The sequence below is a fragment of the Hibiscus syriacus genome, unplaced genomic scaffold, assembly GCF_006381635.1.
Source record: "Hibiscus syriacus cultivar Baekdansim isolate YM2019G1 unplaced genomic scaffold, ASM638163v2 tig00111330_pilon, whole genome shotgun sequence".
Lineage (NCBI taxonomy): Eukaryota > Viridiplantae > Streptophyta > Magnoliopsida > Malvales > Malvaceae > Hibiscus > Hibiscus syriacus.
Window position 1 is genome coordinate 10004168 of NW_024063059.1, and position 72089 is coordinate 10076256.

The 72089-nt window shown below is 33.5% G+C and overlaps 1 protein-coding gene, 1 non-coding gene and 2 pseudogenes across 2 annotated transcripts; 3 read left to right on the plus strand and 1 right to left on the minus strand.

Moving 5' to 3' along the window:
• Positions 1 to 21797: 21797 nt before the first annotated feature.
• LOC120158595 lies at positions 21798 to 23827 on the plus strand (annotated as a pseudogene).
• A 539-nt stretch (positions 23828 to 24366) lies between these two features.
• LOC120158787 lies at positions 24367 to 26438 on the minus strand (annotated as a pseudogene).
• A 12355-nt stretch (positions 26439 to 38793) lies between these two features.
• Positions 38794 to 39702, plus strand: LOC120158635 (probable membrane-associated kinase regulator 6). The gene is made up of 2 exons (XM_039169450.1): positions 38794 to 39460; positions 39545 to 39702. The coding sequence occupies exons 1-2, from the start codon at positions 38794 to 38796 to the stop codon at positions 39550 to 39552; spliced, it is 675 nt and encodes a 224-aa protein (XP_039025381.1). The 3' UTR covers positions 39553 to 39702.
• A 2683-nt stretch (positions 39703 to 42385) lies between these two features.
• LOC120158841 lies at positions 42386 to 42572 on the plus strand. The gene has a single exon (XR_005519284.1). It is a non-coding gene; the product is annotated as a U2 spliceosomal RNA (small nuclear RNA).
• Positions 42573 to 72089: the final 29517 nt, after the last annotated feature.

A 72089-nucleotide genomic window follows, 5' to 3' on the forward strand; every position in this document is an offset into this window, starting at 1 on the left:
ACCGATTTTTTCCCTCGTGATAACATGTGCACGTCAATTTCGGAGGAAAAAAGCCCAAGAATCTGTATCTTCTCCTTCGACAAGAGCAAAAGCAACTGGAAGAATGTTGCGATTACCATCTTGGACAACTGCCAATAATAAAACTTGCTTGTATTTTCCATACAAGAAAGTCCCGTCGATCTGGACCACAGGTGTAGACATCAATTTTTTTCATTTAAAATTATTATTATTAAAATTATTATTATTAGTATTATTATTAGTATTAGTATTATTATTATTATAATATAATTATTATTATATTATTATTTATTATTATTATATATATATTATTATTTAATAATAATTACAAAACTGGAAGCCCATTTACAAGCCCAATACCAGGCCCAACCAGAACCGACCAATACCCAAATGGAAACCCTAAATTGATTTAGGGTTTCAGCTAGGGTTTTCAAACCCTAGCCCCCAGCTACCGTCAACATCATCAGCCGTTGGATCTGGCAAGATCCAACGGCCCAAAAGGGTTCCAGATGGAAAACCCTAGGGTTTTTAACCCTAGCAGCCAGCCGTTTCTAGATGCTTCCAGCCGCCTCCGATGAGTCCAGGTGGTCCAACACCTGCGCGACACTCCAGAACGTCACGAAGCTACCCACGTTGAGCCCTATGGTGAGTCACCACCATAGCTATGGTGACTCACCGGGCCTTCATCTCTGGAACCGGTCCAACGAGAGCCTCGGTGGTGGCTATAAAAGCCCCCCCATAGCTATGGTGACTCACCGGGCCTTTCATCTCTGGAACCGGTCCAACGAGAGCCTCGGTGGTGGCTATAAAAGCCACCCCACCTGCAAGAAAGAAAAAACAGCCACAGAGAGCAACGGAGAACAACAGAAAAACAGACGAAGAGAGAACAAAAAAAAGAGAGATACGAACAGCAACCAACAACCAGACCAAAACAGAAACGAAGAGAAGAAAAGGAACTTACCCTTGAAGCCTCGCTCATTACCAGAAATACCGAGGGTCACCGGAGTCTCATTTTTCGAAGGTAAAAAAATTCGATCTACATCGATCTAAAGAGATTTAGGGAAAAAGGATACTAGAACTGACATTAGGGTGTTCAGATCTATATTCTGGGGGGTTTTTGTAAATTTCCAGCCACCGTTAACGGTGGCCGGCGGCGGTGATCGCCACCAGAGAACGGTGGCCCGTGGTCACCGGGATTCTCTCCGTTGAGAGAGTTAGAGAGAATTTTAATTCTCTCGTTTGTTGAGAGAAGAGAGAAAGAAGAGAGTGAGGAAGATGGCATGTATGGCCGGCCATTCGGGGTATTTAAACCCCTCCCCGAACGACGTCGTTTTGGGGGAGGGGTGTGAGTGTAATTTCCATCATGGGTAAACCCTTTCCGCAGTCACTCCGAGTTTGTAACATTACAAATTAGTCACTGAAAGCAAGTTTTGATTCTTTTAATTATGTCATTCAATTTTATTTATACATTTTAGTCATTATCAGTTTATATATATATGGGTAAATAACAGATTTAGTACCTTATAATTTTATTATTTTTTAATCCGATTAATTAAATAAGGCTAAATTACATTTTAGCACTTAAAGTTTTTTTATTCGAGATAGAGCCTTTAAACTTTGATAATTTTATTTTAATCACTGATTAATTAATTAAGGATTAATTCACTATTAGTAATTTTATTTTATGATGATTCAAGTTATGTTCATTATTTTAAATAATTTTACATTTATTATTATTTTATTTATTTTTAGTCATTGTTTAGTTATATTTTAACTTAATTTTTATTATTTTAATATATTTAAATCATACTTTAATTATTGTTTTACTATATTATAAATATATATATTATTTATTTAATAATGTTTATTTATTTTCCATATTAAAGAAAAGGGCAGTCTTAATACAACTGGATGTCCTATTCTGGTATTTTAAAACTAATTATTATAAAAATTATAATTTAGTTTTATTACATTTTTATTAATATAGAAGAAAAGAGCTGTCTTAAGGTACCTAGAAGCCCTTTTCTGATATTTCTAAATAAATAAATATCTTATTTATATATATTAATATATTTTCTTAAAATTATAAATTCAAAATAAAAGGATTATGAATTAAATATATTCGAAATTTTTTCTTCTAATAATAGAGACAATTTATAATTAAAAAGTACCAATTTTGGGCGTTGTAGGGGTGCTAATCCTTCCCTAAACGTAACCGACCACGAACCCCTTTTTATTATAAAAAAGAAAGAATTTTTGGTTATAAACGCATATCAGCTCATCTTTTAACAGATGTTTTCTTAAAAACTCTGTTAAAAGATAATTTTTAGATATTCGACCTACCTGACCCAAAAGGCCGATGGCGACTCCCAAATTATTTTCAAAACCATTTATTCACATCACTTTTCCCGCCAAGTATTTAAAATTTGTGCCCGGACGAAAACCGGTTACGACAGCTTGGCGACTCCGCTGGGGACCTGTCAAACTTTAAAATCAATTATAAATTGTCTCTATTAATTAGAAATTAAAAATTCATTTATTTAATTTTTAATTCTTTTCTTTCAAATTTTTATTATTTTTATATTAATATTGTTTTTTTTATTCAGGTATTAATTATTTTATTTATCTGTTAGAGGTTTGAATATTTCTCCTCACACACAACACTTGCATTGCATAACATAAAGCTCTATAATTGAGTTTGTCCCTTTTAAGTGGGAGTGAAAGCGACGTCTTCGTGAGAATTTATTCTCCGTGTCAGACCTAGCAAGTAACTTTCGGGGTTCATATGCTCTATGTCTTCGTAAGAATTTATTCTCCGTGTCAGATATAGAGAAATGTGTCCCCTCGAATTGAACTCGATCCGTTTTAAATCTGTAATGGACTAGGATTGAGGGTTTGACAGCCCAAGGGGGCATCAACAAGGACAATTCGAGTACCTTTACTCCTAGAACTGAAACCTGCATATAATAAACCCTAGAAACTCTCCCGATCTGAAACCATACCGAAATTTTGTCATTAGGTACACTAAGGAGAAATAGCTTTAGCTTTTAATTTTTTAATTTATTATTTTTTCTGAATAAATGCCTACGAACTAAAAATCACGCGGTTAGGTTAAATTTTCCAAACAAAGCATGGAACTAGAAAGCATGAGGTTAAGATTTATACCTTGATAGATAGATTTTTTTCATTAGTTAGTACTAACTATTTTATTTTTTCTCATTTCTTTTGTTTGCATTGCATGATCATAGCATAACCAAAAGGTGTTTACTTGAAAGACTGTTCATCATATTGGAAAGAAATCGTAAATGGACAAAAAGTTTTATGATCAAACAAAATATGATGCAGCCAAAGAAAGACATTATGAGGAAACTCCGAGGATAGAAGCAAGCTATGCACCCAAAGATCGTATGACCATTAAGGAGCAAGAGGAGATACGAGAAATAAGAGAGCAGATGTCCAAGATGATGGATAGAATATCTATGTTGGCCAAAGGAAAAGAGATTCCAGCACAGAAAGAGAGAGAGCTCAATGAACCTAACTCTGCAGTTTCAGATACGCAAGGGATTTCGATTCCTAACCAATTTGAGAAATTACAGACAGTCATCATTCGTATTCACAAATCGTCTGGAAATACCAAAGAAATGGTGACCACTGTAAAAGCTCTCAGAGATGAGAAGAAATCATGTGATCAGAAATCATCAAAGTTTGGTCTGCTCCCAATGACTAAAACTCAGGTTCAATCCAAGACAAAAGGTGGTTCTCATCTTGATACTATCCCCATATCATATAAAGAGTTGTATGAGAAGCTACTTGAAGCACGAGAAGTGGATCCATATTATATAAAACCGTTCCAACCTCCGTATCCGAATTGGTATGACATCAACGTTCATTGTGAATATCATACCGGAGCTCAAGGACATACCATCGAGAATTGTCTTGCATTCAAACGCTGAGTCCAAAGTCTTTTGGATCATGGAATCTTACAATTTATGATAAATGATCGACCTAGTTTGGTAACCAAGGGTCTTGATAGATTAATACCAAAAGTCTTCAAAGGTAAGAATATCAGTAGGGGCGCCCAGAGAGAAGAAGATTTGCTAAGATTTGAAGCTCAAATACATCATTTGAAGATTGAAAACGATAAATTGAACACCAAAGTGGAAACCATACATGAAGATTTCCAGAAGGTCAGTCAAGCCTTTCAAAATGCTGGTATAGGGAACACCCCAGAAGAGTGGATAACAGGGGTCACCAAACTGAAGAAGAACTGTAACATACATGAAGGACGAGCCAAGAAGTTTTATCATAATTCACGAGTTGCAGAAGAAAGATGCAATACGTCTGTTAGTGAATTAAAAAGATGTCAAGTCAAAAATCAAAGGTTAAATAGTGCTATGACCAACATGGAAGCATCATATCAGATTCATCAGCTTGAGATCGATACTGAATTAAAAGCCACTATAGACAAGAAAAAGACATTTGAATAAATGTTTAGATGATTATGGAGATCTTGTACGAGAACTTTTTGAACACAAAGATTCTCTCACAAGAAAAAATGAACAACATTGTTTACAACTCCGAGAATCGACACGAAGGATAAAGGAAAAAAGACAATATCATGAATGAAGCTGCTGCTCAAGCAAACAATGTGGCTCATAAGCTGGTGGACTTAGCTGGCTTCACGTGAGAATTAAAGCATGGATAATTCACACCTGAGTATGAGTGGAAGTTAGTTTGGTTTTTAAGTAAAATAGAGAAGAAAATGGGAAAGTTATTCCCTATATGTAAAGTTTTGTTGAAGTTAGGACTAAAAGTTGTCCCCTACATGTAAAAGTTTTGTTTGATGTACTGAAGCTTTTGTGTTCAATGAAATCTGTTCTAAGATGATCACTCTTGAGTAACACCTTTCATACATGCATTTACATTCTTATTTTTACTTTTACATCTTTGCATTTCCATTTTGCATTCATACTTTTATGTTTGCCTTTGAATTGCACAGTTTGCATTTTTATTTTTGGAATTTATGCATTTTCGCATTTACATTACATTTTTTTATTACTGTTATATACATTAAATAAAAATATGTAAGTAATTAATGAAAGGTTTTGTAACAGTAAAACCAAGGTCATTCATTCATATTACTTTACTGTCATCATGAAAATAATGGAGCAATCTTATAAGGACTACAAGACCAGTGGCCAGAACAATTGACAGGTTACCTCCGGATATAGGAAAGAAACATCAGATTCATACCAGATGGATCAAATCAAATTATTCAGTATGTGACATCTGATAAGAAGAGATAATTTATAAAGAGCAACCATGCTGTCAGATTGAAGAGTCGAAAATGGTAAAACCCTCTGGGGCATCCCAATTGAACCCAAAGAATAGCCTTGTTCATTATTCGCAATATGAGGAAAGATTCAAGAAGATGGATGAAGCAATCAAAAATATGAAATGTGTGATACTTCCCACAAAGAATTAGAAGCAAGAGAGCTTAGCTTGGTTCCAGATTTTTATTCCCCATGAATTCAAAATGCCTGATTTGAGAAATATGATGGCACAAGTTGTCCTCTAATCCACCTGAGAATGTTTTGCAGAAAAATGGGAGGATATTTAAATTCTGATGACCTGTTAATTCACTCTTTCCACGATAGCCTTGTTAACCTAGCAGTAGTCTGGTACAATCAGTTGACCCAAGAACAGATCAAGAAATGGGTAGATTTAGCTGATGCATTTTGGGACAATATCGGTATGTTAAAGGCTTAGCTCCAACACGTATGGATCTCGAAGAGTAAAGAAGAAAACCAATGAAAGATTTCAAGAATATGCCTAAGATGGAGAAGAGTGGCAGCACAAGTTCAACCTCCCATGTTAGAAGAAGAAATATCACGTATGTTTCGTGATTCCCTTCCAGCGCCTTTCTTCGAGTTAATGCAGCAAATCCGACAACGAATTCGAGAATCTTGTGACAAGGAGATTTAATTGAGAATGTAATCAGTGAAGAAAACTCAAAAGTCACATCCAAGAGCCCGATGGATCAAAAAATTACAAAAGAAAAAGAGCAAGTAACTATTCGGATTGACCAAAGAAAGTCATGCGATCAAGAAAAACTTTGGAAGTATTCCAAACGTCCATTTCAGACTTGTACCCTCATTTGGTTAAAGGTCAGTACATCACACCAAGACCAATGAAAATGTCACCAAACCCTTCTGCTCATAGCTATGATCAAAGTAGTGTTGTGATTTTCACTTGAGTATTGGGCATTCCACGGGCAATTGTAGGCAACTGTTAAAAGAAATAGATGCTTGTTGACAAAAGAATCTTGACACAAAAAATGATCAAGAAATGGGAGGCAAATGAAGACAATGACTCTGATCTTATTACACAACCGACATTAAAGGAGTGATGATGCATGAACAAGTGGAAGTGTTATCTACCACTGTAGTACTTTTCTACTTTCAGCATCCTGTTTGAACTTGTTTTTTTCCTTCCTCCACCTTTTGTGCAATAAATAAATGTGTGTTGCTTATTAAGGTTATGAGCAAGGAATCAAATTTTAATCTTGAAATTATTGAGTATCAAGTAGATTAAATATTCTTTTAATTTTTCAAGAGTTATAGATCTATTGGCAAGTGGTAAAATTATATCTTCAATATCCCATCCAATGCCAATTACTCAAACTAAATCTTGACACTACAAAGATTCCGAAGAAATGTCTCCACCTATTTTTGAGACACCTACTCCAGATGTTTACCTTTTCGGGTATAGTTGATTGATGATACTACATTCCACTACATATACGACTTCAAAAGTCACACATTGGTCCTTCCAAACACAAAACCATCATAAACCAAAAGACCTCAAAAGAACCAAACTTTCAATTATCCGTGAATCTTACTGCAAGAAGAGACGAGATGAGGCATCATGGACCAACTCATTGATGATAATTTCGAGTGATTAGGGCATACTCAAAGAAGAGGGGAAAGTGATTGATTGAAATAATATATCATGCTTAATTACATTTTTCATGTAAATAAAGTTAATCTTGAATATTCATCCCCCTGTGGATACCTCTTTTTACAAAGGTTTCTGTGTATGAGATGATGAACGGCATTGTTTCATTTATCCTTTAATATATATATATATATATATATATATCCTTTGTTGTCCCCATTTGAGCCTGAATAATTTTTCTTCTAATTCAACCTTAACCAAGGATCACCCTCTACATTGGGGGGCAAGGTAAAGGATATTGGCTCGCAAAAAAGATGGTCAATCAGTTTATTACGACAGTTTCCATGAAGTCATGAAAGTTTTTGAACTACAAGTATGTCAAATAGAGTGCTTGAAGATCAATCCCATCAAGAATAATGGAAAACCCCAAAGGCAAAAGAAAAAGGAGGTGCTCAAAGCAATTGAAGTATACTCATCCAGCAAAAAAAGAAAAAAAAAAAAAAAAAAAAAGGGGAAATTGAAATCAAGAGGGTGACTTATTGAGCCTCAAGTTACAAGGTTGATCAAGTACAAACAAGAAGAGCAAGAAATGCTGGAGATATGAGAAAATGGAAATGAATCCAAAATTTGGCAGTAAAAAAGGGGAAATTGAATCAAGATGGGTGACTTATTGAGCCTCAAGTTACAAGGTTGATCAAGTACAAACAAGAAGAGCAAGAAATGCTGGAGATATGAGAAAATGGAAATGAATCCAAAATTTGGCAGTCTAGAGGGATCCAGTTGATGGAAAATTCCCCAGCAAGGCAGATCCAAGTCAAACAAAACAAGATTGATGGCATCAGAATGAATTGATCCTTGGTTTGATTACCCTTAAACACTTATTTGGGCCTTTTTATCCCTTTCTTCGTAACCATAAGCCATGGCCTACGTTACGTACCTGAAAAGTCCATTCTAATCATACATGGATTTCTAAGTAAAATGATCTTTAGAATTCATTCCGCTTTCCAAGATTGATTTTTATTTGCAAAAATTGGTTTTTAAAATCTTTAATGCATGATATGAAAAATGATAAAAGGAGGGTTCAAGATATAATTTTTAAAAAAATAATAATAATAAAAAAAAACATCTTTGAAACCAAAGGAGGATTCGAGTTGAAAACCTGAAAAGGCGGCTCGAATATTGAATGGTGCAACAACGACATAAGAGACGATCTTAAGCTCTAAATGAAGCACCACACATCCCAAAGACGTTCCTGAGATTCTGGAATCAAGAAGTATCTCTACAAGATGAGCATAACAACCATTTCTTCAAGTTAGTGTAAGCCAAAACGACATACTGAACCAACTTGAAAGAACCTACTTTACCAAAATCAACCTACACCTCAAATCAGTCAATAATTTTGACACTTGCCATAGGACTATGATTTTTGAATGATTTAAAAGTGTAGTTGATTTATTTGATATTCATTAAACTCATTGTTTATGATTCGATTATATTGTGAACCTGAAAGGGGTAATACTTTGCAAAATTCTTTCATTCTTCACTAAAGAAAGGAGAAAAAACATTTTCAAACAGTACAGTCTCAAATGAGAAAGGTCCTTAAAGCAATTGTTGCTTATTCTACCTCTGTTGTAGAAAAAGAATGAACGAAGCCAGAAGAATGAAGCGCTTCACATTTTTGAAGGCAAGTGGTCCAAGAAGCCAGAAAGTCTGGAGAATTGAACTTGTGACACTCTCCTATGACATTAGAAATTCATCAAAAAAAAAAAAAGATTATCGTTTATCTCATGCTGAGGGCGATAAGCATCACCAGACAGATTATTTTCCCCAACCATCAAATCATGTTCTCTAGAAGATTACATCATAAAGCCATGAACAAGTCACTACCTGCACTCTGGTTATACCGTGATACTGGCTCAAGTCTTGATACAGCATTGCTGCCTTTTTCCATGCTGATCAATTTCCTTGACAAGATTATATCCATTATGTCCTTCAGAAGATTGCTGAATTTGAATTGGAGGACTTATGGCACAGAATAAGATATTGGAACAAATTCTACATTTGTATGCCGTACAGGATTCCAAAAGTTGAGATAACCAGTTTTACCATCAATTAAACCTTTCCATGGTTAGGGAAGAGTGGGATAAGACAGTGTGTATTTTGGAGCAACAGAAGAGACATTCATTGTGGTAGTCATTGCAAGAAAATGCACCAGCAAAAATCTTCTATTTTATCCTGATGATGTTTATTTCTTCCAGTAAGGTTGTTACACTGGATGTCACCGACAACAAGGTCGAATTCGACAAATCTACTCATCAATTGCTCCAACCGATCATCATTCAGTTCTTGCACATTTGTTTTCAAAAGTATGCCAAGACAGTAAAAGGCAACTTCTGCATCATTGATCCCAGAGAAAAGAGACAGGACATTGATACCACCATGGAACATGTCTCTATACAAATCATTGTGTGTGGTTTTTAGGGAAATCTAAAAGCATTTCCACCTCATCGGATTCAAGTGGAACAATTTTATTCTTTTCAACCCATACCAGATTCCATTTTCAAGCACTCATCAAGAACATACTTCTGGACACTCGAAGGAAGACCATCATTTCTTTGTCAATGGAAAAGCATCAGCACATGGAGGAAGCAGAATAAGAGAAAATCTGTTCTTAATTGGCAGAATTATGAATATAGCCCTTTTCAATGTAGTAGCATGGAAATGTTTCGAATCTACAAATTCTGGCTCTACATCGAATAAGCATTGTGATATCCTAGTCCAAACATTAACTAGAAGATGAATTTGCCAATAGCATCTTCTGGAAGTGTTCTTTGAGTTATCTGATCTGGTTGAACAGAACCAATCATTGAATTCAGAAGATAAATTTGCCAATATCATCTTCTGGAAGTGTTCTTTGAGTTATCTGATCTGGTTTGGCAGAACCAATCATTGAATTTAGAAGATGAATTTGCCAATAGCATCTTCTGGAAGTGTTCTTTGAGTTATCTGATCTGGTTTGACAAAGTCAATCATTGGATTTGAAAGATGAATTTTGCTCATAGTAGAAATAAGGAGACCCAATAGCATCTTCTGGAAGTGTTCTTTGAGTTATCTGATATGATTCAGTAGGAAGCCCAGAACCGATTATTGGAATTGAAAGATAAACTGCATGATCATCTTCATTAAGAAGCTTCTTTTCAAGCTTCCTCTGCTTCTTCCTTTTCCACAAATCATAGCCCAAGTTTCGCCTTTGTTTGTAATTGGGATCATTGCATAATGGCTTCCTATCTTCTACCATAAGAAGTGCGTCAGTAACCTTAGCCATTTGATCAGCACATATAAAATCTGTCAATTCTGCAATTGATGAATCTGAACCACATCTCTCCATGGTTATTGAAGCTTCAGCCTCTGAGAATCCCATTTTTGTCAAGTATAACAGTTTACTCTCCTCATCAAAATCAAAATTCATGATTTCCTCGATATCAGAAGAACTATCATATATATAAATCATCCTGAAAGATCGCTTCATAATCATGAGTTTTTATCAGAATCAACATGTTGCATGGGCGGATTTTGATGAGATTATACCACTGTATATGTAGTCTTGTTATTGTATCAGATTACTGTTTGCATAAATTGGTTTCTCTCCCACAGAAAAATATATTTCAGAGATGACCTTCATTAAAAGATGATAAGCCAATGTGTCAACCTGGAATGAATGATTGAGTACTTCTTAAGTTTGTGACAATATGAAGAGAATTCCTCCAGTTACTTGACAACACTGCTGTTTATTGACACCTGAATGAGAGTATTCAAGATAAATAGATTTGGGGCACGAATAAGCTACAAGTACCTACAACAATTCATTGTCAAATTGGACCTCGTGGGGATCATGACATTCTAGTCAAACAGAGATTGAGATGAATCAGATAAATCTAGAGGAACATCTTGAGGGCCCATTTCACCAGAAATAGAATATTGGGGCATTTTGAAGGCTCACAGTAATATGAATATTTGGCATTCTTGGAGGCTCATCTCAACAAGAAGTAAGTTGAGCACACTTTTAACATCTGTATCAGCAAATATTGGGGCATTTTAAAGCTCACTTCAGACAGATCCATGTGGGGTATTTTGAAGACTCAGATTAACAAGAAGCAAATATAGGGGCATGCTGAAAACCCATTCAGAATCAGAACTGTTGATGCATTTTGAACACTTGTATTAGCCAATGTTGGGGCATGTTGAAGGCCCATATCATCCTGTGTCAAGATCATTGATTTAAGAAAATGATTCCAATGAGACAGAAAGATATGAAGAAAATGGTAAAACAGTGACAGTCGAGCTGACTATACATAATTGCTTCGTTCATCAGGAAGTTACATTATGATCATGTTGTTGAACAAATGTTTACTCAACAAGTATGTTTTCAAATACCTAATCTTCTAACTATATGTCACATGATAGTATCTTTGTTAAGCTACATTACGGTTACATGAATAAAGATTATCCCCAGGCAGACCACTCGATCCAGGGTTCAGTTCCTTAAGATCTCAGCATTGAATTTGGCCTTCTGTGTGTCGGTGATAATTAAAAATATTTCTTTGAGATTCCTAGAAAATAGTTTTAACCATACTATTGAGATTATAAAACTGTTTTTTCACATCAGTTTTTGCTTCCTTGATGACATTGAAAAAGGGAGACTCGATTCTCACTGTTATTCCCGTTGTTATTTGGGATCATCATTGCTAGCCAAGATGAACTGAGTTTTCATCTATTTTGGTTTTATCATTTGTATTTCATCCCCAGCTGCAAAAATTCCACGGATAGCTTTCTGTACATTGATCCTACAGTTGATGTGTTTCTACTTCCTACAAAGGTCATTATAGAAGAAATGTGATCAGTATTACATTTGTCTTTGCCCGAGATGATATCAAGATCAGTTATGTCTCCTATTCAATTCGACACCAGCATATCTTGAATTTGACCAACTTTTTGGTCGTACCAACATTACACTTGAATCCCCACTGAGTTTTGTTCTCAAGTGGTCTTGTGACGTTATTCAAAAGCTTTGAACATTAGGCAAAGAGCTTACATGATTGAGAAATCTTGGCAGAAGCCACAGTAAAGGATGAATGTGTTGTCAAATGTTTTACGAACATCTGAACAGAAGCCACAGGAAAGGATGAATGCACTATCAAATGTTTTACGAACCTGCTATTATGATGCTGAACCAATGTTACGATCATATGGTTTTCATTTATTGATCTAAGATGAAGTTTGTCTTTTTCAACCCCAAGATTAGAAGTGAGATATAATGAGATTTCTTCCAAGGAAAGTTGAAATTTAAACAAGAAACTATGGGGTCAACTAAGGTTGAACAGGTTGTTGTTAAGTATCTCGACATATTAGTCCAAGTTGCCTTATTCGAGATCTGATTTCTTCTGAGACTTTCATGAAGCAAAGAAGACAACAAAGATACAAATTGATCAGATGATTCTGCATGAATGCAAGCTTGATAGTATAAGTTTCTACACTGAAATCTAGAGGTAATCCTGGCAATAAATGATGAACTGAAGGAAGATCGAGTTCACCACTTTGAAGTCAAATGAAGAATGCATCAACATTCATGCATTCATAAGAATATCATTTACACAATAGACAATGCATTACATTGATACATTTGAGTGCATTCAAACATGAAATTTTACAGATCTTCGGAATAACAAGAAGATTCATGGTAAGAAATACCTTACAAGAAAAAGGTATTCAAAACCGCAAATACAGGAATCATGCAAACATCTGAAGAAGTGATGGATGCAATCCACAAGAATGAAAATTATCTTGAGATTGGGGCATGTTACCCAATCAACATATTATTTCAAAAAATAATGAGAAAACGATTTCCATAGTTTCTCATTCAATATTTTCTGAAAATGAAATTGTTGAATAGTAAGAAAACGATTTCCATAGTTTCTTACTTAGTAAACTATTTCCCACGTCTGTAAGCCCTTCAGTGCATGATGTTTCCAAAAAGCCTTCGGGAGCTTTTTGATGTTTTCAAAGCCTTCGGGTCATCTGTAAGCCCTTCAGTGCATGATGTTTCCAAAAAGCCTTCGGGAGCTTTTTGATGTTTTCAAAGCCTTCGGGTCATCTGTAAGTCCTTCAGTGCATGATGTTTCCAAAAAGCCTTCGGGAGCTTTTTGATGTTTTCAAAGCCTTCGGGTCATCTGTAAGTCCTTCAGTGCATGATGTTTCCAAAAAGCCTTCGGGAGCTTTTTGATGTTTTCAAAGCCTTCGGGTCATCTGTAAGCCCTTCAGTGCATGATGTTTCCAAAAAGCCTTCGGGAGCTTTTTGATGTTTTCAAAAACCTTCGGGTCATCTGTAAGTCCTTCAGTGCATGATGTTTCCAAAAAGCCTTCGGGAGCTTTTTGATGTTTCAAAGCCTTCGGGTCATCTGTAAGTCCTTCAGTGCATGATTTTTCCAAAAAGCCTTCGGGAGCTTTTTGATGTTTTCAAAACCTTCGGGTCACCTGTAAGTCCTCCAGTGCATGATGTTTCCAAAAAGCCTTCGGGAGCTTTTTGATGTTTCAAAGCCTTCGGGTCATCTGTAAGTCCTTCAGTGCATGATGTTTCCAAAAAGCCTTCGGGAGCTTTTGATGTTTTCAAAGCCTTCGGGTAATCTGTAAGTCCTTCAGTGCATGATGTTTTCAACGTTTCCATCCTGCTCAAACAAAGCCAAATGAAAAAATTATTGTCTTTTCGTCTTTGCTCTATTCTTGTTAACACAAGGATGAGCAAAGAGGGGCAGCTGTAGACATCAATTTTTTTTTTAAAATATTATTATTAAAATTATTATTATTAGTATTATTATTAGTATTAGTATTATTATTATATTATATTATTATTATTATTATTATTATTTATTATTATTATATTATATATTATTATTATTTAATAAATAATTACAAAACTGGAAGCCCATTTACAAGCCCAAATACCAGGCCCAACCAGAACCGACCCATACCCAAATGGAAACCCTAAACTGATTTAGGGTTTTAGCTAGGGTTTTCAAACCCTAGCCCCCAGCTACCGTCAACATCATCAGCCGTTGGATCTGGCAAGATCCAACGGCCCAAAAGGGTTCCAGATGGAAAACCCTAGGGTTTTTAACCCTAGCAGCCAGCCGTTTCTAGATGCTCCCAGCCGCCTCCGATGAGTCCAAGTGGTCCAACACCTGCTGCCGACACTCCAGAACGTCACGAAGCTACCCACGTTGAGCCCTATGGTGAGTCACCACCATAGCTATGGTGACTCACCGGGCCTTTCATCTCTGGAACCGGTCCAACGAGAGCCTCGGTGGTGGCTATAAAAGCCACCCCACCTGCAAGAAAGAAAAAACAGCCACAGAGAGCAACGGAGAACAACAGAAAAACAGACGAAGAGAGAACAAAAAAAAGAGAGATACGAACAGCAACCAACAACCAGACCAAAACAGAAACGAAGAGAAGAAAAGGAACTTACCCTTGAAGCCTCGCTCATTGCCAGAAATACCGAGGGTCACCGGAGTCTCATTTTTCGAAGGTAAAAAAATTCGATCTACATCGATCTAAAGAGATTTAGGGAAAAAGGATACTAGAACTGACATTAGGGTGTTCAGATCTATATTCTGGGGGGTTTTTGTAAATTTCCGGCCACCGTTAACGGTGGCCGGCGGCTGTGATCGCCACCAGAGAACGGTGGCCCGTGGTCACCGGGATTCTCTCCGTTGAGAGAGTTAGAGAGAATTTTTAATTCTCTCGTTTGTTGAGAGAAGAGAGAAAGAAGAGAGTGAGGAAGATGGCATGTATGGCCGGCCATTCAAGGTATTTAAACCCCTCCCCGAACGACGTCGTTTTGGGGGAGGGGTGTGAGTGTAATTTCCATCATGGGTAAACCCTTTCCGTAGTCACTCCGAGTTTGTAACATTACAAATTAGTCACTGAAAGCAAGTTTTGATTCTTTTAATTATGTCATTCAATTTTATTTTATTACATTTTAGTCATTATCAGTTTATATATATTTAGGGTAAATAAACAGATTTAGTACCTTATAATTTTATTAACATTTATTTAATCCGATTAATTAAATAAGGCTAAATTACATTTTTAGCACTTAAAGTTTTATTTATTCGAGATAGAGCCTTTAAACTTTGATAAATTTTATTTTAATCACTGATTAATTAATTAAGGTTATCAGTTTATATATATATTTAGGGTAAATAACAGATTTAGTACCTTATAATTTTATTAACATTTATTTTAATCCGATTAATTAAATAAGGCTAAATTACATTTTTAGCACTTAAAGTTTTTATTTATTCGAGATAGAGCCTTTAAACTTTGATAAATTTTATTTTAATCACTGATTAATTAATTAAGGATTAATTACACTATTAGTAATTTTATTTTATGATGATTCAAGTTATGTTCATTATTTTAAATAATTTTATTATTATTATTTTATTTTTAGTCATTGTTTAGTTATTTTAACTTAATTTTTATTATTTTAATATATTTTAAATCATTACTTTAATTATTGTTTTACTATATTATAAATATATATATATTTATTTAATAATGTTTATTTATTTTCCATATTAAAGAAAAGGACAGTCTTAATACAACTGGATGTCCTATTCTGGTATTTTAAAACTAATTATTATAAAAATTATAATTTAGTTTTATTACATTTTTATTAATATAGAAGAAAAGAGCTGTCTTAAGGTACCTAGAAGCCCTTTTCTGATATTTCTAAATAAATAAATATTTATATATATAATATATTTTCTTAAAATTATAAATTCAAAATAAAAGGATTATGAATTAAATATATTCGAAATTTTTTCTTCTAATAATAGAGACAATTTATAATTAAAAAGTACCAATTTTGGGCGTTGTAGGGGTGCTAATCCTTCCCTAAACGTAACCGACCACGAACCCCTTTTTATTATAAAAAAGAAAGAATTTTTGGTTATAAACGCATATCAGCTCATCTTTTAACAGATGTTTTCTTAAAAACTCTGTTAAAAGATAATTTTTAGATATTCGACCTACCTGACCCAAAAGGCCGATGGCGACTCCCAAATTATTTTCAAAACCATTTATTCACATCACTTTTCCCGCCAAGTATTTAAAATTTGTGCCCGGACGAAAACCGGTTACGACAACAGGCTTACAGTATTTGGCAGCATTAATGCACTGTGGGTAACTCCAAAAAACCCAGTAGAATTGGCATCGATCGCGAAGAACTCGATCATTATGGTATGTATAGGAGGTTTCGAAGTCCACAATTGTCCCAGGATTCAATGTCCGCACCAGCCTAAACCAACCTGGAAGTTCGTTGTAAGATGCATCCCATTCTCCATGAAGTTTGACAATGTCATTTTGTTTTGCCAACCAAGCTTTTTTATAGGAGACGGTGTACCCATATTGCGATTGTATAGCTGAAATCAACACTGCAACAGCTATATGAGAGCTTGCTTTTACCATGGGCATGATGGCTTGTCATATCACTTCAGAGTCCAAGTTGGGATGATCTTGGTTGACCCCTCCAGCACAACATGTGTGAGGACCGTTGTATACTGTTAGTTCCCATATGTTGTTTTTCCTCTTCGTTTTCTATACGCGAACCATCCAATTGCATTCGTTTTTTAGTCGGGCACAGTAGCATACATATTTTTTGGTCGTCGATCGGTTGACTCTGGACTGAACAGAATTACGGATTTTGTAATTTTTGATAACCATCATCGCTTCTTCTTTGCTTGAAAACTCCATGCCTAAAGATAACTCACCATTATTTATTGATGAGTAATATCCATAGTCACCGAGATGAGGCATATCCGCAAATTATGGCCCGTACATTGCACCATAATCAGCTTCATACATGTGTGCATGAGGGTCAGTTTGTGCCACATTTCTTGGAACTTCATCATCATCGGAGTTGAATTGCGGTGATTCTGGGTGAATGAATAGTCCAATCTCAGCACCATCCGCACCAGGCTCACGAAGCGGTTCTTCTGGTGGAGATGATGGTTCCTCCATGCTCTCCACATTTAGGTCGAAGAACCTACTACTTGCACGCCTTCCCCTTGAACTGGAAGGCATATCGACATTAAGATCGAAAAAGCTTGCAGTCGAATGCCTCCCCCTGGAGCTTGAAGCCATCGTGTCAAATGGAAACTGCACAGATGGTTGCGTCGATGGCATCTCCATATGGTCAAAGAAATTTGCAGATGAATGCCTTCCCCTTGAACTGGACGCGATGTTGCCATACGGATTGTTCGTGGACCTACCTCGGTACATATCATAAGGAGTTGCGGATGAATATCTCCCCATTATGGCATTAAAATCATTACACATTACTGTAGTCGGGCTGTCAACTTGATCAACTTGTTCAGCCAGCCCATAGTGTGAGCTTAAAAATTGACCCCGAACAGCACGCACTTGAACAAAATGTGCATACATCTCAATAACGGCGTCTGAATAATTACTTTGAGCTTCAACCATCATTTGAACACCATCATTGTTTGAAAGTTCGAACACTGTATAAGTTAATGGCAACAATGATGTTGGAAATCTGTACTGCAACGACGACATTCTTCTGTTACTTCCAACATGAATCTTCCTCGAAATCTTCGTTATCAGCTCCTCAAGAGTTATGTTTCTCTTGAATGATATTTTAACACGCTCATTTGATACGAAAATAACGCCGGTTTCATCTTCTCAAATTTCACCATCATAATAAACAATAGCTGAAAGTCGCGCCATTCTTTGAGTTTAAAAGTGCGGCAATATTATATCTGCAAAAAAAAACTTAAACAAACCTGATTAAATAAATTATATATGAACGAAAATATAACATAAATTTTTTTTACACATCAACGTAAATAATTTAAAATATAATTTATATTATTACCTGCACCGCAAAACTATTCGACGTATGCTCCCGCTTTTCAATTTTACAAACATAAAAATTAATTAAAAATAATTAGTATAATATTTTTTCAAATAATGAAAATAAACAATAAGTATAATTAAAAAATTATAAAAAAATTATCTTATAACGAAAAATCGCACGAATTTCTAAATTAAATATAAGAAGATTACCAGAATTATTACTCGTTGACGAAATTGTTGTATTAATTTATAAGAGATGAGAGATGCAATGAGATGTGAGGAGAGATGCGTATTTATAAACGCTATACCCACGTGACGCCAGATCACTGTATATCGCGGGGTAGGGGGCGTGCTATACCTACGTGGCGCCAAATCAGCGTATAAAATCAGCGTATAGCGCGATTCAGGGGGTGCGCTTTACTGCTACGGGTGTTAGATCGGGAAATATAATCTGACCGATTTTAGATCGATATATATACCGATCACTGGTGATTTTTGGGGAAAATCTCTAAACTATTGGGCCAAGACATTTATTTAACTATATTCATTACAATAAATAATATATATATATATTATATATATATTGTATTTTAGTAATTTTTTCTTTGAATAAAAAATAATATAATTAATAAATAAAAATTAAGAATATTTTACATTAATAAAAAATAAAAAAATATATAAAACATATTATAATTTTCTTTAATTATATAATTTAATATTATATATATTGATTAATATAATAAGAATATAATATTTTATAATAACAAAAAATATGAATATAATATTTTATATATCTTAATTCTTAAATTTTAAAAGCATTTTTTATTTTCATCTTAACTTATTAAATATATTTTATTTTTTTCTCAACCTATAAAATATATTTTATTTTTATTTCAATGTAAAAATATATTTTTATTTTTATCTTAATTTTTAAAAATATATATTTTAAAATATATTTACTTAAAATATTTTATTATTTTTAATATGTTTTATATTTTATATTTTTTAATGTGAAAAAATATTATTACTTTTTATTTATTAACTATATTATTTGTTGTCTAAAGAAAAAATTAATAAGATACGAGATATATAATATTTGTTGCACGAAGATAACCAAATGGATGTTTTGACTCTTTGGTGTTTCCCCTTCACCCAAGGGGTCCTTGATTTGAATCCTATTTGCCCCTTATGCATTGGTTTAATTTCTTTCAACCACACTCACTCTACGATTGGAGGAAAGTACATTTATTAAATTAAAAATAAATTAAAATAAATTTAGTTATCGAATCGAATGATGACACTTGTTATTATTTTAAAATAAGGATTAAATTGTAAGAATATATAAATAATATAAACCAATTTTATAATTAAACAAAAATATTTTTAACTGCCACATCACCTGTTATGTTAATTGTTAACGACAAATGATTTGATTGAAATATTTGAATAATTAAATGACATGTTTGATAAAATTAAAACATCGATGATGAAAATAATTTATGTTTATTTTTAACCGAAGAGAGATTGTATTATTATGTTATGGTTGAGCTAATTTGGATCATAGATTGTGACAATCATAATTCTACGTATCTGATGGTTTAGCAGGCAAAATAGCTGGAATAATGTATGTGGAAAATATTTTTTTCCCAAAATATTGCCCTCTTCTTATTATTTCCCCAAATGGGATGAAAGCTACACAGTGAAACAATGCATTGCTCGGATGTCTCGGCGTCTTCGAGGGAAAATTTTCCCAACCCATGCAACCACCCTTTGTTTGAAAATCCCGGCGTCTTTAAAAGTCACGTTTCCAATTTTAATTCAATTATATTTGGGGATAATTAATTGACACCACTTTCAGTGCCTATGAATTTTAATTTTCCGATAGAGTAAATTACATCACAAATAGTTCAATTGCTAGTTAGATTATAAATGAATAACTTGATTTTAAAAAATTATAAATGAATAACTTGATTTTGAAAAATTATAAATGAATCAATAAGATTACAAACGAGTCATTCAATTATTAGTAAAATTATAAATAGATAATTTAATTTTTTAAAATCACAAACGAGTCACTCTAATTATGTTGAAGAAAGTGTCATTCAGTGGTTTTCTTGCCATGCACTTTCTTTTTTATAAAGTCGAGCATCGTGATTTATAGCGCAGACAAGAAAATGTTGCTTTCATTTTTTTTTAATTCAATTGACAGATAATTATATTTTTTAAGCAATTAAAAGGTTTTTTTTTACAAATGCTTGATCTGTTGATGACAATCGATTAGTTGAATGACTCATTTATAATTTTTTAAAATCAAGTTATTCATTTATAATCTAACTAGCAATTGAACTATTTGTGATGTAATTTACCCTATCAGAAAATTAAAATTCATAGGCACTGAAAGTGGTGTCAATTAATTGTCCCGAAATATAATTGAATTAAAATTGGAAAACGTGACTTTTAAAGACGTCGGAATTTTCAAACAAAGGGTGGTTACATGGGTTGAAAAAATTTTCCCTTAAAGAGGTCAAGGCATCCAAGAAATGCATTGTTTCACTGTAGCTTTCATCCCTAAAAAGAGGGCATTATTTTGCCACATGCGGCTATTTTTTCCCGGTTTAGCGTTCAATTAGAGGTGGGTATATGGGTTAAGGCCCGCGGGTTACCCGTTTAACTTGCGGTCCGTGCGGGTTTTGGACATAAAAAATTGAAGCTCGTTTAAATTGTGGGTTTTTTAGCCCGGACTGTTAAATTCGCGGGTTTAATGGGTATAACCGCGGGTAGCCCGCGAAGCTTGCAATAGCCTGTTTAATTTAAAATTTATAAAATTTTAGAGAAAATAAACTTAAAAAATTTTATAGAAAAAGAAAATAAATTACCTATAAATATCATGTTACTTATAATCATTGTAGTTCTTAAATTTATTAGGGCATTTATTATAATTCTACCGTTGCTTGATATTTTTTTTCATTAACAATGTATCAAATTATTCTTCATTTCAAAAAAATAAATGTTAAAAGATTTATATAGTATTTTAATCTTATAAAATTTACATCATTATCACTTTGATATTTAAAGATTTTTTATTTAGTTTTGACTTTTATTTTTTTCATGAAGTACGTTATCCATTTCGTTCTTTAATTATAAAAAGTCATGTGATATTCTAATAATATATCGCATGACACGTAATATTTAGATTAAAAATAAGAAAGAAAAGTAAAAGAAAAAATTAAAAATATATTTTTCAACTTTTAATGGCTTTCACAAAAGAAAAATTGTTAGATTTATATAATGTTTGACTTTGTTGAATTTTTCTGTTTGAATTTCTGCTTGCAGACACTTTATGTCATATATAGCCTTGAATAATCGTATTTATAAAGTATAATGTGGTTATTGTTTTATTTGTTTTTCAATTTGGTGATATAAGTGAATATTATTTTTTTTTAATTTGAGTTTAAATAATTATATCCTTATATATATTAATAATTAAAAAATTAAAAAAATTATTTCATAATCATTTCCAACTATTTAAAATAAATTTTCAATATTATTTATTATTTTGATGGTGCTACATTCCTTTTCAAGTTACTAGATCATTTTTAAAGGTGTAACAAATTAGAACATTATTTTTTATTGTATTTAAAGCATTTAAAATTATTTTTATTTAACGGGCCGCGAGTAAATCCGTTTAACCTGCGAATTAAACGAACAAGCCATGAACCTTAAAATTCAAAACCTTTTATAATTATGAATTTTTTAAATCACTTTATTTAAACCCACACCGTCAAAACTCACAGACTAAACGGTCAGTAACCCGTATACCCACCTCCACATACAATGCTGGTTTCGTGTAAGATGTATATTAGAAAAAGAAACCGCCAAACGAATCCAGAACACAGGTGGGGCCCATGGGTGCACGATACTTATTCCGTAACGAGCACACCTGAACATAGCTATCCTTACATCGCCACGTCTCCTATTTATTTTTCCTCTCCTTTAAATTCCCAAAAGCAAAATCACCGGCCGACGACTCCGACTCGCTTAGATCGACAATGAATCGAAACAAGGCACAGCGGCGAGTCCGAGGAGAGGAATCGCTGCCCCTAAAGTAAGACATCGATAAAGAACAACAAGAAGAAAACGGGATGCGATTGAGACCGTCGGATAGCAATGTGACTGAAGATCAGGAGCCGTTCATGGGAAATCAAGGTCAGAAGAAAAGCTTCCCTTCGCAGAGAATTCAGAGGGGATTACTTGGATGTCCCCTCCTGCTCCTTCTTAATGAAGATCGTGCATAAACAAGGTCAATTATTATTTTCGATTTTGTAGCAACATTTGAATATGATACGGAAGGTCTTACATCCTTGTATTGTCTATAGTTTGTATGAACTGAGAATCACAATAATAAAAAAAAAGAATTGTTTTTTTTTTACTTTTTTGGAATGACAAGTGATAACTAGATTTGAGTTCTTTTTCGTTTTTTTTGGGTAATTACATCTGCAGGTGACAAGCAAGTTTTATTTGTTGATGAAGTTTTGAAGTTCACTTCATCAGGGAAGATGAAACGGCGGATTCTTATGATCACTGATTTTGCAATTGACATTGACAGCTGCTCCCTTAAACGGCGTATAGCTTTAGCAGCCGTTGATAAGATGTGTTTGAGTGAATTAAGCGATAATTTCTTCGCAATTATCATCCCAACAGAGTATGATTTACTTATGGCTAGTACCCGCAAAACCTTAATTGTAACTGTCTTGGTTGATGCTACCAAAAGTGCTTCCGAATATGAACTCGAGGTGTTTTTTTCGGATAGGTAATTATATGTTTTTTCAACTGCCAGTAGTTTGATTTGTTTCTTTGCTTTGACCAAAGTTTTTAAGTTTTGCTTTCAGCTAGTATGTTGGCTTTCTTTAATTACATTTTACCAACAATCTTAGCTTATGTGGCTGATTATTAGCCATTATGCAGACATTCATGTTCTTGTCTAAGTGGTTGATTAGGGTTGCAACTTGGAGTTGGTTCGTTCCCTTGATGTGTCCATTTGTTCTTACAAAGCTTTTGGGTTGATGAATTATGTTGACTACCACACTGACTGTCAAAGGGTCATATTACTGGCAAGAGGAAATAGAGAAAGTACTGCATATCTGCATTAGATGCTAAGTTTCATTGGGAAAAGCCTGCAATGTAAATTTATTGTCGGAGCTTTTACAGAAAGCTTTAGACATTTGCCTATATATATGCTTTTGTAGATGGCATTTCTAGGACTTTAACCTAATTATCTGCAGCATCAGGTTTCTCATTGGAGAATATATATGTTAATTTAGTTGCTAAGACCATGTTTTCTTCCAATTCTATCATTTTACTCTTTAATTTGTTTAATTTTCCTTTGATCTGTTAAACATTTATGATGCTGTTAATATACTTAATCTTTGCGTATGTGGTTCTTTTTTTTTTGTTAGGTTTGAATATAATGCTTCATCTGATGATGTTAAAGTTCAGTTTGAGGGAGCTGAAGGTACGTGATACTATGCACATTACAAATGTTCTTACATGTGTTTCATTTGGTACTGAAACTAGGATTATTTCTGCAAATTTTCAGGGGGTGTTAGGACAAAAATTGTGAAGACGTAACCGAGTTGCTAATGTGTATTTTCCTCGAGTGAGATCTTATGGTGAAATACACTCCAAAAAATGCATAAATATAAGATTCATTGGTTTATGTTTGAGGTTCTGCTTATCTTTGAGACCACTTCCAAAAAGACACGTGGACCTTTTTCTATTACAGATTAATGTATGTTATTGTTTGTAATTCATATTTAAGAAAAGGGTGTTGTATAAAATTCTTTCTAACTTTTGGCTCCCCTTGGATTATGGGATGTGATATCTCTACATATGGTAGAAATTGTCAAAATAGAACATGTATTTTTTTTTAATTAATCTGGTTAGTAAAGGTAGTATCTAATCAAAGGTAACTTTGAACCATTTAACATTTATACTTCTGGCATTTACGGTGTTGGAACCCGAGATTTTAAAGAATAACAATAATTTTTTTGTCATCAAGGCCGCTTACTTGAAAGAATAAGAATAATTCTTTTGTCACCAAGGTTGATTGGTTCGTGTATATACCATGTCACAACCTTGTATAGACCATGTTTGTTGTGTGTCTTCAGTGGAGTATGCTACCCGAGCTTTATGTCCTGAATTGTTTTGGCCTGAAATTTTGTTTGCAATTGATAAAAAGTTGGATCTTGTGCTGCCAATGTTTGTATGAAAATGAAAAGGGACTTATAATATTCAACCATTAATGCCCTGCTGTTTGAATGATACAATAGCAATCATCATACCTATATCAGGGTAGCTAAAGCTAAACTAATATTGTTGTCATATTTTATCATAGAACTATAGGGTACATAAACAACTTAATTTATCCAATACCTTTTTTCGTTGAGTTCTAAAATTTTATAAAACTGATGAAGGAACAGATGAAGATGGAATGATTTCGGGTGAGGATTCTGGTTTAGTTTCAGAGAATGGTTGGTTCGAAGTTGAGGTTTCTGGTTTAGTTTTAAAGGATGGTTGGTTCCCCATGCTTGCTTCCCAAATGTACTCTATCATTTTCGCTACGTCCGACATTTTCGGTCTCTGCTCTGGCATTCTCACGACACAACTCATCCTAATTTGTAGCATCTGTACCATTTCCTCCTCGTTGTTAGGATACCGCAAAAGTTCTACATCGAAAACTTCTGCAGTCCACTCTTCTCTAACAACAAAGTGCACCCATCTCACCAGTTGAACGATTTCTTCACCGCCAGAGGCATGTATTGGTGATTTTCCAGTCAAGAGCTCAAGTAACAAGACCCCATAACTGTATACGTCAGATGCTTGAGTTGTTTTCCTAGTATCTGTTACTTCTGGTGCACGATAACCCACGACTCGCATTGCAGTTGGAGGCATTGGACTCATCACTGCTGCCAAACCAATATCTGAGACGCAACCAAATTCTTCAGAGTTCAGAAAAATGTTGGAAGCTTTTATGTTTCCATGGACAAGTTTTCCATTGTTTTGTGCGTGGATATAAGCAATGCCTTTTGCAGCCCCAATGGTGATTCGAAGTCTAGTTTCCCAGTCCAGAGGTCTCCGACCTTCATCTTTTTTACCTGAAATATCAATGAGTTAACAGATAGGTTAAGTCTTGTCTTATTGAATCATGATTCATCATTCTAAAGCAAGAAAAATAGATAATTCAGAGAGATTCAAGTAAGAACTGAGCTGAAGATAGAGATTAAGCACATCAACTCACCATGTACCAGAGCAGAGACACTTCCCCGGTCGTAGTAATCATGAACCACGAGCTTCTAGTCTTTCGAATAATAATATGCCCTAAGCCCGGACACATTCTCATGCCTGATGCTCCCGATTGCCTTCATCCTTTGCTCGAACTCCTGTTTTCCGGAAGTTAACTCATTCAGTCTCTTCACTGCAACTGTTGTAGCGTCCTCTAAGTGCTGCTTTGTATGTTACTCCAAATGTTCCCTTCCCAAGCACCTCAGCAGAAGCTCTCAACAAGTCCTCCAAGTCAAATGCTAGATTACAACCCTCAAAGAAGACAAGCTTGCTGTTCTTATAATGATTCTCAGATGCCTTTTTCTTCAAAGAGACTTCTTTCTTTTGAGACTGTGGGGGAAATTCTTGTTCCTTTCGCTTCGTTGAGCGACAACAGATCACTAAAAGGGCGGTGAGCATGAACAGAAGCACGGAGCCACCAATTATGACCCCCAAGAGCAAAGGCTCAGGCAGTTTTTTGGCTTTCTTTGAAGGCAGATGAGCATTGGGTGGCTGGCTTGAAAGAGCAGGAGGACGAAGGGCGTTTTCCGATGAAAGATTATTACCAGAAAATGCCCAACTTGGAAATCTTTCAAGGGACTTGGGAATAATCCCTGTAAGATTGTTGTTGGCTAAATCAAACTGTTGCAAACTAGGGATACTAATGTCAGGAATATCACCTGAAAGTGAGTTTATTAGAGAGTTTCAGAACAGTGAGGTGAGCCAACTTTGAAACCGAAGGAGGAATGCTTCCAATGAAGCCATTGTACGAAAGATCAACGATTGTAAGATTATTCCAAACCGAGAAATCAGGCAATGTGCCAGAGAACTTGTTGAATTGAAGGTAAATGGTAGTCAAGTTCTTGAGTTGAACAAAATCAGAAGGGAATGAACCCGAAATCCCATTGGATCGAAGACTGATAATCTCGACAGCCGATATACGACCGAGAGTGTTGGCCGGAATAGGGCCACGAAGTCCGACCCCAGGCAAACGTAGCGCTATAACACTGGAATGATCACAGTTGCATGTCACCCCTATCCAATTGTTGCATACAGAAGTTTCCTCGCTCCAGTTGAGAGATCGTGAATGGTGAAAAACCTTGAAGGAAATCTAGCAATGCTTGTTTATCTTTAACTGGTTCAGCTATGATGAATGGGAAAATAGCCACCAACAAGAAGATGACCAAGTGTTTCCTTTTCTTGCTCATTTTCTCCAATAATTCGACCAGATAAAAAGAGGGTTTCTTTGAACTTTTCTGCAGATTATGGCCACATCTGCAATGACCAAATAAATTAAGTTGAATTTCTATAAAAGATAGACTTAAATGAGTTGAGTATAAGCTGAATGTTGTCAAAAGAAACAAGCTTAGGAGTGTTAGGTGTTGGTTTTTTTAGCAAAGTCTCACCTTGATTGTGTATAAGGAGGAGGGAAAATTCTTTTGTTATAAATAGAGCCATCCTCCTCCTTAGTTAAGCATCCCACAAATATAAGTCTTCTTCTATATTAAAGGCTATTTGTATTCTTTCTTTCTCTTTGTAATATTTCTTCTATTAGTGAAATATTATTTTAGTAGTGTTCGAGGAGGTAGGCATAATTTTGGCCTAACCTCGTTAAATTTTGGTGTTCTCTTTATGTCTATTTAATAGCTATTGTCGGGTATAGTTGTTGTTAATTATTGTCTTATTAAAATTACTTGTCTTAGTAGTTCTGTCTAAGGAAAGTGGATTTTAAGAGGGACCATTGTAACCCCTCCTCTTTCTTGGGAATCTACCTTTGTGTGATTTTTAGTACAACCGTTTTCACACTAGTCACCTAGATAATAGTTTTCAAGGTGAATTTGTTATTATTGGTGGAAATTAACTCGAATTCCACAATAATTGATATCAGAGCTCTTTGTTTATTTTAGTATGCTCTGTGGTTGCGGCTTAGGCTGATCTTCCACATCAGAAAAAAATTCCTTGGGGTAATTAACATTTTGCATTGACAGATATTAAATAGAATTTGTAGCAGAAATGGCAGACGACACAAAAACATCCACAAGAAATGCTGTGACAAATGTTAGATTTGCAGTGGAGATTTTTGATGGCACCGGTCATTTCGGCATGTGGTAAAGTGAGGTTCTAGATGCCCTATTTCAGCATGGTCTAGACATTGCTATTGAAGGAGAGAAACCATATGATGTTGAGGAGAAAGAATGGAAGAGGATCAATAGATTGACATGTGGTACTATTCGATCGTGTCTTTCTAGAGAGCAGAAGTATGCATTTTCTAAAGAAACTTCTGCAAGTAAATTGTGGAAGGCACTAGAGGAGAAATTTTTGAAGAAAAGCGTCAGAACAAGGTCTACATGAAAAAGAGATTGTTCCGCTTCAACTATGTATCAGGTACCACTATGAATGATCACATTACTAGCTTTAATCAGCTGGTGACTGATCTGATGAATATGGACGTGACTTTTGAAGATGAAGATCTAGCTCTGATATTGATGGGATCACTTCCTGATGAGTTTGAGTATCTTGAAACTACTCTACTTCATGTGAATGTTGATGTGTCTCTCAGTGAAGTAACTAATGCCTTGTATAGTTATGAATTGAGAAAGAAAGACAAACAAGAAAACACAAGTGTCGAAGCAGAAGCTCTTGTTGTTAGAGGCCGTTCGAAGAGTCAGAATAAAGGAAGGAGAGGGAGATCGAAGTCAAAGTCCAGATTGAGCAAAGATGAATGTGCCTTTTGTCAAGAAAAAGGGCACTGGAAGAAAGAATGTCACAGACTAAAGAATAAAGGCAAACCTGAAAGGGGAAAGGCTGTCTCAGAATCAAATATGGTCGAGTATGATGATACAGATTCAGATTTCGCATTCGCTGCTACGCCATCAACCTGCTGTTCCAGTTCATGGCTGTTAGATTCAGCTTGTAGCCACCATATGACCCCCAATAGCGAATGGTTCTTTGATTTTAAAGAACTAAAAGGTGGAATTGTCTACACATCAAATAATTCCCCTCTTGACACACTTGGGATTGGTTCAATTCGCTTGAGGAATCAGGATGAATCAATCAGAACCTTAACAGGTGTCCATTATATACCAGATTTAATGAGAAATCTCATCTCTGTGGGAACCTTAGAGTCAAAAGGTTTAGAAGTGAGGGCAAAAGATGGGATTATGAGGATTATCTCTAGTGCACTGGTGATAATGAAGAGAATCCGGAAAAGAAACAATGTGTATTACTTTCTGGGTAGTATAATTGTTGGGACAGCAGCAGTGGTAACTTCTACTGATGAACAGGAGTCAGAAACAACCAGGTTATGACATATGCGCTTGGGGCATGTTGGTGAAAAATCCTTCAAATTGCTGATAGATCAAGGATTATTGAAGGGTGCTCGGGCTTGCAAATTAGGTTTTTGTGAGCATTGCATCAAAGGGAAGATTACGAGGGTGAAATTTGGAACAAAAATCCATGATACTAAAGGTATTTTGGATTATGTTCATTCAGATGTATGGGGGCCTTCCAAGACAACTTCATTGGGAGGAACACACTATTATGTCACATTTGTTGATGATTTTTCCCGGAGAGTTTGGGTGTATACAATGAAGACAAAGGATGAGGTGCTAGGATTTTTCCTTAAATGGGAAAAGATGGTGGAGACTCAAACAGGTAGAAAAATCAAACGTCTCCGTACAGACAATGGTGAAGAGTACAAAAATGATCCATTTCTAAAAGTTTGTGAAGAAGAATGTATTGTCAGGCACTTCACTGTCAGATCTACACCACAACAAAATGGGGTGGCAGAGCGAATGAACCAGACATTAGTGTAGAAGGTTCGGTGTATGTTGTATAATATTGGGTTAGGCAAAGAATTTTGGGCTGAGGCTTTGGTATATGCTTGTCACCTTGTCAACCGCTTACCATCGACTGCTATTAGTGGTAAAACACCATTAGAGAAATGGTTTGGAGTACCTGCTATAGATTATGATTCCTTACATGTGTTTGGTTCTACTACATACTACCATGTTAAGGAGTCAACACTGGATCCAAGAGCAAAGAAGGCGATCTTTATGGGGATTACCTCTGGTGTGAAAGACTATCATCTTTGGTGTCCAGAAACAAAGAAAATAATCTTCAGCAGGGATGTTACCTTTGATGAATCTACCATGTTGAGAAGGGCGACTTCAGAAATATTGGAGCAGACATATGGAACTCCCAAACAGGTGGAGTTTGAAGGAAGCAAAATTGACCCAGCCAGTAAAGAAACTGATGATGACTCTCCTATGGTAGAAGAAGAGTCAGATGAAGAAGAGGTTCAGACCCAAGAACCTCTACAGCAACATGAATCAATTGCACTCAGAAAGGGAAAGAGGACCATTAGACAACCTGCTCGTTATACTGATATGGTCTCTTTTGCATCACCAATTGCAATTGATGACGTTCTTGCCACTTTTAATGAAGCAATCCAAAGTTCAGAACATAAAAAGTGGAGGATCGCCATGAATGAAGAAATGCAATCCCTTCAAAAGAATCAGACGTGGAAACTAGCTAGTATTCCGAAGGGAAAGAAGACAATTGGGTGCAAGTGGGTATATGCAAATAAAGATGGATTTCCTGACAAGAATAACATCTACTAGAAAGCAAGATTGGTGGCTAAAGGCTACGCTCAAACGAAGAGAGTTGATTATAATGAAGTATTTTCTTCAGTTGTAAAACATTCCTCCATCAGAATTTTGTTGGCTTTGGTAGCACAGTTGGATTTGGAACTAGTTCAGATGGATGTAAAAACTGCATTTTTACATAGAGACTTGGATGAGGAAATCTACATGACTCAGCCAGATGGATTTAAAGTTGATGAAAAAGAAGAGATGGTGTGCAAATTAGAAAAATCGTTGTACGGATTAAAGCAATCTCCAAGGCAGTGGTACAAGCGATTTGACAAGTTTATGATAGGGCAGAAGTACACAAGAAGCAAATATGATCATTGTGTGTATTTACGCAAGCTACAAGACGGATCATATATATATATATATATATATATATATATATATATATATATTCTTCTTTATATATATATATATATATATATCTTCTTTATGTTGATGATATGCTGATAACTTCCAAGAGTCAGACAGAAATTACGAAACTAAAGAGTCAATTGAACAAGGAGTTTGAGATGAAGGATCTTGGTGAAGCGAAGAAGATTCTAGGCATGGAGATATCAAGGGATAAGAAATTAGGGAGGCTTTGTTTGTCTCAGAAAGAATATATGAGGAAGGTACTAAAACGTTTTGGCATGAATGAGAAGTCAAAACCAATTAGTACACCTCTTGCTCCTCATTTCAAGCTCAGTGCATCCATGTCACCTAAGGATGATGCAGAACGGGAATACATGTCAAAGGTTTCGTATGCAAGTGTTGTTGGTAGCTTGATGTATGCAATGGTGTGTACGAGACCCGATATTTTACAGACAGTTGGGGTTGTGAGCAGGTATATGCATGATCCTGGAAAGGAGTATTGACAAGCTGTGAAATGGATTCTTTAGTATATTCTGAACACCGTAGATGTTGGTTTGGTCTTTCAGCAGGACAAACAAGATGGTCAGTGTGTAGTTGGGTATTGTGACTCAGACTATGCAGGTGATTTGGACAAGCGTCGATCAACTACTGGTTATGTGTTTACATTTGCAAAGGCACCAGTCAGTTGGAAGTTCACCTTACAGTCAAGAGTGGCTTTTTCTACTACAGAGGCAGAGTATATGGTAGTTACAGAGGTTGTGAATGAGGCAATTTGGCTTCAAGAGTTGCTTGGTGAATTGAGAATGGAACAGAAGCACATTAAAGTGCATTGTGACAGTTAGAGTGCTATTCATTTAGCAAAGAACCAGGTTTACCATGCAAGGATGAAGCACATCGATGTTCGATATCACTTTGTACGAGAGATTCTAGAAGGTGGAGTCATAATCCAGAAGATCGGGCCACTGAGAATCCTGCTGATATGTTGACAAAAGTGGTAACTACGGTCAAGTTTAAACATTGTTTAGACTTAGTCAATATTGTTACAAATTGAAAGATGAATTTGCAGACACTACTGAAGATTGAATTTTTGAGAGATGTGTGTGGAATTTGCCAAGGTGGAGTTTTGTTGGGTTTTTTTGCAAAGTCCCACATTGGTTGTGTATAAGGAGGAGGAGAAATTCTTTTGTTATAAATAGAGCCATCCTCCTCCTTAGTTAAGCATCCCACAAATATAAGTTTTCTTCTATATTAAAGGCTATTTGTATTATTTCTTTTTCTTTGTAATATTTCATCTATTAGTGAAATATTATTTTAGTAGTGTTCGAGGAGGTAGGTATAATTTTGGCCTAACCTCGTTAAATTTTGGTGTTCTTTTTATGTCTATTTAATAGCTATTGTCGGGTATAATTGTTGTTAATTATTGTCCTATTAAAATTACTTGTCTTAGTAGTTCTGTCTAAGAAAAGTGAGTTTTAAGAGGGACCATTGTGACCCCTCCTCTTTCATGGGAATCTACCTTGGTGTGATTTTTAGTACAATCGTTTTCACACTAGTCACCTAGATAATAGTTTTCAAGGTGAATTTGTTATTATTGGTGGAAATTAACCCCAATTCCACAACATTAGGTTCTGTCCTCTCTTTTTCCATTTTTCTCTGTTTGGTTACTGAGAAAAAAAATCATACAAACATAACGAGAAAGGAATCTGCAATCCAATTTAGCATATCTAATGGAATAAAATTAAGACCCAGATTAGGAAACTCATTGATTCAGTCGAAGTCTCCATATTTTCAAGATGCAAAATTCACTACGAATGATGAAATATTACCAACACTGAAAACTATCCGGACCATCATTTCTCGATAACCAAACAGATAATGTTTATACATCAAAAAAAAAAAAGAACAACTAATAGAACAAATTAACTTACTGAAGAAACTCCTAAAAGATTCAGAAATGATCAAATAAAAGAAGGAAAGAAGAAACGGGATGAAAAATATCGAATACTATGAGATCCGGAAATCAAGCACATCCTTCAGGAATCAGACAAGAGTAATGGGATTGTCGGTAACGAGTTTCATGATGGCAGTGATAATGATGACAATCAACTAAGGATAGATTTATGAGCTGTTCGTGCTTGAGAGAGCAGTATCAATGTAAGTACAAAGAAGAAAAATCAAATAAGAATCCATATATTAATACTTGATATTATTAGAGGTTTCGAATTGTAGCACGATTTCTATGGGAATATTTGAGTACTAATTGTTTAAATATGTACTAATCTTTTTACCATTGATAACAAGATTTCATTAATAAAAATGATGGAAGGAATCAAACTAAAAAAATGAAAACAAAAACATTAAAACCAAAGATACGAATAAAACGAAACCTTACATTAAGGATGACGACTAATATCAAAAGAAATTAGTAATCTTCATAAAAATCCCTTATCTATGTTGAACTAAGGACGAGACACTTTACGAAATGATAAAAAAGTAGTGAGCGAATCAAACTATTTGACAGGATGCTTCACTACACAATTCTGATTATATCGACAAAAAATATCTTATCAAAGAGGAGATATGATATGTAGCTACTGACAAATCAATCAGAAAATAAATGTTGTGATGATCTTTATAAGAGCACCAAAACGATAACAAAAGTATGTGAAAAACATATAAAAAACTATAAGGATCGTGTCACAAGAGTAAATCAGAGAAAACGTGTGTTACAAGATCCGATAAAAACATGTCAAAAAGACATTATTTAAATTAAAAAAAAACAAAAGACATTGTACAAAAAAAATAAGAGAATTACTAATTATCGACGGTTTAAAACCAAAATTAATATTAATGACGTCACTGGTTAAAAAAAATCAAATGAAAAGAGAAAGACCACCAAAACATTGAGAGAAAATCTAAATTAAAAAAAAAAAGAGAAAAGAGAAGGCGACCAACATGTACTACTTTTTAATGACATGTATTAACAATAAAATAATATTAAGTTGACTATCTAGCTCAGTTGGTAGAGTACAAGGTTCTTAATCTTGAGGTCATGTGTTCGAGTCCCACGGTGGACAATTCATAATTTGGAAGGTCTCCCACTGAAATTGCTCTCAACTTGGCATTGGGGCAATCTACTATCCTGCCTCCCCTTACCGACACTATTTTCACATAATATTAGAGCTTTAGCTCATTTGTTGGCTTCATATCCTACTGTTGCTCCATTGTCTTGTTATAGTCCGACGACACAAACACTTCAACGCATATGGGATCCTGTTTGCTGTAATCATTGTAACATTTTGTTAGATCTTGTTTCTTTTTATGTTTGAGCCACTGAATTTTGTGTTATCTGCTCTGCACTCTGATTATTCTTGTTTGATGTTCTCTGTCAATCGTAATTTGTTTTGTTGGAGTTGAAAACTGATCATTTCTTGTGACGTGTTGTGAATACGTACTATATACTTTTTTTTAATAATATATACAATTAAAACGTGGTATCTATTTAAATTTTAATTAATTAATTAATAACGCTCACACGTACATCTACTTAAACCTAGAATCTTTAACAAGAACAACATTTCTTCTTCCCATATGAGATTGAGGCTGTTGATGGGTTCAAGATACTTGAAAATATTGTTTGGATCTTTATTCATGCGTTGTGTTGCACATCTAACATCTGTCTTGCAACCATGATCTTATGCCACAATTCTCTCATATTTGTTGATGGTGTTAGATTCCTCCCGTTTACGCCACCGTACAGTCATCTCCGGCCACCATGGCACCGTTTTCATTTGGTATGGAGTTTTTCCATCTTGTCTTCGTAGGTCCTGACGTTGATGATTGATTGGTCAAAGTTTGTTTCATCCCCATCTCCGTATGTTGCTTCTATCTTCTCTTTTACAACTTCATTTCATCATCTTCGATACTAAAATCAACACATGGTTCACCCACTTATTTGGTTTAATCATCTCCTTTTATTTCTGATTGATTACTTTGATTTGTATTAAAATTATTACCAAACTTTGATGAGGGCCGGTCCTGATTATTTTTCGACTTGGGATGAAATTAAAAAAGTAGCCCCCTAATTCAAATTTTTTAAAATATAAATTTTTTATTAGTTTTTAAATTAAACAAATAGTAATTTATTATTATATAAAAAAATGTTAAAAATATATTTAAGCTCACAAATAATTATAAAGAAATATTGTCTTAATACATAACATAGTATTTGGAAATAAAAGAATGATTTTATCTAGAATTTAGAAATATATAAAAATAAAAGAAAGAATTTGAAAGCATGATCTTACCTAGAATTTTAAGAACAATCTTCAATATGATTCAAGCACCACAATTGATGATAAACAAATGTGACTTTCTGTTTGTGAGAAATATGAGAAATTAAAAAGTGAGGTTAATAATTTTTAGAAGAATTTTGAAATATGGAAGAGAAAATAAACATGCTAATTATACTTATTTTTTTTTCTCCCATTGAGTTTTAAAGAAAAAAAAAATACCGTTAATAAATAAAAGTTTCATTGATATGGAAAATCGAAAAAGATATTTTGTGAATTGATAGTGAGAATTTGAAAAGACCAAAATTAAAAAGATTTAATTGAAAATTTTTAATTTTAGGAACAAAATATTAAATTAGAGTTTTATGTGAATGTTGTTTTTAGGATAGAGTTTTATGAGAAGTTAAAAATTTATTAACGTTAATACAAAAATTTAATAATGACAATTGACACTTCAATAAACTAATGGGTCTCATTATTTTATTTTATTTTATATATTTTTAAAATTTATTATCTTTAATAAACTAGTGTGTTCCATTATTTTATTTTACAATTTTTTAATTTATTATAAAAAATAAAAAATATATTAATTTTTTTTATTAATGGGTATCCAGTCGGTGCCCCTCTTGTCATGGCCAAGGTCGACCCTGACTCTAATTTTATATAAATATTTTATAAATGATTATTTATTTTGATAAATTATAAATTTAATAAAATTTAACTATTTCTTCTATTATACTCATGTACTTTTATTTTATTTTTTTAATTAACTCACTTAACTTTATATATTAAATTTTGATGTGTTTTAGATTAAACGAACATCAAATTTTCATTTAAAATGTTGAGACGCGTTCATTGAGAAATTTTAAGAGTCATTAATCTCTGACGATGGTGGTCGGTGGCGGTCAGAACGACAGTCGATATGGTGACTAAAATATAGGTTTATTCAAGAAGAGAAATAAGGAGAAGATAGAAAGAGAAGGAAGAAGAAGAAGAAAAAAATGAAAATGGGAGCAATTTTAATTATTTTTTCTATCTTTTAATGATTTAAAAGTATTTATTTAATCCATGCCATAACACCGTTAAAAGTTAACAGTGGAGTGACAAAAAAACTCAATGTATAAGGTTGAGTGAGTTAATTGAAAAAAATTAAAAGTATAGTGAGTAAAATAAGAGAGAGAAATTCAGTTATTAAATTTGTAATTTACCCTATTTATTTCATGCGATGATATAAAACCGTTAAATTTGTGTGATTTTAAAAAGTTCTAAATTTGATGATCGCTTAGGTGGTCAAATGTGACTAATTAGGCCTATAATGTCTATAACAGATCGAATTTAGGGTATTACAATGACGAATAAATTTTGAGAAAATGACTTTTGTTAAAGGTGAGCAAAACTTGATTTGACTCAATAAAATTGATATTTTTAAATTTTAAGTTTTCAAGTCCATTTGAATTTTAAGTTCGAATCGAGTTTGAATTTATAAAGTTTGAATAACTGAAAATTAAAATATCATTAGTCTTTGGCTATGTAATTTAACTATTTTAGAATTTGATATTTGTTTTTTTATTTCTCTATTTCCTCTTATATTTTAAGTCTATTTTTAACTGAATTATGAGTACAAATACCTATGCAACTTTGATTTCTATTTTCGATTAAAAAAATATCTTATTTTTATAATCTAATTCCTTAACTTTGTATGTTTTTCTTGGTTTTTCAATTTGTCATTCGTTTTAAGTTTTTTTTTTATCAATTTTGAGATACATACTGCTCTATCACTATAGAATATTTATATTTTCAATTTATTATTTAAAAATATTTTTTATATTTTTACTATTTAGTCACTCAACTTTATATTTAATTCATTTTGATCCTTCAACTGTATTTTTTTTACAAACTCTTTCTTCCCACCAATTCCTTAACTCCTTCATACTCTCATCAATACTTTATCCTTAAAGTTCACTTTTTAAAAAATTACACAATAAATATATTTTATAATTATAGATGATATTTGATTTATTAAATAATATTATAAATTTTACTTACATATATGTGAAAAAAATAATATATATATATATATATATATATATATATATATATGATTAGAGAAAGTCGTTTAACTTAGAATCAATCCATACTATAACATTATAAATAATTACAATTAAGTTTGAATAAAAAATTTAACAATTTAACTCAACTCGATTCAAATACCTATGCAACTTTGTATTAAGCCTTTGTATTGTGGTTTTTCCCATTTGTGCCTCAATATTGAAGTAGATAGTCTCTTTGAGGGCTCTTGCTCTTCCCTTTCACCGAGTGGTGTTTATGCAGTTGTCAAGTTTTATGTCAGGCTATTAGATGAACTGGATATATCATAAGAATAAATTGCGGTTGCTCTTGTCGTTGTGATTATGGTTGCAAATGTGGTAATGTGATTACGGATTTTGCGAATATTAGGATGTAATCTATTTTTAAAAAGTAATTATATTTTTATGTTGCGGATGTAATCTTAAAAAATTGTTACAATCGCAATTTAATATCATGAACTAGATTGTTTTTCCTGAAAGCAATAATAATATTTTTGTGCAAAGAAAAACATTTTTTTCATGATCGTAAGTGTTTTTTTTTTAATGTTTAGGTTATCCAGTGCTTGTTGTCTCGAAGGAGGACGCAATGTAGGGACCAGTTGGTTTGAAGTTATTTTCTAATATTTGGCTTTTGGCCTAGAAACCTAGGTCAATGTCCATTTCATTCTCCGACAACGCTAGGGGACCTTGTCTGCTTTTTTGTTTTTGTACTTGATAAGTAAATAATATACTGAATATTTCCATTTTTTTATGAAAACGACTTCACCTTCTCTAACGTTCAAGTTTTGAGGAGATTCAAACTCACCACCACTAGACTATTAGTGGACGAAAAAGCCTGAATTTTCCTTACCAATGGAACTTAATGATATTTGCTTTCCCTGGTTTTCTTCCCCATGAGATTTCTAATATATCTCCTTAACTGATTCAAGGACCAAACTGCAGTAACGTGTGACGATGGGCATCATTGCATATGACCTATTTTTAATACCAATATTATTAATGTCCCTTGTCTTCTTCTATAATTCTTACGTTGTCTCATTGTTTTGTGTTAAAGTTTTGAATGCTGTTGAAAGTAAACAAATACCCAGATAATGTTACATTTAATTGGGGTTTTGTGATAATTTAGGATATCGATGTTCAGAAACTCTTTTTTATTAATTTTTATTTATTAGCCTACATTACTAAAAATACAAATCTCTGATCAATTATTGGGCATAAATAACACTTTCGATAAACAAGTCGGGTACCTGTGATGTGTTGGAACATTTAAGTTTATATCTACTTATTTTGTCGATCTACAAATAATCCTCGGGACTCTACACTTGTGGGTTGGTACACTAAGCCCTATAGTAGGCCAAGTGCATCCTTATTATTTTGTATAAGTTATTAAATTTAGTTTATAATTCAATGTCCTAAGGGGAAGAGAAAAAAATAAAAAATTTTACATACACATTTCGTTAGAAAAATAAATATTAAAAGTTTAGATTCTTATTTTTTTAATTTCTAAATCCATCATTGTTTATAGTTGTCACACACATTAAAGTTCTGTATTAATATCTTAAGATTGGAAAAGGGGATGGACTGCCCATAATCAATCGAACCCTCTTTTTTCTCCTTGATAATAATTCCTTTTCTTTCTCTCTCAAGCACGAGTCACTCTCTCGTTAACCGTAGACCGTAAACCGTAATTCTACACCTAAATTAGAAAGCTGATTAGCTCAACCTATTGCCATCAACGGCTTTAATCCTTTAGTATGAAGGTATTTGGCTTGTTTAGACAATGAAGACTTGAAGTAGCACCTTGAATAAATTATGCTTGTTGTTTCGCATTTTCTAGCCTATGAATGTATGAGAAAAGAGGTTGCTTTAGTTTGTTGAGATAAAGAAGAGGATATGTGCATGAACCTAAATTCTTTATATTTTCGGGTTTTTTGTGACTATTGATTAAACAAATTAGCAATGAGAGGTCATCTTTTCTGCTAACTTGAAAGGAAATGTGGGGTAAAGGGTCGATGGAACATCACACTATGTGTTAGGGGGGCTCACAATTATGTTTCTTTCTCCTTTTTCTCTTTCTAATTATTAAAACCCCTTGTCTCTTGCCAAATATCCATATATATATATATATATAAAGATGTTGTACTTGAGATTACACGGTGCTGTTTTAGAAGTGTGGAAGCCATGGAAGCATCCCAACAGCTCTCCATTGAAAGCTTTTCGTATAGCTGGTTAGTAAACCTAAAACCAGCTTCTTCAGATGGTTTGGAGGGCTCGTTAAGAGCCTCGCTTGATGCATGCGACGAAGCTTCTTTCATCGAAATGGATCCCAGGATGCCGCCTTCCAAGAGATTTTTCAGACGCTCTCAAGATTTCAAGTTTGATTTCCCCATTTCACAAGCTCCTCTCACGCTCGTTCATGCAGATGAGCTCTTTTCCGATGGCTACGTCCTCCCTTTTTTTCTTAGCCCTTTGAAGATCGAGGCATATGAAATTGAAGCTTCTGATTCAGTTTCAGCCATGGCTATAGCTACTTCTTCACAAGTGCCGACTGTTCCGCCCAGTAAAACAAATCGTCCATCTCTCTCACGGTGTCGAAGATTGTCCAGAAGGATATTATCGAAATACTTGGATTTTCTCAGGCCATTGTATAGGAGAATACGGGGAAGAAAGTCGAAGAGTAGAGCTGAAAGCGTCGATGCGAGAATTCAGACGAAGAAGAAATGTGTGTACTCAGCTGAAGCATCTCCTCGGATCAGCGTCGCGTACTCCGGTGCCGATGAGTGGCGGAATTCGTGCGATTCCGAAAGCTCCATCTACGAGGCGGTTCTGCATTGCAAAAAATCAATCGGTAAGCTTAGCCAATTGTGCATGTTTCCATTTGGAACCAAACAAACGCTGGTGCTGATATTATTTCATCCTATTTCCTTTTCAGGCAAATGAATGGAGGAGGATTTTTCAATTGACATGGGAGAGATGAAAATCTGGCGACTTGTTATTTGTCCACTTTCTTCTCTACTTTTCCCCCCCTTTCTTGTGACCATGTATATTTTTGAGTGGAGAAGAAGAAGAAGAATGGCTGTTCTGAAAATATATTAATGTCTTCTTCTTCTAAAGAGTAGGGCTAACAACTTGAAGGAATCCTCCTCTCCTCTGTTTCTGTAAAGTTTTAATTTTATTTAGTGAGAGAGGGATTATTCTATTAAGGGTATATATCCCTTTGCTTGAATAAATTTGATTGAATGATGAAAACAAAACATGACAAGAAAATGTTTTTGATGAACGTATAATTGTATAGCAAATAAGAATTACTTATTATGACGATGAATTATCAAAAGAAAAATACTAAATCTCCATTGGCATCATTATTTAGCAGGCATTTTTTATAAGTGGTAAATCGAGAAATTTAAAAATAATCCAAAATTTTTATATTAATTTTTATAAAAAAATAGATTTATAAATTTTTCTTTTTTTTTCTTCTCCCTTAAACACACTAAACTAATTTTAATATTTTTTTTCTAAAATAATGAATATACACTTATCTCCCATGGACTTAATGCATCCACCATTGATTTTTATTCTCTCCTATCATTATCGGTTTAACATGTAAGTTTAAGTTCTCTTTTATCAATCACAAGACAATTTTTTTTTATCTAAAAACATTAAAAGAATAAACCTCTTAACAATTACATAAAGATTGGAGATTATATATAATTTGCCTTACAAAACCATTATTCAACATATTTTGAAAGAAAAAATGTACTACCATATATCATATATGTTAATAAAATCACTCTTCCATGATCCAAATCTTTATGTGAATAACCTATGAAACTCACTCTTTCGTTAATAAACTTATGTTGTAAATCATCATGAAATGGATGATAATCATAAATGTAAGACATACCCCAAAAGAAAGGTACAAATTGCGGGTTCATCGTTCTGCACACAATCTCTCCTACAAGTTTACAACATTCGTTAATAACAAGATTTTAGGGTCGTTCTACTAATAGTAGTTAAAATAAAAATAAAAACTATTTTGGGGTTCTCTTCAGATTATAAGATATCTAATTGTAGTTAAAAGTTCCAAGTAGCAGAAATTGACAAAGTGGGTTTTGAATTAAAGTTCATTTATTTCGGAATATTTTTCTTTTTAAAAAAGGAATCAAAGAACATCTGGTCCCCAATGGTATGGGGTCCAAGATGACATGGATCTTTCCCTTACAAACTTGCCCATTGCTCTCTAGTTGTCAAGGCCTGGCGTCTGACATAATGATGAATTTTAGGTGGATTGTTTTCATCCAAAATGAACAAGTTGAGCACATGGTAACGAGCAGGATAGGGAGACATGGACAAACTGTGCTTGGAAAAATGCCAAGATCTGATAAACATTGTTTTTTCAGAGCCCATCTATTTACTTTTGGCTTCCATGTTGCGCTTTCAGATTCTCTCAAACAAAAGAATCAAAACCAAGAGTAGCTATTACGACCTAGTTTTCCTTCTTTGTTAGTCCCTACATCAGCCTAACTAGAAGCCAAGTGGGAGAGCAAGGAGGAACCGATGCAAAATTTTATGTTAAGGAGTACAAATATAAGAAGGGAATGCAAAATTACAAAATTTTTGGGGTGCGAATTAAATAATCAATAAAAATTTAAAAAATATCAAAATTACATGGGGATTTGAAATTTATAGGGATGCAATCGCACACTAGTACCCCTTGATTCATCCATGGGAGTGAGGACCAGAAACCTCATACATGCTAATTGTCTCAGTAGGTGATAACAAAACATTAAGTCTTGTCTTGAAACCGTTTGTCTCCGAATGTGACAGATGATGGATGTCCAAGATGAGAATATATGCCTTTAATTTGCACAATATAATTGAAGGATTTACCTATGTTGTTGTACTAATAGCTGCAATTCAAGTACCAATGCAATGACATGTGCAACAAATGAAACATTTAACAATTTTTGCTGCCATTGATCCTCGTTTCATGGAAATTATTGCCTTGGGAAATTGCATAAACCAGCAATAGAATCGATTTGTGAACCTTTGGTAACTTCATGAGGAATTGCTTGTATGGTACGAGAATATAAAGGAACATCCAGGGGACCAATCCCCTCTTACATGGAATGTGCCGGGGATTGTTCAGCCCTAGGTCATTGTAAGAACTTCCTGAACAATGCAGGCAATTGTAGGACGTAGGTTTCCCACTTCGGCCATTGTATAGCATTCTATGTTACAATATTTTATTGGGGGGTAAGGTCTATATTCTTACTTGAAGTTGAAGAACTTAAGGAATTGACGCTTAATAACTGGGCTCCTTTTAGATCAATATAATCAACAACAATATATATAGGAATAGGCATGGACCAAGGGGATGTTGAGGGCAGTCACATATACTGGAAAATTCAATTCTTATATTGATGCAATGATCTTATAAAACATTAAGAGTTTGATTTTAAGATTAAATATAGAATTTAATGTGTTAATGAAGTGTGAATCTTAAAATAAAAGAGAGAGATTTCTTTCTTGTGTTTGTATCTGTTATTTTCTTCATCATCTAGCCATGAAGAAAAATGCTGAAACCAGAAATGGAAGGCAGAGGTTTGTGGGGGATGAATACAAGGAGAGATTATCTCCAATGAATTGCCTGTAAAATCAAAGGTGTTCAACCAGGGAGCTGAATACATTGCCTAATCCCACATACTTAGAATATAAAGGGACGAGACTAAGAATGAGCATTTAAAAGAAGCCGGGTTGAACTGAGAGACTCGTACCTTTCCCGATCTTTTGGCTAAGATCAAGTGTAGTATCTGTTCTTATCAGTTTAATATGTGATACATGGGTGTCATTGGCCCACATGATATTAAATTTATTTCTTGAGGGGGAGAACTCATCACAGTAGCTTGCTATAGCGTTGCTCTATTGCTCGGGCCTGGCGCACCCCAAGCAATTCTAAGTCGAATACTTTGTGATAATTACTGCTGTTTTTTGTATTATAGATAATAACACATCTTAGATGTTTTACAAGGCGAATTTAGATCATTTTCAATCTCACAGATCTTAGCTGTGATAATTTCGTTTTCGTTTTCTCATCACAATTTGCGATAATTTCCAAATTGTACGACACGATAAATACAATTATACGAAACTATAAACAGAAATAAATTTTAAAATTTATAATTATTATAAAATTACATATAAGATCCATATTTAATTTTTCCGTATTTAATTTTTTGTTTGTACTATTTTCGTTGAAACAAGTATATTTTGCGTTTTCAATATCATATTGATGGGTTTCAACATGCTTTAGAAAGGTAATTGAAACACAGTCATATGTAAGAAACTGATCTCAACTCAAAAATATCCAAATCCCATTTGATAATTCATCATAAGTCAGCTGATATTCAAGGTTTCAATTTTTTTATTTAAATAACCATGAGTACACATGTGAAGATCATATGTCGTCCACAGTACATCCCTAGTAATCTTTCTGACGCATCCAATATACGTACCCTTACAACATTGGACGTCCTCAGTACATACCCAAATTATACATGCCTCATATTCATTTCGAGTACGTATTAAGTACTTAAAACGACATTAAATTTCTATACCCGTGCAACATAGATTTGTACATCCTAGATGAGGATACATGCCTTTTGCACTATATAGTTGAAGGATTTCCTATGTTGTTATGCTAATAGTTGCAATTATCAAACCCAAAAATAATCTGTCGAGACGTTTCTCTTCCCGGCGACGGAGAGTGCAAATAGTGCACATCAAAGAGTGTAACTAGTCTAAAAAAAATGAGTGTATATCCTCCTTGAATCAGATGAAACACCAAGTTGTAGAGTCGCCACCAATATTTTAATTTGGTGAGATTGGTCACCAAAATGTCATATTATTCTAATAATATTCCTAAGAATAATATTAAAATAATACAACTCGGGTCTGCTTACCAGAAAAATAAGTTCGGGAGTCAGTTACGTATGGGGAAGGATTAGCACCCACGTAATGCTCAAAATTGGTACCGGTTTTTATTAATTAATGTCTTTGCAATAAATGATAAATTTTTTCTTTAAATTTAAATTACAAATAACTTAAAATAAATAATTACTAAATATTTAATATAAATATTATTAATCCTATTATAATATTTAATATTAAAACTATATATATTAAATTATAAAATTATCCTAATATATAAATATTAGTACTATAATTAATCCTATAGTAATAATTAATGATTAGTATACAAAATATTAAAATTACTTAACCTAATTTGAAATATTATTAAAACTAAATACTAATAGTAAATTAATAATATAATAATAATTAATGATTAAAACATAAAAATAATAAAACTATTTTAACCTAATTTGAAATACTATACAAATTATGTGCTAATCATGTAATTTAACCTAAATTAATAATACATGATTAAAATAGAATTTATTAATATTTAAGGGACTAAAATAGATATTTAACCTATATATATATATATATATATATAAACATATTAGTGACTAAAATAAAAAGAATTAAAATGCGAAACCTGAATTGAAATGTGTAAGAACTTGATTTCGGGATCAAAATGAAGGTTTACAAAGATAGAGGGACCACGCGTGGTATTTGACCGTTCCTTAATTACATTGAAGCCCCTCCCCAAATCGACGTAGTTTTAGGTAGGGTATAAATACACCCTAAACCGGCCATTTAGGCCATTTCTACCCATTTCCTCCCTTTTGCTTCTCTCTCTTAGAGTGAAAGCTCCTACTTCTCTCTAGAAATCCTCCATCGGAGGAAGGTCGATCACCAACCGTCAGCCGAGAACCACCATCGGCCACCGGTGGCCGAAAACATAAAAAAACCCTCGAACAACCCTCTTTCGACCCTAAAGACGAATCCGGTTTTTCTTCGTTCTAAAAGTTTCTCAAACGGCCTAGATTTTTAGTTTTACCTTCGAAGTCTGACAGAAGTCCGACGATTTCCGATGGAGTATGGAGGCTCTGACGAAGGTATATTTCTCCTCCACTTTTCTTTGCTTTCGATTTATTTACTGCTCCTTGTTGTTGGTTGGTTTCTTGGTTGCTGCCGAACCCGTTTGGTCTCCCTGTCTTATTGTTTTTTTTATTCTTGCTCTCTTTGTCTCTTTGTTGCTGTGTTTTTTTCATTTGCAGGTAATGGTCGCCTTTTATAGGCTTCAAGAGCTTGTCTGTCATGATAAACCCTATCGGTGAGTCACCAGACCTACGGTGGTGACTCACCATTGGTTGATGTGTTGTGCGGTCCATATTTTCCTTCTAGATCATTCTGGTAAGCTCTGGTGAGGCGGCGACGTCGTGGCAGACGGTTGGAGCACCTGGAGGCGGCGGACGAATCATAACCCTAGGGTTATGATACCCTAGGGTTTCTGCTAGATAAGTTATGGACCATTGGATCTCTCCAGATCCAACGGTGATAGTTGCTGGCGGCTGATAGAGAAGCATGGGGAAACCCTAATTGTGGGTTCTGGGCTTTTTAGGCCATCTGGGCCTGGATCGGTTATGGGCCTGGATCTGCTTGTTGGGCTTCCAGGTCTGGATCTCCTTGTTGTAAATTAATTGGGCCTCCAAATTTGTAAATGGGCCTCTGGGTCATATTTGGTATTTTGTAATATTATTTAATAATAATATATTAATAATAATAATATATATAATAATAATGTATATAAATAATAATATATATAATAATATAAACAGACAAAAACTAGTGTAGATATTTACCCCTCTTTACTTATTTTTGTGTTAACAAGAATAAAGCAAAGACAAAAAATACAATAAGTTTTTGTCCAGTTGACTCCATAGTTTAAAAAAATCGTTCACGTTTCACTACTCTTCCGTTAAGACTGGAATTGACTTTATTTTACTAGGAAATCAAAAAAGAGAGCGTAAACATCCTACCCAAAGGTTTGACAGACGGCCCTAAGGACTTATTATCTTTCTCAAAGGACTGACAGATGACCCTAAGGATTTAAAATCATACTCGAAAGACTGACAAATGACCCGAAGGATTTACAAATTCGTGGGAAATAATTTACTAGGTAAGAAACTTCTTACTCTTCAATAATTTCATTTTCTAGAACATTAAATGAGAATTTTTGAAAATCATTTTCTCATTTTCATGCAAAAATCATATGTAAACATCCTACCGAAAGGTTTGACTGATGGCCCTAAGGACTTATCATCTTGCTCGAAAGACTAATAGATGATCCGAAGGATTTAAACATCATGCTCGAAAGACTAACAGATGACCCGAATGATTTAAACATCATGAGAAATAATTTACTGGGTAAAAAGCTTTGCAAATCGCTTTCTTACTTTTCAAAAATTTCATTTTTGGAAAAGATTGAATGAGAAACGTTGAAAAATTGCTTTCCCATTTTTTCGAAACAACTTGTTGTTTGGGCATGTCCCAAAATTAATGTTTCCTCTGTGGACTGCATCCATTTATTTTCAGATGTTTGCCTATCCAAATATGATTCCTCCATTTGAGATCTGAATTCTACCTTATACTCGTAAGGTATTTTGTTCCTGCATCTTTGTGTGAAAATGTATTTATGCAAATGCAATCAAAAAATGTTAATGAAATGCAAATGATGTTCTTATGAATGCATGAATGTATCAATCTTCATTTGACTCCAAAGTTTTGGAATTTTTTCTTCCAGGTTTGTCTTATGCTATCAAATTTGCATTTCTAAAGAACCATCTGATCAACTTTTATCTCTGTGTCTTCTTTATCTCAATTTGACTGAAAATCTTAGAAGAACTGTTTCATTTATGGAATTCTAATTACATTCGAAATTATGATCTTGTTGCCCCACTTTTTCCTTGATAACACCAGTTGTCTTTACCTGAACTTGTGTAGAAATTCAATAAAGCTTTCATATTTGAAAAGAGAATCTATCATCTTTGCAGAGTGTAGATGTAACTATGGAAAACTTAGCAGAGATTAATCAGGATATCAACCACGTCTGTTCTTATTTAACTCTCGAAATACTTTACAAGAAGGATTTATCCTAATTCCTTTCATGTCTTTACATCTAATCAGACCTCGAATCAGGTTTGAAATATCTAAATGCTTAACAAGATATCATTCAATCTTAGTTGGCTCCACTAGTTTCTTGTTGTTAAAATTCCAATGCTCATTTTCTAAATCTTTGGCGTTGAAGACGAATTTCATCTTAAGTCAACCACATGATCGTAACATTGGTTCAGCACCATAATCACTGGTTCATAAAACATTTGACAACAAATTCATCATTTCCTGTGGTTTCTACCATTCGTAAAGCATTTGACAATACATTCATCATTTTCTGTGACTCATGTGGAGATAATGTATTCATATGGTGGACAAAACAGTTATGTATGGTTAATTTCATTGTTATTTGTTTCACCATTTTCATTCTCCATACCTTTTTGTTTTATTGGAAATATTTGTTCAAATCAAAGACCTTATATTCCTAGATGATATGGGCCCTCAGCATGCCCCAATTATTTTCTTCTTGTTAATGTGAGCCTTCAAAATGCTTTAACATTTTCATACCAATGTAGTCGCTCAAAATATCCTACTTGTATCCCCTTTTTTTTTGGAATGGGCCTTCAAAATGGCCTACATGGATTATTTCTATCTAATATGAGCTTTCAGTATGCTCCAACATTAAAATGCCCCAACATTATTTCATGCTGATGTGAACCTTCAAGATGTCCCACCATTCTAAGTTGTAAGGTTCATTCTTAATTTCCATTTGATTTGGATCTCGTGATTCCCTCATGATCCAACTTTGATAATGTCCCATCATGGGTATTATTGACTCTCTTGGTGCCAAATTTGTTCATCTTGAAGGCTTTCATCCTTTCTTGTGAACGAGGCAATCATATTTTCTTGACAGGTTGTCACACAGGGAATATTATAAGTCCATCTCCCTAGACTTTGGTTTCTCGGGCCACTTGCTTTCAAGAATATGAAATGTTTCATCATTCTGGCCTTGCTCATTTTCTTCTAAATAGGGGTAGAATATGCATCAACTTGCTTCAAAATCCTTTCTCGTTTGAAACCATCATGTTTAAAAATGTTCTTCCTCCTTTCTTATCAAAGAATGAAAGAATTTTGTAAAATATTGCACCTTACAGGTTCACAATAAAACCAAATCATAAGCATGAATTCAAAGAATATCAAAAGAATCAACAACTTTTACTATTTTAGAGTTATAGTTCTTTGACACGTATCAAGATTGATAGGTTAGTTTCAGGTTGGTTTCCCTATTTTCTATAGTTATATCTTAGTGAAGATGTCACTCATTTCTCGCTCTTTGTGAACATTGTCATATGCCTCACTTTATTGACTTGATATTTCTAACCGGATGCGTACAACATGACACAACTAGCATAACAATTACTAGACCTTCCATAATACTTCCATTTTAATACTCTAAAATATTTGATTCTACCCAAAGTAGTGTGAAAATATCGGTCTAACAATGAAACTTCTGTGTGCACATGTGTGTGAAGTAGACTATAACAGGTATTATTTCACTTTCTTACAAAAACTTCTTCTTTTGCCATTTTGGCTAGCTGAATTCAGCTTTATTGAAATTAGCATACATTGGGCTAGTTGAAGGGTTCATCTCATCACAAAGTCTTCGACTTGACAATCACAGTGGAGCAAACACCGAACTACCAGGTACCTGGACAATGTCATGTTTTGAACATAATCTATTAATAAAGTCGGGGTCTTTGAGTTTCCTCTAGAACCAATTGCCTTAGTGGAATAGCTCAACTTTATTGGATATATGATACCAACTTCTTGAGCTTATTAAGAACCTGTTATAATCTATGTGTTTGGTGGAAGTCAGAAAATCTCATTACCAAAATTCAATTCCCAAGCAATTGACTTTAGACTAGATTTATCAAAGTTTCATAATTGAATCTCATTAATAGAAAAGTAACCTAGTCAGCTTCACAATGTTACACAAAAGATGCCCCACGTTGTACACTTTTTATGTAAATACCAAGCCTTTTGCCTAATTCCTTGCCTTGAAGAAAGCTCTCTCATATTTGTAAGAGGGTAGTATTTGGGTATATTTCTTCTGAGGTAAGATCAGGGTCCTTTTTTACTGGTGTTCAATCTTAATACTTTGTCAAAGATGTATAACTCTAATTGTAAAGAGTTTTTAATCTAGTGATACTCAAAGAATTGCATAATTGCAAGATTGCAAAATTGATTCAATGCTCATAACCTTAAAAGAAACACACTTTTATTATGAAAGAGACGGAGAAAGGAACAAAAACATATCCAAACAAGATGCTATAAAATGATAAAGTTTCATGACTGATGACATGATTTCTTCTTTGATCAGGATCCCCCATTACTTATCCAATGTGATGACAATTGACTTAATCATGCTTTGATGCCCCACTAGAGTTTGTCATCTATTGTTCCACTAAGTCTCGTGTCAATGTTCCAATGTCAATAAGCATCTTTATCTCCTTTAACAATGGTCTACAATTCCCTGTAGAATGCCCAGATACCCCCAAATGGAAATCACAAACACTATCCTGATCATAGCTATGAGAAGAAGAGTTTGGTGTCACTTTTGTTGGCCTCGATATGATGTATTGACCTTTAATCAGATGAGGGTACAGATCTGAAATAGAAATTTGGAATACCTCCAAAGTATTTCTTGATCGTGGGATTTTCTTTGGTTGGTCCGAACAACTAATTTCTCATTTTCTTTTACGGTCGCGGGGACTTTTTATGCGACATTCATTTACATCATCAGTTTTTTCTTTTTGATCAGGTGAGCTTTTGGATATGACTTTTAAGTTTCTTTCTCTGATTGCATTTTCAATAAATTCTCCACTTGTAACAAGATACTTAAATCCATCCTTTAAACTTGCCAGCATTAACTCATAGAAAGGAGCTGGAAGGGAATCATGAAACATACATGATATCTCTTTTTTCTATCATGGGAGGTTGAACTTGTGTTGCCACTTCTCTCCATTTTAAGGCATATTCTTTAAATCCTTCATTGGCTTTCATCTTTGTTCCTTGAAGATCTTTACGTTTGGGAGCTAAGCTTTTAACATATTGATATTGTTCCAAAATTGCATCAGCTAAATCAACCCAGCTTTTGATATGCTATCGATCCAAATGATTGTACCAAACTATTGTTGGCCCAACAAGACTATCATCAAAATTTAGGTACCCTTCCATTTTTATGCAAAACATTCTCAGGTGGGTTAAAGGACAACTGGTGCCATCATATTTCGCAAAATCAGGCATCCTGAATTTATGGGGAATAACCAAATATAGAATCAAAGTGAGTTCTCTTACTTCTAATTCTTTGTGGGAGGCATTAACACCTTACATATTTCTGATTGATTCCTCCACTTGCTTGAATCCATCCTCATATTATGCATAGTTAATGACGCTATTATTTGGATTCGAGTGGGATGCCCCAGGGTATGTTATCATTCTCAGCGCATTAATCTGATAGTATTCTTGCTCTTTAGCGGTCATCTCTTCCTCATTAGCAATCCTAGTTTCTATTACTTGGACCATATGATTCGATCCATCTTGTAAAGATCCCAATGTTTCATTACTCATATCTTGATGTAAACCATCAAACTGTTCTTGTATCTGATCTTGTCATTCCTCATGAAATTGCCTCATTGTTTCTATGATGATGACACAATAATATGAATGAATGATCTTAGTTTTAGTGTTACAAATTTTTTCATGAATTATTTACATGTATGTAGCAATACTTAAATAAATGTGATGCAAATGCGAAAATGTGAATGCAAATTGTGCAATGCAAATGTTTGCAAAAGGTATCATTGAAGAGTGATTATCTTAAAACAACTTTTATTGAACACAAAAGTTTTAATACATCAAACAAACTTTACATATAATTGATTGCTTTCACTCCTAATTTCTCTATTTTCCTCAAAATCCAAATTAATTTCCACTCATGGTCTGGTGTAGAGTTGTCAATCTGCTTTAATTCTTGCGTAAAGACAGCTAAATCAATCAGTTTACGAGCCACATTGCTTGCTTGGGCATCAACTTCCTTTATGACATTATATTTTTCCTTTAGCTTACATGTCAATTCCTGGATTTATAGACAATAATGTTCATTTTTTCTTGTAAGGGAATCTTTATGGTCAATAAGTTCTTGTACAGGATCCAAAAACGTAATCAATTTCTTATTTCTGGCTTTAGTGTCTTCTAGTTCAGCTTCAATTCTACACTGATGGATATGATATGAATCTTCCATGTTGATTATAACCTTATTCAAATTTTGATTTTCCGCTTGACATCTTTCCAACTTGATGTCAGTTGTATTGTGTATTTCTTCTGCAACCCGTAGATCATGAAAAACTTCTTGCCCCGATCTTCATGTTTCTTGAAATTATTTTTCAGTTTAGTGACCCCTGTTATCCACTCTTCCGGGGTATTTCCTAAACCAACCTTTTGAAAGGCTGATCCTTTGGAGATCCTCATGCATACTGTCCATTCTTTCCCTCAGTTTATCATTTTCAGTTTCCAAATGACGTATTTGAGCCTCGTTCTTCAGCATATCTTATTCTTTCTAGATGCCCACACTATTACTCTTACCTTTAACTACCTTTGGTATCAACCTGCCAAGATAATCAGTGACCAAACTAGATTGATCATGAGTTTCTAAAGTTGGGAAAAAACTCTTAAACAATGATGAGTTCTAAATACATGGTTTTTTTTCATCTCTAGGAATTTTTACAATTATTTTCTTAGGGTCTCCTGACAAATTATTGGTATGGATGGTAACTGTGCAGAATTTATCACATTGGTTAAGATCAGAAGTCCCTTGTATATATGAGATTGCAGGATTAGGTTTATTAGGCTCTCTCTCTTTTTGTGTAGGAGTCTCTTTTTCATCGGTCAAAATAGATATTCTATCCATCATCTTGAACATTTGCTCCTTTATCTCTCGTATCTCCATTTGCTCTTCAACGGACATATGATCTTTGGGCACATAACTCTCTTCTATCCTCGGAGTTCCCTTATGATGGCATTCATTGGCTGTGTTATAGTTTATTTGATCATGAAACCCTTTGTCCCACAATGAAAATCTTTAGATGACCACTCTCGAATCAATACCTTTTGGATATGTCATGATTATGCAATGTAAGAAAAAGAGATTATTATAAACAAGTTAGAGTAAATAAAATGTATATACATAAAAAATCTTATCCTCGTGCTTCCTAGTTCCATGCTTTGTTTGGAAATAAACCTAACCGCATGATTTCTAGTTCGCATGCATTTATTCAGAAAACTAAATAAAATAAAAGACTTAACATGCTTTTCCTTGTGTGCTACCCTCATAAAACTCATTTGGGTTAGGTTTTTACTAGACTCAAGTCCTAGGTTTACTATATGTTGGGTTTAAGCTCTAGGGTAAAAGGGTCAATGAATTGTCCTTTGTTGGTGCCCTCTTGGATTGCCAAACCCTTAATCCTAGTCCATTACAGACTTTTAAATTAAGTTCAATTCGAAGGAACACACTTTCTTATGTTCATACGGAGGTGAAAACCTCACGAGGAACATAAGGTGTGAGTTCAAAGAATGGTCCCCTATCTCATACGGAGGTGAAAACCACACGAGGGAATAGTTTCTCATTCGAACTAAATAGGATAAGAGCGGGGTTTTAGCTCATGTCATGAATGCATTTCACAATGGGTGAGAAAAAATATAACAGGAATAAAATAATGTACACCCTACTTTATTCTAAATACTCAAAATTAAATCTGTACACACATAAAAAACAAAAATTAGTAAAATAATAAAAATAATTATAATAAACTTAAAACAAATTTATTATTTTATTGCAAAGACAAATAATTAATAAACTGATGGCTAGACTCTTTTTCTGACGCATCCAACTAATTATATACGTACCCTTACAACATGGGATGTCCTCTGTACATACCCAAATTATACATGTCTCATATTCATTTCGAGAACGTATTAAGTACTTAAAACGGTATTGAATTTCTATACCCGTGCAACATAGATTTGTACATCCTAGATGAGGATACAAACCTTTTACACTATATAGTTGAAGGATTTCCTATATTGTTATGCTAATAGTTGCAACTATCAAACCCAAAAAAAATTTGTCGAGACGTTTCTCTGCCCGACGACGGAGAGTGCAAATAATACACCTTAAAGAGTGTAACTAGTCTCGAAAAAATGAGTGTTTATCCTCCTTGAATCAAATGAAACACCAAGTTGTAGAGTCACCACCAATCTTTTAATTTGGTAAGATTGGTCACAAAAATGTCATATTAGTCTAATAATTTTCCTAAGAATAATATTAAAATAATACAACTCGGGTCTGCTTACCAGAAAAATGAGTTCGGGAGTCGGTTACGTATGGGGAAGGATTAACACCCCATAACGCCCAAAATTGTACCGGTATTTATTAATTAATGTCTTTGCAATAAATGACAAATTTGTTCTTTAAATTTAAATTACAAATAACTTAAAATAAATAATTACCAAATATTTATTATAAATATTATTTATCCTATTATAATATTTAATATTAAAACTATATAGATTAAATTATAAAATTATCCTAATATATAAATATTAGTACTATAATTAATCCTATAGTAATAATTAATGATTAATATACAAAATATTAAAATTACTTAACCTAATTTGAAATATTATTAAAACTAAATTCTAATAGTAAATTAATAATATAATAATAATTAATGATTAAAACATAAAATAATAAAACTAATTAACCTAATTCAAAATACTATTAAAATTATGTGCTAATCATGTAATTTAACCTAAATTAATAATACGAGATTAAAATAGAATTTATTAATATTTAAGGGACTAAAATAGATATTTGACCTAAATATATATATATATTAAACATAAATAAATAAAAATGCGAAACCTGAATTGAAATGTGCAAGAACTTGATTTCAGGATCAAAATGAAGGTTTACAAAGATAGAGGGACCATGCGTGGTATTTGACTGTTCCTTAATTACATTGAAGCCCCTCCCCAAAACAACGTAGTTTTGGGTAGGGTATAAATACACCATAAACCAGCCATTTAGGCCATTTCTACCCATTTCCTCCCTTTTGCTTCTCTCTCTTAGAGTGAAAGCTCCTACTTCTCTCTAGAAATCCTCTATCGGAGGAAGGTCGATCACCAACCACCAGTCGAGAACCACCATCGACCACCTCCGCCAGCCACCGTGAGCGGTGGTCGAAAACATAAAAAGACCCCCGAATAACCCTCTTTCGACCCAAAAGCTGAATCCGATCTTCCTTTGTTCTAAAAGTTTATCAAACGGCCTAGATCTATAGTTTTACCTTTGAAGTCTGACAATTTCCAATGGCGTATGGAGGCTCCGACAAAGGTATATTTCTCCTCCACTTTTCTTTGCTTTCGAGTTGTTTACTGCTCCTCATTGTTGGTTGGTTCCTTGGTTGTTGCCGAACCTATTCGGTCTCACTGTCTTCTTGTTGTTTGTCGTACTTGCTCTCTCTGTCTCTCTGTTGCTATTTTTTTCGTTTGTTGTTAATGGTCGTCTTTTATAGGCTTCAAGAGCTTGACTGTCATGATGAACCCTATCGGTGAGTCACCGAACCTACGGTGGTGACTCACCATAGATTGATGTGTTGTGTGGTCCATATTTTCCTTCTAGATCATTCTGGTAAGCTCTGGTGAGGCGGCAACGTCGTGGCTGCAAGCGGTTGGAGCACCTAGAGACGGCGGTCGAATCATAGCCCCAAGGTTATGATACCCTAGGGTTTCTTTTAGATAAGCTGTGGATCGTTGGATCTCTCCAGATCCAATGATGATGGTTGCTGACGGTTGATGGAGAAGTATGGGAAACCCTAGATATGGGTTCTGGGCTTCTTGGGTCATCTGGGTCTGGATCTGCTCGTTGGGCTTCTTGGGTCATCTGGGTCTGGATCTGCTCGTTGGGCTTCCGTGTGTGGATCTCCTTGTTGTAAATTAATTGGGCCTCTAAACTTGTAAATGGGCCTCAAGGTCATATTTGGTATTTTGTAATATTATTTAATAATAATATTATTAATAATAATATATATAATAATAACGTATACAATTAATAATATATATAATAATATAAACGGACAAAAACTAGTGTCGACACAATCAAGGTTGGTAGTTTGGAGCTACTAAGAATATATTGACCTAACCTAAACTGACTACAACTCAAATTAGAGGATGGAAGCAACAACAACAGTGATTGATTCAAAAATATTTTTCACAACACTCATATATATACCGATATCAATTTTTTTTTGCATAAGTGGGCACCAATAAAATATAAAGGTGGGTACATCAGTAAAATGAACAACAAACATAAATAAATTCGGATTTCAAGGTGGACACGTGTCCACCCTAGAATATATATGTATCCACCATAAGACAACAACATAGGGAAGTCAAATAGTTACACTTTTTGTCCAAAATATTTCAACGGCACTTTATTGGAATGGATTGAGGCAAGTCTTTGGAAGACATTTTCGTAACATTTCGAAAAATCAAAAAATTAATTTTAGGGTTTAATTCAGCTAAAATCGATTATTCCTTCTTCTTCTTTTATTATAAAAATATGGTTTAAGGGAGTCGTCACCAATATTTGTTTAGGGTGTGATTAGATCACCCAAAAATTGTCATTTCAATTAAATTTAAATTTAAAAATTATTATAACAACTTTTAAGTTTGTGTTCTAGAAAAATAAGTTTGGGAGTTAATTATGTGTGAGGAGTGATTAGCACCCCACAACGCTTGAAAATCCGTACCTAGTCGGTTAATTTATGTTTTTGCAATGAAATTTATGGATTCAAATATCAATTTAATTCATGATTCGTTTTAGTTAAACAAATTCAATATTATTCAACCTATTAAAATTTGAGAGAGAAAATTAATAATTCATGCATTTAATTGGATAAAGTTTACCACCTAATATAAGGTAGAGTAGCATCCCTCTCATTTTCAACTAAAGCAATGAATCACCAATCTTCTTCTAAAATTTTTTAAGTTAAATTATTGACATTTTAACGTTTCAAAACAAAGGGAAACATCACCTAATATGAGGTAGAGTTGTGATTTGTCTTATTCGGAATAAAACAAGAAAAATCATAATCATTGTATTTGTTTTTCTAAAGTTGTGCAACAAACAAAAGGTTCATTAGTGGAAATTACCTTGCCTTTAAAATAGATAGGGGATGTTTGAATATTTATTAATATTGAAATTAAACCTCCGAATAAGGTCGAGAGACTCATTCTCGATAAATATAAATATGAAACATTTTCCTTTTTAACCTCCTAATCAATTTTAAAAGTTATATTTTGTATGGATTCACTAGAGGATATACATTCGTTTTAAATTATCAAATTAAATTACCCAGATAAATTAGGATAACTCTCTTTGATAATTTAAAATAAATACGGATAACCTTTTAATTGTTTATAAAAAAATATCGAGTAATGCGAATGATGCTCTCATGATTATAATTAATTAAAAATTTCATGAAACCAATCAACATGCTTCAATAAAAATTATTTAAAGAATCAAATCAAAGAATCAAATTAATTAAAAGTTAGAGTCATAATGAAAAGAATAAAAAATTAAGGCATACATAGAATAGACAAATAATTAAAAGCATGAAATGTGAATCTAAAAGATATAAATATTAAATGTAAAAAATATACTGAAACTTCCAAAAATAATAAAGTAAAATAGTAAGTATACAAATTAGAAAAATAATAAATGGTAAAAAGCTATATATATATATGACAAGAAAACAAAACTAATAAATGATAATAACTAAAAGAATAAATTATACATATACAATATATAGTTAATAAATGATAATAACTAAAAGAAAACATCAAAGAATGTTAGATTTTTTTAAAAAATCTACTCAAATTTCCTTGTTTATCGGCTTCTTTCATCCAATGAAGTTAAAAAAAATTATAACTGATCTAGAAAACAAAGATGAAAGTCAAGAATAAATAAAAGAAGTACCTTGAAAGGAAAGTTCTTTCTTATTGTTTTTATTCTCAAATTACAAAGCATGATTTCTTCTCTCTTTGTTTCTCTTTTTCTCCTTCGCTCTTTTTTACCCCTTTTTTTCTCTCTTTCTTTTGTCCTTTTATGTGTTCTAAAGAGATGGAAGAGAAATCTATTTATAGTTGAACATCCCTAAATCCAATGTCCTAGTTTACTTACATCGACCACTAAGATGAGTTAAAGTCATACAATATCCTCCATCTAAGGAAACAACACTAATATTATCAAATCAAACCACTTAGCATATTCATTTCTCTTTATAAGAGTTCACACTTGTTATGACAAGATTTTCCTCAAGATATTCTATAATATGATGATATTTTCCTTCTTTCAAAGGCTAGTGTGAATGGATTCCTCAGACTTGAACTTAAACTCTGACTTGAACTTAAACTCAGACTTAGATTTGGACCTGAAAAATATTATTAATATTAATGATAATAAAATATATATTATATTATAATATGATATATATATATTTTAAAAAACTATATATTTTCAAATATATAATATATATACTATATATATTAAAAAGCTATATATATTTTCAAAAATAATATATATTACATAATACACTATAGATATAAATACAACAAAAATATTATATACTATATAATAAATTATAATAAATCCTCGGATGAAAATAAGTGTATGCAAACATGAAGATGTTACGGATACATTCATCGCTAGAAAAATGGATAGGACAAACAAGTGTTTTGGATTTGTAAGATTCTCAAACAAGGAGGATGTAAGTAGAGCAATGTAGAGATTTTGATGAATTTTAATTGTATGGGTTCTGAATTGTTGTGAAGGAAGCACGACACAAAGCAGGACCTCACGCCTGCATGGAGGAGGGAAAATCATGGCACGCCACTACAGACGAGGCAGAACGATAGGTTGAGAGGTAATCAAATATTAGATGACATATAATGGTAAAAAGATTCTGTTGAAAAACAATATGCTCCATAATCAACTAGGGGAGATTCAGATAAACACTATTGTAGGAGGCTCGTGTTAGTGCATGGGCATGTAGAAGATGAAGCATTTTGCAAGCTAAGCAAGTGTTTAGTAGGCACGATGGCGATGATCTGTAGCTCTACCACAACAGAGGATAGGCTACACAACTGAGGACTAGGAGAAATAGGCATTAAATACATGGAGGTCAAAGTTTATTGATGGAAATCAAGGAGCAAGAGTTATTTAATTTCTTTGAGGAACATTAATGGCCCTACCTTGGATGGAAGCTTAACATTTACCGTAAAGTATAAGATGAATACAAATCTCAGGTATTCCCCTTCATTATTGGAATCAAAAAACCTTTAAAAGATTAGCAGAAGTATGAAGTGAGTTGATAGCTTTGGGGGAAAGTGCAACATAATATAGAGATTATTAGAAGACAACTCTTTCAATAACTATAAACCAGATGGGAAGAATAGAAGAAGTAATCGAGTATTGGATGGAGTACAGCATGCACGAGCATGCAGCATGTGATGGCTTAGCTTTGCTTATCAGCTGATGTTAGTTTGCAGCTTAACTGCTTTCTGTTATAGCCGTTATAGTTGTTAAACAGTTGCCACTTTATGTATAAAAAGAACAGCTGTATTACTTGTATTCAATCAAGAAAATAACATTCAGTTTACATCAATTGAGTTTTCCATTATCGAGTGGGGAGAGAATACTTCATGGTTCGAAAATAGGAATTGAGCACAAATGGACAAGTGGGTAGCAAACAAGTAGTGGGGAAAAAAATTCCACCACGGAAAAAGGATATGATAAATATCAGCGAATTAAAAAATAACCAATAGAATGGGGGTTTGAAAAAGAAGTCAAAGTTTTCAAAAGCTCCTGACAAGTATCGTAATTTCCACATAATTAATTTTTTTTCTCAAATAATTATACTTTAAACGTAATATATGGAAGAAAAGTGTCGGTCCATGAGGATTCAAAATTTTCTAATTCTGATTTGATTTGATCTTGAACCAAGAAACCTGTAAAACCAAAAGATTAAAAAGATGTGGGATTTAAAATAATCAAGTAAACTAAATAAAATTAAACTAAAGTAAAAGCAATAAAAACAAAAAAACGTAAATTGTTGGGAATTAATTAAGATGGGAGATAGCTTTCAGCTTCGCTTTGCGTCAATTTGTCTCGATATGAAATATATTTTACATCGGATATGTACCGGTTACAGTCTACAAGGCACAACCCTTGTAACTTACTCTTCTCTTTGGTGAACTAATTTCCCAAAATCAATCTTTAGAATTTAGCCCTTGTTTGGATTAACAATGCCTATCGTTGTTAATGCCAATGTTGGTTTATAATTTGGAAAAGTCTGTGCTCGGATTATGGTGTGTTTATGAGAATCGAACTCGATCTTGAATTCCCTTAGCGGACCGCGGCTAAGTTTGTTCTTAGGGAATTGAATTTGCTACAAGTCAGCTCTCCTCCCCAACTACAGATCAAAACTTCGATCAAACCAATGTGCACACTTTGGATTTAAGGTGTTGAGATGTTTAAAGAAAAGGTTGATTGCCTCTTCTTGTTTGTCGAAAATCAAGAAAGAATCTAAAGATGTGAAGTATTTTTTCAATTCTCATTAAATGTATTGAGTCGTCACTTAGCTATCAGCTAAATAAAAGTTTAGCTAAGCACGATAAAGATCACACTTAACGTGTGGAAAGAAAGAATATGAGAAAGAAAAATACTTCTATTAAACTGAAAATCCTAAAACAAAACAAAAGCCAAAATCAATACTATACTGAGTATTGAACTTAATAAGTCGAGCTTCTTCCCTAGAGGGTATTTATAGCTTTGAGATAACCTAATGTAAATAAAATACTAACTCTTAAAAACATTAAAAAACTCAATTCCTAAATAATAGTAAACTAGAAGTCCTAATAATAAATAATTAAAATCCTAATTAAAAACTTAAGCAAACTAAAATCCTAATTAATAAAATTTCAAATGTTTGAATTTAATTAAAACTTTTAATTTCTAAAGAGTTGTGGCCCGAGATTTCTTCTTTGATCTTGCTGATTGCATTATTTAAATGAAGTTGGCAACTGACTTGGTCTTTTAATTGAAGTTGGCGCCGACTACTCCTATAAAATAGGATAAACCTGCTTTAATTCGCCCTTTAATTATTGTTTTTTGAAAAATATATATTAATTTTAGAATATGTTAATTTTTTTAAATATATATTACATTTTTATAACTTTATATAAAACAAAGTTAAATATAAAATATTTTAATATAAAAGTTTAAATAAATTCGTTAGATTGAAAATATAAACGGAAATATAAATTTATTATTGATTAAAAAGAGTAATATGAACAAGTTTAATTGGTTCAAATTAATCATTTAGAAATATTGACAGACTTAATTAAAAATATATCTTTATTTCAAATAGAATATAAATTAAACAATTATGTATAATGTTTTACATGAACCAGTTTAAATCATTTTAATGAGACGATAGAGAATTAATGAGGTTATCATTATTTTCGGCATTATTAATGAGACGATATTTTTAGTCTATTACTTTTATTGTTGTTTTTTGTTTTTGCGGTTCCACTTTTTATATTAAAATGTTATTGTTTTATATACAAGAGAGAGTAGGATTCAGTTATATATATATTATAGATGGAGTGATTTTAGTGATTAAAATAGAGTTTTAGTTACCAAAACTAACCCTAATCCTCTCAAACATTGGTAACCCAACCGTGCCGTTTGGGCAAAACGCCCATGGAAACCATGGTGGACGGCCGCCGGACTAGACTCTGGTTATCCCCGTAGCATTGTCAAGAGAACGTTCTGCTTCCCCTTTGCCTCTTGATGTGGATGGGTCTATTAAAAAGGGTCGTAGTGCAGACAAGATTGGTGTGAATGACAGTGTATCGGGCATGGATGCTGATAATGGTTTGGTTTCCTTGGCCGATGTAGACCAAGTGCACGATGGAAATCAGGTCAAAGGATAACCATGTATAAATCTGCAATCTGACAAAGGGAGAGAATCTTATGCGAGTATGGTTTCCGGTCGCCATAAAAATTCTTATGGAACTGGCACAAATGTGGGTTTTCAGCAAGAAGAAGTAATCATATTGCAAGATGATATCATTATGGATCGGGATGGAGCTGTTCCATCAATTCAATTCTCTAACAGGGTGCATGATCAAATTGATAAGAACATAAGTAATGCAATCATTATTCGTTTATTTGGTTGTTCGATCGGTTATTCGGTTATAAAACTTTGTTCACACGAATCCAAGCTCTTTGGAAACCGGTGAGTGAAATCCAACTTATTGATCTTGAATAGTAATTACTTTTTCGCTCGATTTTCTGATAGTAAGGATTATAAGAAAGTTTTGACAAAGGGACCGTGGATGATATACGGATGTTATTTAACGGTTAAACCTTGGAGCCAAACCTTTTCCTCCGCAGAAAACATCCTTCCCAAGTGATTGTGTGGATTCGACTACCCGGTCTACCGTACCGTTACTATACTAAGGTTCTTTTCCTGCACATAGCGTCCTTCATTGGTAGAGTTGTGAAGATTGATTATAATACTGATGTCGGTGGTAGGTGAAATTTGCCTGCCTTGCGGTTATTGTTGATCTTAATAAACCGTTACTATCATGCATCTGTATTGATGATTTTCTATAGAAGCTCGAGTACGAGGGGTTGAACTAGATTTGTTTTTCATGTGGGGTCTATGGGAACACCAAGGAATCTTGTATACTGTCTAAGAAACCGGATGTTCCCCAGATCAATAGACAAGGCGTGGATACTAGTGTACAGATGGTGGTGGAAAACAAACGTCGAAGAGTTGCGGCAGCTGGCAAATCCAGTAGTAACCGTCCCGGAGCAGCATCGAGCTCCAGGTTTGAATCTCTAAGGGAAAGCGAGACCAATATTGAAGATCCTAAAGAAGATAATAGAGCTACCCCGGTCCAGGAGGAGCCAAGTGAAAGTGCACCGATGGCTGTGCGTGTCAGTGGTAAAGGGAAAGACAAGGAAAACAAGGTTCATTGGAATGAGGCGTATATGCAATCTAATCCGGTTAAAATGAGTAAGGCGGCATTAAGTTGAAAACTCAGATTCCTAGTGTCTGGTCCGATGATCACAAAGCAGTTAGGAAAGAAGAGTCTTGGAACTAATTAAATGGGGTTTGAAAATTGGTAAAAAAAAATAGATACTCATATCATGTCTAATATGTCTCCCATGGAATTGGTTCAACATATTTCGAAACAATTAGATAAACCTGGAGTAACGAAATCTCTCCCTCAACAACTACAAAATATTGAAGTTGAATGTTCCTCTTCGATGATCCAATCCTTGGAAGACGATGAAGATTCTTCAGCAAAGTTACATCCGGATATGATGGATATGACTGGTACGCATGATGGGGTTCGTGGTTCCGACAGGCAATAAGGTTAAACCTTTTTTGTGTTTTGTTATGAATAGAATAATGTTTTGGAAGTGCTAGGGTGCTGCTAGTGCAACCTTTCGATGCCATTTTACGTCTTTTATTCGTGAATTTCGTCCTTGTTTGGTGTCTTTATTTGAAACTCGGGTCAGTTGTAGAAAGGTTGACAAATTGATTCGGGATTGGGTTTCTCTAACTCCTTTCGGATTAAGTCTCAGGGGGTTTAGAGGTGGTGTTTGATTATTATGGAATGATTCGGTTACTGTAGATATTCTGCATATCTCGAACAAATTCATTATTGGCAGGGTGTCAGAACATTACAGGGGGAACTAAAATCCAATTCACGGATGTTTATTCTAATCCCATAAAGCTCGAAGCCCAAGCATATTTGGAACCAGTTTGAAAACCTTAATCTAGGAACATCTATCCCTTAGATTTTGGGTGATGATTTTAATTCCATTTTATCTGCAAATGACATAATGGGGGATGTTCTCGTCAAGCTTGTGGAAGCCGGCCGTATAGTAATTTTGTGTTTAATCAGGGCCTGACAGATTTAGGATTTTGGGGGGCCCTTTATACTCGGTCTCAAAGTAATCTTTATCAGATGTTGGATAAATGTTTGGCTAAATCTAAGTGGTAATCGGAATTCAGGGACGCTTGTGTTGCTCATTTGGATAGACTCGGATCGGATCATCCTCCGTTACTAGTGTCTATTCAAGATATTCAGTGCGACTCTGGAAACCGTCTGTTTCATTTTATTAACGCATGGCAGATTCAACCCTTATTTTGAGAATTTCTTGCTTTGATTTGGAGTTGGAATGTTTCTATGAAGTGTTTAGTAACTAAATTTCAAGCTGAGATTGATAGTTGGAACAAATATATTTTTGTCCATATTGGTTCTCCCAAGAAAACTATCTGGGCTCGTCTTCGTGGAATTGATAGGACCCTTGCGAGATGTCACTCTGATCGGCTTGTTTCTTTGGCAACTGAACTGAGAACTGAGCTTGAAACTGTTGTGGAACAAGAAGAGAGCCTCTGACGTTGAAAAGCTCGGTCTGAATGGGTCTTACACGGTTATCGTAATACTCTGTTTTTTCATGCTTTGGTTATGGCGAGAAGACGAAAAAAATAATATTTCAGCTCTTCGGAGGGCGAATAGGACTTGGTGCACCGAGGAAGATTAGCTTTCCCGGATGGCTACTAATTTTAATAAAGAGCTCTTCTTCACTGCCACGCCTAGTAACTCAAAGTATTCAACTAGAATATACTTTCGTCATCTCTTTAACAATGCCAAGGCTGGTCTTATTGCTCCAGTTATTGTGGAGGAAATTCTTCGTGCACTCTTCGACATGGGCAGCTCGAAGGCCCCTAGGGTGGACAACATGAATGCTAGGTTTTATCAGAATAATTGAGATATTGTTAGGGATATTGTTTGAAATTTGTCCAACAGGTTTTCGGTACGGGACGTATTCCAACTTCTATTAACTGTACTCATTTGGTGTTTTTGTCGAAGGTAACTATTCCAGAATCTATGAGTCAATTTCGGCCTCAAATAAGGAAAGCTTAATTCAAGGTACCTATACTTAGAGAAGCATCTCATAATAATTGAGATATTGTTAGGGATACACTGAGGTCGAATAGATATTTAGTTCAAGGTTAAAAAAAAAAACTGTTGGTAATGTTTTATTACCTTTTGATGGAAATGCTTTTGAACCAAATATGAGTATGTGATTTCGAAAAAAATTATTCCCTTTGGTAATGATATTTTTCTAGATCCAAACGCACCTTACGTTATGTGTTTAGAGTGTTTCTGTAGTAGGTCTATTTAAATTTTAAACGAATTAAGTATTTGATTTGATTTCAAAGGTCAGTTGGATGATAAAAATAATCTTTATGATTTGATCATAACTTCTAAATTGAATTTTAGGGGTTACAAAATACCTATATGTTTTTATTTGCAAAGAAATATTTATTCAACATGCTTTATATTCCAACATGCTTTCATTAAAAAAAATGTCTATTCAACATGCTTTCAATGCGTATGTTTTTATTATATTTTGTAGATTTTTAATAACTAAATATTATTATATTTTGGATTTTATTATAAATATTTTTTTTTATTTTAATGTTTTGGATTATTTTATTTGAGTTTTGAAATGGGTGCCGAACAAAAATAAACTATTACAGGTGTATTATAAATTAGTTCTCATCACTCGGAAGATCAGTATGGATTCAAGGTATTATAAAAACAATGTTTAAGAATAAATGGAATCAATTCACTCAAATTGTCATGTCTTAATCAAATTTTGTCTATTTGTTACATCAAAATCAAATACGCATCAACTTAATAATATGATGTATTAAAATAAGGAAAGTTTTATTCATTAGATCAAAAGGCCATTACATGCATCCATATTATGGAAAAACCAGAAGAAACAAGATTACAAAACAAAGTCCAAATGGGAAAGGATCAATTCATAACATTTAGCTACTGTATTCAAAGCATGACAAGAGAATGCCGATGCCCCAACATTTCAAATTTATGGTAAATTACACATTTAGTATTTAAATTATTCTTCTTGTTCCGTTTTGGTACCTAAGCTTTATTTTTGCCAGAGTCAACCTAACATTTAGTTTAGATTTTATTTCGATACCCGCCATTAAAATCTTAATGGTGATGTTGATGTGTTACAACAAGGTAATTTCACGTCATTATTGGAAAATAAAAAAAAGCAAGTAATTATGTTATTTTTTTTAACGGCGGAGTGCCAAATTGAGACCTAAACTAAACGTTAAATATAAATTTAAAATAATAAAGTTTGAGTATCAAGACAGAACAAAAATAATAGTTTATGTGCTAAACATTTAGTTTACCCTAAATATTTTGAAATCTACTAACCGGACCTGTAGAGAGATCCAAACCACTTATAGTGAAACGAAGATTGATAAGAAAGAAGCACAAAAAGAAGACCCACCAGCATAGCCACGGCCCAAGTTGACCTTCCACCAAATGAAAATGAGATGAAGAAGAAAAATAATTTTACTATGTCAGTGATTCTGTTTTTTAAATGATGAGAGACCAAAATTGAATCAAAAATGAAATTTTAGGTATGATTATGAGAAAAAAGATAATAGAATAACCAAAATAGAACTATAAGAATAATTGGATCGCTAAATATATATTTTACCCTCAATTCTTTAAGCGTTAATATGTATTAAATATATATTTTACCCTCAATTTATTACGTTAACAAAAATGAATTTTAATAAAATATAAAATTTTATCATATCGAGATGACAAATCCTAAAAGAAATAAATTTTATTAAAATCCGTCACATAACATGACAAATTCTAGATTACTGTAACAAATATTATATATTCTAACTTAATTTCAGAAATGATTTAATGAATCAATTCTTTTATCCGCGTGACTTATTGGACAATTTTACCCTGTTAAATATCTTCTTCCATTTCTGAAGCCCAATGCTGTACAATTTTTATACGATACTTTCTCATGTTTTTTTCTTTCACAAATGAGTCCTTTCACATTTAATAAATATGTAAAAGTTCAATAATTAATAATTTGAAAAAGGATTGACATCTCGCTGTCCTAATCTTTATTTACGCAATTCGTCTTCTTCATTTTTATTAGTTGGCGTGATATCAGTCTCGATATTAGTTATCAGCCATTAGTATTTATTATTTATTATTTTTATATCATATATTTATTTATTATTTTTAAATGTTTAATAAATTTATATGACAATTTATTTTTGTCTTTATAGTATGTTTTTACCTATTTTCTAGTATGTTTTCGTGTCTTTGGACTCCTTTTCGATCTTTTTTTATCGGTTGTTTGATTATTTTCTTCATTTAATTTTCTCAGGATTGAATTTAACGTTATCTCGTCTGATCAAAATGATGTTTTTTTATTATCGTGCTAATATACCTTGCCTTAGAGCTTCAGATTGGATTTGAATTTGTAGTTTATGTTCGGAGATAGTTTACTCATGACAGTTGATTATGATTTACGGTTGTCGATGGTTTTTTAATAGTTTGATATCTTGCTTTGGTTCGTTTGTTGATGCAATCAATCTATTCATATCTATATTTTGTTTAAATTTGTTTAGATTAGTTTTAATATTTTTCTTGTAAGGTTCTTGTACAAAATCATAAACAACTAACATAAAAAATACATCTCATAGGTTACTCGTTAGAGCAATTGAATTCTCTCAAAATAAATACTTGAACAAAATCATAACCAACTGACATAAAAAATAGATCTCATAGGTTACTCGTTAGAGCAATAGAATTCTCTCAAAATAACAAATACATGATCTGCGTGTTAAGATAGCAAAAGAGACGTCAAATTCTCAATATTTTATTGATAAAATATGTAATATTCACAAAGAGAACCATATATTATATATAAGAGGAGAAGCAACTAATGATCGGTTAAACGGAATCAAACAGCACCTAATAACCCTAACCAACCATTAACAACCTAACAGCTCACCAGTGCAACACAACACATACCTAACAAAAATAATCCTTATAACTACACTTAGTAGCACCATACTCATCACATTTATTTTACAAAACCTTTAAGCATAACAAAAGTCTAACAATAAAGTTGTATATTTTCCACAAACCTACACACAGGACCACGAAAAAAAAAACATTCATCCTACTATACCTGACATCTACTTCTGTTGTAAGGAGTAGAACCCCCCAACTTATCATTGAAACGAGAAAATACATTTTAAACAAAGGTTTAGTCATAATATTTGTCAGTTGTTCACATATTAGTACTTTATTTACCATAAGTTGATCAGATGCTATTCATTCTCTAACAAAATTAAAAAAAAGATCTATTTTAACATGCTTGAACTTAGAATGTATCACCGGATTTACATATCAAAGTCGCAACACTAAAGTTGTCACACCACATCACCGCCTTTCCATCTAGAATGACTTTAACTCCTTCAACAAGGATTCTAACAAAATGATTTCAGTAATGATAGGCACATCACTTTTGTACTCAGCCTCATCATTAGAACTTGAAACAACTTGATGCTTCCTTGATGTCCATGACACAAAATGACCACCGAAATAAATGTAAAAGTGTTCATCTAAAGACGACTACAAAAATTGACAAACATAATTTTCAGTAAAAGCAATGTCAAACCTGATCATTATAACATATTATAGAGCACCCATAATGCTTCAATACTCGGTGAAATTTAACATAGGGGATACACTATATGCTAAAAACTTGAAATTTGCCATCATGAGTGTAGGTAATGTTGGTAATGCTACGACACTATCTCACATTGAGTGGGAAATACTGCTGGCATAGGTATTTATAGTGTTCATTATTTCCTCCCTTGTTGAGTGATAGTGAACAAGAGATCATCTCAAGCGCCACCGCCATCGTTATCTTTTTTGAGAAAATTTGTAGAAATTTCTGAGCAAATAAAGATTGTGAAAGAAGTTTATTATGATATTTATAGGCTACATAGTGTTATGTTCGATTTAAATTTTTAGAGGGTAATAGCTGATCAATTAGCTTTCGTTTGATTTCTGTAAATATTAAAAGGTTTTCTAAGCTTCATTTCTTTGTTGTTATTATAATAGAAGTACCATCGGTAGTCCACTCCAGTTTCGGGTGTACAAATTATCGGAGCAAAAGTGTTAACCTCAGGCGACTATCCTCCTATAGTAGAGATTACACAGATCGGGGAAAATTTGTTTCTAAGTAGTGGTTTTCACCACGACAATGTTTTTGGTTGATCTTTTACAAATTATATTTTTAATTTGTCCTGCCAGTGCTAATAGTGTGATTTTGCAGTATTCATTTTCAACAATTTAGAAACACATTTTACTACTGCAAAAATGTCTACACCTTTGATTTTCATCTGTCCAATCTCGATGCACTAGATGGGTCCAATTACTGAAGGCAGTCCCAGTGGATTTTAATCTTCTTCGAGTAGCTTGATTTGGACACCGTGCTGCTAAAGCCACCACCTTCTTCTCAGGGGACCAATTTAGTTGCACCTGATACTACCACTATTGGTGATGAGGCCCTACTCGATGTCGTCGTCACTTTTACCGTTGTTGTTGTTGCTGCTATCGCTTCTACCGAAAAGTATGAGAAAGATAACAAGATGGTGTGAGGCCATCTCCTAAGTCTCTTGTCTAATAAGCTATTTGACATATTCCTAAAAAAAGAAGTGCTAAGATAATATATGACACACTCGAGAAGAAGTATGGCGTTGATGATGCGGGCATCAAGAAGTACGTCGTTGGCGAGTGGCTGAGATTCCAGATGACCGATGACAAGCCGATTATGGATCAAGCCCATGATTACAAAAATATGGTATCCGACATCCTTGCTGAAGGAATGCAAATGTGTGAGGTGCTGGAAGCTAATGTCCTTATAGAGAAGCTGCCCAAGTCCTGGTTCGACTACCACAACTTTCTCAAACACAAAAAGAGGGACATTTCACTTAAGTAGCTGGTGGGCCACATAAAGATAGAGGAGGCTAATCGTTTGAAAGATAAGGTTACTAACTCTATTGGTCATTTATCCTTTAAAGCTATATTGGTTGATTTTGATGCTGTATTAGGGTCTAAATTCAAAAAGACCATAAAAAGAGGAAATCAAAACAAGAAGATAAAACCTCAGAAGGGCACCAACTTAAAAAAAACCAAGGAAGCCTAAAGCTGAACGAAAATTCGTCAAGTGTTACGTGTGCAGTCTTATCAGCCACAAAGCTTACCAGTGCTAAAATTGCTCAGACTGCTAGAATGAGAACAAGACACAATAGAACGTTGCGGAGAACAATGCTAATAATGTCATCGCAACGGTTGTTTCAGAGGTAAATCTGGTAGAGAACAATGCTGAATGGGTCATGAATTTCTACGCAAGAAATGAGTTTTAACCGAGTTCGAGGATGAGGAAAAAGGTGAACGTGTGTACATGGGGAACTCTAGCAACTTTAAAGTGCTAAGAAAAGACAAGGTTTAACTCCAACTAACTTTTGGTAAAACTTCAACCCTAAATAATGTTATGTATACACTTGCCCTGTGTAGAAATTTAATAAGTGGCAGACTTTTAAACAAGGAAGGCATTAAGCGGGGTTTATTTGTCATATAAACTCAACTTAATGAGAATAAAGATACCATTTCTGCTTAAACTGTTGAAACTATTGATATGTGGCATGCTAGATTAGGACATGTGAATATTCACTCTTTAAAGAAACTGATTAAAACGAATATTTTGCTAAACTGGATATAACTAGCTTTAAAAAGTGTGAGATTTGTGTAGAAGCCAAGCATGCTAAATCTCACTTTAAGACTATTTCTAAAAGGAAAACTGAATTATTAGAACTTACACATACTAATAGAGGTATTAAATGTGAATCAAATTTATTATTTATAAGGCAGAAGTTGAGAATCAGTTAGATATGAGAATTAAACGGGTTAGATCTGATAGAGGTATTGAATGTGAATTAAATTTCTTAAAAGATGTGTGTGAGAAGAATGACATAATTCATGAAACTTCTTCTCCTTATTTTCTTCAACATAATGGTATAGTCGAGAGGAAAAATAGAATTTTAAAAAAGATGATGAACTCATTATTGATAAGTTACGGGTTGTCTGAAAACACGTGGGGAGAAGCCATTCTATCAGCAAATCATATTTTGAATCGAGTACCTCATAAGAAATTAGATTATACTCTATACAAAATGTAGAAAGGCTACACTTCAAATCTGCAAAACCTTAAAGTGCGGGGGTGTCTAGCTAAAGTGGGCTTGCCAAAATTTAAAAAGTCCACCATAGGTCTTAAAACTGTTGATGCAATGTTTATAGGGTATGCTATGAATAGTTCCACATACAGGTTTATGCTTCTACAAGACTACTCTATTTGATGTTGTTTTCTTTGAAGATATTTTTCCTCTAAAGAAACCTAGATTAAATTAGGAAACACAAATAGAAAGTTTACCATCCACTTTTTCAAATATATGTGTATTCAAGGATGTTTGGTACTGATTGTATCATCATAAGTTTATATGTTAATGACATGTTGATTTTTCAGTAGTAACATTGATTCCATTACCAAAACAAAAAAAAAAAAATTCTTATCTACTAAATTTGAGATGACTGGTTTGGGACCAATTGATGTGATCTTAGGGGTCAAAGTTACTAAAATTTAAAAGAGATTTTCTTTAAATCAAAATGTTATATTTAGAAAGTGTTAATGAAATTTGACAATTTTGATGTCATCCCTATTCGAACTCCTTATGACCATATTGTTGACGCTCGTTTTTGTCCGAGTGATTTTATTATTATTATTATTATTATTAATATATGTTTTTTACAGGCCACTAATTTGGGCCTATTACAATACCAAAACCAGGCCCAAAACAAATCAAACAAACCTAAACCTCTCTAAACCTAAACCTTAAACCTTAAACCCTAAACATAGGGAACCTGTCGATATCATTTGCTAGCTTTTGCCACCGCTGCCTGATGTCGCCTCCACCTGTCAGTGAAAGCCACTACAATCGCCGCCGCCTCCAGTTATCATTGCATATAGTAAAAAACAAAAAATATCACCATAAAAGAGGATTATTAGAATGAAAAAGAAAGAGGAGGGGGCTTAAAAAGGAGAGAAAGAAAAGTGGGAGGATTCGAACAAGGAAGAAAAGATAAACGAATCAATCCAAATAAAAGAGAACGAGATTCGAAAATAAAGGGAAAAATTAAGGAAAAAGAAATGGAAAAATTAAGGAAAAAGAAAGGGAGAAACTTATCGAAAGAAAATGGGTCATTGGAGTTGAAGATATCTGAAACTTTGTATCTAGATCTATGTCGATCTATATCACGTTTGGAAAATAAACACTAAATCCGTGCTCAGGGGGTAAGGGCTTGCTTTTCATCTTTTTAATTATTTTCTAGTGCTGACTAGTGGAGGATAGCGATGGGGAGATTTGAGAGAGGCTTTTCTCACTCTTTTGTTTCTTTCAGCGGGTAAAAAATAAAATATAATCACAAAACCCTTTAGTTTGGCCTTATATACATGTCTCCGAACATCGCCGTTTTGAGTCTTCCTTAGAGGAGAGACGCACGTTTTTGGATTGGGGGATAATCATGCTTTCAGTCCTCTTTTGTTTGTACTTTCATATTTTGGTCACCGAATGAAGTGTGATTTAATTCTGTTTCGAACCATTTAATTATTCATTTTTTTGTTTTGGTCTTTGCTTGTCTTAGATATTGCTCATATATTGTACGATTTATTTGCATGTTCAATCCTTCTTATTTTTTATTAGTTGTGATTATCTTAGATGTTTAATATATATTTTATCCACTGAAATGTTTCCTTAATTTAGATTTAATCTTTATTTTAGGCTTTCTTGATTTATAGATTAAATCTTTATATTTTTTGGTCGTTCAGTCTTATCCCTACCTTTTGTTAGTTGTTTCGATCTAATCCCTTTTAATATTAATATTATATATATTAATATATATTTATATATATGTATATTATTTTATGTATTAATTATTTTATTTAAAGAGGATACATTTAAATATTGTATTATATATTTTTCATAAAACAATCTTACTATTTATTACTATAAAATTTATGATATTTTGTATTAATTATTCGACTTGTTACACCCTAATTTAGGGGTCAAATTATAAGTTTATGAAACTTATAGTCAGTTTTAAAAGTATAGGAAAATTTAGGGACTTGAACCCAAATTTTACCAATTTTTATTACATATGAAAATCAAACCCACTCGATTGATTAACCTTGAATTATCAACCCAAAATCAAAATCTCTAACCCTCAATTTCTTCCCCGCCGGCTCATCTTTACCGCCA

Coding starts and splice junctions, on each gene's coding strand:
- LOC120158635 (XM_039169450.1), top strand. CDS start 38,794: ATGGAAGCATCCCAACAGCTCTCCATTGAAAGCTTTTCGTATAGCTGG.